We start from the raw sequence: 71,030 nt of genomic DNA, 5'->3' as shown, positions 1-71,030 counted from the left end.
ACCGGAGGACGAACCATGAGCATTCAATCCTCGCGTCCAGGTGACCGAGTGGAGTTCAACTCACAAAACCGTAATCCAGAGAGGAAAATCCGCAGAACGTTACCTCGAACACACACACGCGCGCGATGTAAATTTCACAATAAAATGCGCCGTATACATAACACAGTTTGAGTTTACAATCTTATGACATCTCAACACGCTCTACATTAAAAGGTGGCCGAGTGGCTCAAAGGTCAGAGCACTGAGTCAGCACTGCTGAGATCCAGAGATGGAATCGCAAACTTCACTACGCTGGTCAGTGCGGATTGGTGAAGAGGGCAGCAATAGCTGGTTTTGATGTCACTCGCCACTCATGTTCCCATGGTCAGGATTTAAACTCGGGTTGTAGTGCAGCGTGATAACCACTGGGCTACCCACCACTCTACTTCGCATTGTTGTTGTTGTTGGTGTCATTTATTTTTGTGTTGTTTATTTGCATTTTATTGAAAAGCAGGACACCCCTCGAGGGACTAGGAGGGGAAGCAGCGGAGTGGAGGATGCTAGAGAGACGCTCTGTCCAGTTTGACCACGGAGATGAAAACGGTACTAACGAAATGCCCTACGCAAGCCAGCTTTAATGTGATCACGTGGCTCTTACATACATTGACAGTAGCCCAGCAATGGCAAGTTGGTTTCGTCCTTCTAGCTCTGTGCATGGGTACATGCATAGCCCTTTTGTTGATTCACTGATGGATGAAGGCCTCTCCACACGGTGCGGATTGTAGAGGTTATTTAACCATAGTTCACGCTGGCCAGTGCGGGTTGAAGGTGGGGAGCATAGATTCTGGAGCATGTAAGTATGGTACAGCAATGGATTTTGCTGCAACTTGGCCTCACAACACCTGTTATGCACGGTGATCGCCCATCAAAACAGTGTCCAGGCTCAAGACTGCTTAGCTTCTGAGATCTAATTATATCGGGAGCTTTCAGGGTATTTTGGTCAAAGACGTTATCATAATAACCGACAAGGACCTTTTCATGCAGTCCGCAGGTAAAAAATAAGAGACAGAATTATTCAAATTGGTCAACGATTTTGCGATTGTATTTGACTTCCCCGTCTTTTTCCGCAGTGTCAGAAAATCTTGAAGAACGCAAATATTACGTGGAGATTTTTGCCGCGCCGCAGACCTCCATTCGGGAACCCAGGCCCGAGTCATCTCTCACCATCGTAGAGATGGCAGAGGTGAAGGGGAGATCGTACATTCGGGTCACGCATGTACTGTAGAACCCCTCTTAACGACCACCCCTGTTAACTACAGGGCCTCCATAGAGCCCAATGTGCAGTGTACAGTAGTGTAGTGTATTGTGTAGTGTATAGTAGTGTAGTAGTGTAGTGTATAGTAGTGTAGTAGTGTAGTGTATAGTAGTGTATAGTAGTGTAGTAGTGTAGTGTATAGTAGTGTATTAAAGTGTATAGTAGTGTAGTGTATTGTAGTATAGTAGTGTAGTGTATAGTAGTGTAGTAGTGTAGTGTATTCAAGTGTATAGTAGCGTAGTAATGGTAGTGTATAGTATATAGTGTAGTGTATAGTGGTGTATAGTAGAACCCCTCTTAACAACCACCCTTGTTAACAACTAATCACTTAACAACGGGGCCTCCATAGATCCCAATGTGTAGTATATAGTAGTGTATAGTGTAGTGTATAGTAGTGTTGTGCCTCCATAGAGCCCAATGTGTTTGTTTACCGACCATTCCCCTGTTAACGACGGGCTGTTGTAGGTACAGTAAATATGAATTAATGCATTGATTAACCGTGTTTATTTTAATATTATGTGTTTATAATTATGTTAGTATCTTTATGGATTAATATCCATTGTTTAAAGATTAGAAAGTAAGTTTTTTGGGTGAGAAAGGGTAACATTCGATGCTATCAGAACAAATTTTAAGCCTTTAACGTGTATTTCCTATACTCGCTCGACGACCAAAATCGCTTAACGACCGGTTTCGTGGACACAATTACCGTCGTTAACAGGGGTTTTGCTGTACTGTGCAATAATAATTTTGCATTCGAGCCATTCTTAGAGCTCAGGGCCATCACGGGGACGCGATGTTTCGCAGTCATCGTCTGGGGAAGCGTCACAGTCGGGGCAATGTTGCCATCATGTGAAATACAAAGTTTGAGTCATTTGCAGGATTATTATATTTTTAATTGGGTAAAGTTGGACTGTGCCGACAGCGCAAAACGTCGCGGGATCTTTTCACGTCCGCCGTGAAGTAGACGGCGCTTATTTTACGGTTAGTGAACCGGCAATAAGGTGCGGCCTGCTGCACAAGCAGCGCACACGCTACCGCTGGGCGGTGTATGCTTTACGTTTAAAATATGATATGTTCTGGTTTGACTGGGGCGATCCTGGTCTCAGAAAGGCTTCAAATCCAACGGCCGTAAACGATGAGGTTGAGGTGAAAATGGTCAGAATGCAACGTTGGGTTCGGCAAGGTTTTCAGCTTCGCTACGTCTTGCACTTACTGCAGGGAGAGAACTTTCTGGAGGAGACAGAGGGGTTTGTTCTTGAGGAGGATGGCTCACCCGTGAACATCAGCTGCAGGTGAGATTGGCCTGCAGTATGCGTTCATGCTAACCCGTACTTGAAACCACAATCTATCCACTGCTGGACAAAGCCGTCCCAAGCCAACACCGTCCCCCTCAGCCTTGCGACGCTACAATCCACCTAGCACCTGAACATGAGTTAATTTCATCGATCGATCACATCCTCTTGGGCGTGTTCCCTTTAGCTGCCATATCATTGTTAGTCTGGACCACCAACCATCATCTCTTCGAGCAAAGCATCCTGCTCAAGACCACTTATCTTAACAGTCAAATGTTTCTTAACAGTTAAATTTGATGTATTTAACCTGCGTTATTTTCTCCAATCTGTTCGTTGCTTTTTCCGTTTCTCAATGTAATTCCATTAACAAATTCTGTAAAATAATTACAGCCAATATTATGACAACCACTTCTTGTAATGGTAGTTAAAGAGACACGATTTGAGCTGCCTCTCAATCGTGCAAACTGTGACCGTGAGCCTTGGGTTGGGTGCCTTACAGCGATGAAGTAGAACCCAGATATCTTGCCCAGCACTCTCCGCTGCTGGATGGTGGCCGCGAGGTATCTGCAAGAACTCCTCGGCAACAGGCACCAAACCCAGTAACACCATCTCCGTGTGGTGACCTCGATGCTTCAGAGAGGGGCCTCACCACTGAGCCATCAGAGGCAAGTTGGTAATGATGCGGTTAATGAAAAGACTCGCACATAATACCTGATGTTGTAACTACCTTTATCGCTGATGAAATACAGCAAATTAACTTCACACAATCAAAATTTTGAGGTGGCTGAGTGGCGCAGAGGTCAGAATACTAAACCGGCACCGCTGAGAAATGTAATGGCATGTATTTGTTTGCAGGATTTGAAGAATGTTGGGAGCCGCATCAAATTGGAGCTGCCAGACTATCAGGGCCTGCAGGGGTTTTTCTCCATCGGTCTCAGCGCCGGCGGAGAGCACAGTGGCTCAAGACATGGACAGAACGGGACAGATCTTAACGGCAGCCGTCCGGCCTGTGGTACCGTCTCGGCGCGTACGAATGCAGACGCCGCACGAACGGCGAGTGCCAGTGGAGCGGCGTTAAGTCTGCTGTCAGGTACCGGCTCTCAGCGGTGGAGTGTTGCATAGTGAAGGGCATTAGCTCCGCTAATATTTATAATCTAGAAAGTGTAAGCTATTATTCGCTGTGAAATATTTCTTTTATTGCTATCACGTGACAAACAAAATGACCTACACACTTCTAGATTTGAAGCTTTCGTGACTGCAAGGATTCATATTCTTAGGTTTTTTTCGGTAAAGTCACGTAGGTAAAAAAAATTAAATTAAAATTAATAAAAGTAAAAATAAAAATTAAATTAAAATCACGACGTTTCGGAGGCAACACAAGCTTCCGTCTTCAGGTGGAACCGTCACAGCAAAATGACTGTATCAAGTGAAGAGAGCTCTAAGACACACGACCTCATATACTGGTTAAGGGGAGGCGGGAGGAGTAATTTTGCTGTGACGGTTCCACCTGAAGACGGAAGCTTGTGTTGCCTCCGAAACGTCGTGATTTAATTTATTTGTCTTCTTTTTTAACCGACGTGACTTTACCGAAAAAACCAAAGCGTTACTTGATACAGCAATCGTGCTGTGACGGTTCCACCTGAAGACGGAAGCTTGTGTTGCCTCCGAAACGTCGTGATTTTTATTTTATTTTTACTTTTATTAATTTTAATTTAATTTTTTTACCTACCTGACTTTACCGAAAAAACCTAAGAATATGACCTACACACGCGTAGTGGCTGGAAGCGGGTCGCGTCTGACGCTGGCGCACTGTGCTGCCTGCAGGCCGGCACGGAGACTCGCGATGGCGCGCGGACGACAGCCTGGGCCTCTGTGCCGACGCCGAGCTAACGAAGGCCGTGATGGAGGAGAGCAGATCGCACAGGCAGAGGGGCGGCAGCGCGTACAGGCCACGCTCGCCGGCCACTCGACTCGCTGCACGCAGAGACGCGGCGCGTGCTGCCGGTCAGGGTTCGCACAGAGGTCACGGGCGTCGGATAGGGGTTGGTGGTGGACAAGGGCGGTATTGTTTTTAGTGGGCGATTTTGCAATGAGAGACGTTATCAACACTCGCCACAGCCCTAAGTGTTTTTATTTTCTTTTAGTTTTATGCAGTATTTTGTTGGAATGTTTTCTGGAAATTACGAATATTGAGTTAAAGGCAACATATGTAAAAAGCGCGTGCAAACATTACATGTAAGCGCACAGCCCTTTTGTCGAACCACGAGTGGATGAAGGCTTCTCTTGTAAAGCCTGTTGTGTACAGCAGTTACCCCTCCAAGCACTATTCAGGCTTTAACTTTGGTTTGTGGGAGTCTCATGGGAGCGGTCGCATTCGGGGTAACTCGATTATTGCCACTATCAAAAGAAAAGGTTTTACCCCTTTCTGGTAATAAAACAGGTGTTAAGATGTTAAAACACCAAACAGAAACCTTTTGCAAGGAATCGTGTCTGCATTAACCACATAACATCTTAACACCTCCTGTTTTAATTCCAGAAAGGGTAAAACCTATTCTTACATTTTGATTATAGCCATTTACGAGTTATATTATATAAATAATTTTTGGTAAATTAGTCATCACGAGTTACGGAGCACATATGTCAACTGCTCGTAAACTTTTTCTCTATTGATGTCCCACTTCATCTTTTCTCCAGCCTCTGCCACCGCCCGCCCGTCATCATCCCCCTCGTCATCATCCCCCTCGTCGTCACGGTCCACGTTCACTCCACTCACGCCGCTGTCCCTTCGGCCGACGAGGTCAGGGGGTCCGAGCAGAGGAGTGCGGATGAGCGGCGCCTTGGACGTGGAGTCGAACCGGGACTCGGATGAGGACGAGGAGCGCATCGTGGGCAGCCTGGAGAGAGAGCTGGCCCTGGGTACACAGCATCTCACCGCCACCAAACATTAATTTGTATGCATACATTAAACCGACGTCACATTTATCCCTCTATTTAAGAATGAAAGAGGAGGAGGATTTCTCCACAAATCTGTCTGCCGCCTGATGATGCTGGCGAAACGTACACGAATTGTAAATGTTGTGAGTTTACTCTCCAACGCACCGGTGTGCTGTACTAGTGACGAATTGGCCACGTTCTGTTTACGTGACAAACCTTACTAGTTGGCTGTCGGGTGGTGGTGGGGTTAACAACACATTTATAGATTTACGCTATCTAACCCAAAAAAAACTCTTATTCTTAAACACAGATAGAGTTGGACACCAGTATAAGGTGTGTGTATACTGAGGGTGAGAGGTTTGTGATCGAGATAGGAAATTAGCTGTAATGCTAATAATGCCATTTATTTATAATCAGGTCTCAGAAGATAAGCAAATTTGAGCCTGGATAGTGCTTGGATGGGTGACCACAATCCATAGAGATATGTTGTAAGTAGCACAAGAAAGTGCGGCAAAAGCCGTTGTGGTACTCTGCTTCTGTGCTGCCCACCTTCATGAAATCACACGAACCAGCAGTGGTCAAGTGTAGTCAAATATACCCCATGACGCACACGCTGTGGGAATGCCTTCACCCAGCGTTGGATAGACAAAGGGCTGCACATCTATATGTTAGCGAGGGGGACGCTAGGTATACCAAACATGAGACAATTGTGTGATCTCAACACTAAACCCCTGATGCACGAACCCAGCTCCGATGTTCATGAAGAGCAGTCACTTTTAGTGTTACGCCAGTTTTAGTAACTTGCACTTTGTACGCCAGTGCAGCAGTTGTGAAAATCTGGAATAGATCGGCCTGCTTGCAGAGCACAGTTGCAATATTAATCTGATGTCGTATTTTGTTCGTGCACTGCAAAGTGAATCCACAATTTGAGCTCCGCCCAAACAGTGGACAAAACCAGAATTTCTATGCGAGGGGTAAGATAATAGTGCAGATTAATTTACCGTCAGTTGTGGTTACGCAACTCCTTGCACAAGAAGTGCCGTGAATAGATCTCTGTTCCTGCAGCCTTCATTGTGACGGTGAAATTGTAGCTGATCTCCGAGCTCTTTAAGAACGAAGCCCTTGCCTCAGTAAGTTTAGTATTCTGTGTTTGGCACAATCACGCTCGTGTGTTTGGGCTCTTGTTGTCATTTACAATGATGCTGTTGATTCATGGCCTGTGAGTGCACACCTGGACGAGGGGTTCCCGATGCCATGCCGGTCATGTGGTTTATTTGGCCATACTTCTCCGCGTTGGTCATTGCGGGTTGGTGAAGGCGGGGGAGCAGTGCCAAATGCTGCCGGCCATGTAGTTCCACAGCAGCCAACAACAACCTGTTCTACATTGTGGTCACCCATGCAAGTGCTGTCCTGGTTCAAACCTGATGAGCTTCCGAGATCTGATATTGGGCACATGCCTGGTGATTTTCGCTCAGGCTCGGTAATGGCCTACACCGCAATGAAGCCTCAGCACACTTTACTGCTATCTGCAGAATAAAACTGTTGGCTTCGTCACTTTTTTTAAGACTCCAATTGCATCATATATGACTGGAGTTCGAATGGTTTATTCTTCTGTTTTGTGGCATTTAAAATGCAATAAACGGAGTTTATAGCTCTATGTTGCGTTGTCTGGGGTCTCCATGTGGATTCCATTCGTACCCCCTGCAAAAGCACGCGTGGGGCAATGATCAGGGTGGTGTGAGTGATGGATTTCACTTCACCGCAGTCACAATTAGACTCGCATAGACTTGCACAGAGACCCATACACTCGCAGAGACATCCAAAGGCTCGCATAGAGACCCAAGCCGCAGTCACAGCCAGGCCGAGCACTCCTGAAATCCCCACGTATGGAGGTGGTGTCCACACTTCTCACGTGTAGTTCTCGCAGTTCAACGAGGGCCAGTCTTCAAGATAAGAAGCTACGCCAGATCCTTTATTGGAATGGATTTTCAAAAAGTCTCTTAAACCTTTACACCATTGGAACCTCATTTGCCAGTAAAAATATGATAATTGGTTTTTTACCCTTCTATCTGGCAACAAAACTGACACCTTTTTTACAAGGAGTCATGTTTACATAGACCACAATACCTGCAGTCATAATGCAAACAAAAAACATAACTCTGATAATGTGCACTGTCCTTGAAGTTGATTGGTCCAATGGTGTAAATGCTTACCCCGAGCTCTCATACTCTGATGGTGCATTGTCTTTGAGTTGTGCGCCTTTTGGCGTCATCTGGTCCAACCCATGTGAGACTAGGCTCTAAGGAAAGCTGTCTCGGGTGTGGACCAATCAACTTCAAGGACAGTGCACATTATCAGAGTTATGTTTTTTGTTTGCATTATGACTGCAGGTAATGTGGTCTATGTAAACATGACTCCTTGTAAAAAAAAGGTGTCAGTTTTGTTGCCAGATAGAAGGGTAAAAAACCAATTATCATGTCTTAAACCTGTTTACCGATTTTTTTTCACGTGGGGCTTCTCCCCCCGGGGCAACGGTTTGTTCACTTTGGTTATCGTCTTTGTCTCATCCCCCCTCCACGCCCAGCAGCTGTTCAGAATCTCCACCAGGACAGCCCTGGCGAGTCCGGCTAAATCCACAAACACCTGCAGGTGGCGACAATGCGCAGTGTCTGACCGTGCAGCAGCAGCAGCAGCACGGTGGCAGCGTGGGCAAAGTATGGGGGCGTTGGGATGGTATTCGGTACACGTCCCGCCAGCCACACAACACTGCTGGGAGCTAAATGTTTTCAATGTAATTGGTTTAATACGCGCACTCTGCACTGGCTTTTCGACATTCATTAAACTAATGCCGGGTGAACTGCCAGGTATTTCTTAACAAAGACCAGTTTGCTTGTTTTAAACACACTGATTTTTTTAACGAAAATATTTCAATTCCCGGAAGGCCTGATCGGACGTGTAAGACGACTGCGTAAGTTTTGGCGTTTGTGCTGTGCAGCTCTCTCCGACCTGTTTTCGGATCGTACCGCGTGTTGTTCGAGACGATGTTCGACGTTTCGCTACACGTGCTCGGAGCTTCTTCAGTTTTTGAAGGTGCTTAAGAATAATCTTAAGAAGCTGCCAGCACCAGGCGCAGTACGTTGTGCCCAACACCACATGGTACAGTCCACACACACATCATCAGAGAGCTCTTCTGGGATGTGGTTTGCCGTGATACCTGCATGCGGAAGAGTGAGGCTTTCGACCGTGGATATTTATCATTAATTGGGGGTTTGAACATGACGTGCCTTGCTTTGAAGTGACTCTTGGAGAAATACATCCGTTGAAGTGGCAGCAGTGTTTGTGTGTCGATTTTTTATTTCCTCCATTCACAGGACAGATGCCTACGACGGAGTCACCGGGAATGCAGTCTTGTCAGATCTCGTTAGCTGCTAAGCAGGTTTGAGCCTGGATTATGTTTGGATGGGCAACCACTATGCATGCACAGCAGGTCTGTTGTAGGCTGCGGCATGATATGGCAAACGAGGCTTGTTTGATTGGAATCTTACACGATGAAAATAAAGTGAATGTACGACTTTCTAGTCTTTCGCCCCTATACCCAGGTCGGATGATGGATTTGCACGTCAGAACCGCTACGGGCCTCCACCAGTTTCCTCTGGCCTCGCCCTGCCCAGGAATAGTTCACCATACTTTCTAAGGATGACTCTCTTAGGAGCAGCAATGAATGGCACACGAGCAGCTAATCATGGGGGATGGGGGAATACAATAAGAATATTTATTTAGACTGAAGTAGGAATGTGATGTCCAGTATGGGCGAGTCAGAAAGTTACAACAGTAAAGCAAAACCATCGCGAGTGGACTGTTGAACTGAACTGCATAGCTCTCCCATGGACACGTACAGCCCTTTGTTAATCCACTTCTGGATGTGGGCCTCCCCACACCGTAAGGGTCATGGGGGTTATTATGACCGTCCTCCACGCCGATTAGTGCGGGTTGGTGAAGGCAGGGAGCTGAATCGAAGGAGCAAAGACATACGGTACCACACCAGTGGGATTAATTACACCAATGGATCTTGCAGCCGATAACGCCCGTTTTTTTTATTGCGGTCACCCATCCAAGCACTATCCAAGCTCAACACTGCTTTAGTGTCGGAGATCTGACGAACTTGGGCACGTTCAAGGGAGATTGATTTTGTCGTGCGGCCGACGATGCCCATCGCCAAATCGTACCGAAAAAAAAAGCCATTCAAAAATGTTAAGGCATGAAAAAAAAACAAGGTCAAAGTTTGAGAAAATGTATTCACTTACGTGAAATGATTACGGCACTCGGCAGTTATGTAAGCTCGCGTGAGCCTCGCTGCTGTTGGGTTCGAATGGGCAGGAAAGCAAGAGCCGCTTCTCACATTGACAATGATCCAATTTCAACTCGGCCCCAAGCCCAGTCTGTCGGCACTCATGAGAAACACAGTGCCTGCTCTGTTTCACGACAACAATAACGTGGTCTCTACACACGCAGTGCAACAGGCCATCTCTCCCAGTGGAATGTCTGGCCCTGTTTGGGGGACAGTACACGGCAGTTACCCTGGCGCAATTTAAAGGGCGCCCATGTGTGCGATTTGGTAACATTCAAATTTCATTTCGATTTAAAGCTTTCGTGACTGCAGGGATTCATCTTCTTGGTTCTTTCGGTAAAGTCACGTAGAAGGAAAATAAGAGTCTGCATTCTCGACAGACCTGTTCTCCACCTGAAGACGGCTGCTTGCGTTGTGGCCGAAACGTCGTGAGAATTATTTTATTATGTTTTATTTTTATTATTTTCCTTCTACGTGACTTTACCGAAAGAACCAAGAAGAAGATTCAAATTTCACTTGAAGCCCCCTGTCAATTCTCCGCGCAGTGTTGGTCGTGGGGCTCTTTCGACCATACTTCACCGCGTTGGCGAGTGCAGGCTGGTGAAGCGTGGCCCCAGCGCCGGTTTAGATGACACTCGTTGCTCGGTGTGGCTGGAAATCTCACCGGGTTCACCAGGTTCGTAGCGCGGTGCACTACTAACCCACTGCACCGCCGCTCCCCTTCAGCTATTTTCATCGTCATGTGTTCACACGCGGAACAGTAAACAAAATAACAAATCGTGAGGAACTACCACCATTGCGGAAACAGTGACAGCAATAAATCCAGTTGGTGGAGAGGACATAGTGTGTGTCTACTTCACTGGACAAGAACGGACGAGCTCAATTGACTTGGCACCTTCCCCTGGGACCCCTGCCCCATATACACGTTCCCGTGAGCACTCGTTGTTTTTGTCGCACAACAAATACAAACTACGAGTCATTTTTCAGGTTGAGCTATTTTAACAGCGCATTGAGCATCCATTTTTGCACGAGGGCTCCAACCCCACGACACATGCCGGTCATGGGGCTTGTTTGAGCGTACTTCACCACGCTGGTCGGCCCAAGTTGTTGAAGGCTCCAGGGTAGGCATGTGTAACTCGCCACTGATGGTAGCCGTCGTCAGGAATTGAATTCGGGGTCACTTGGATCATAACGCAGTACTGATGATTGTGTCACCGTTGTTTGATATTATACTACACCATTGTTGTTCCGTTGTAATGGCAATAATTGTAACAATTAGATGTCTGCAGCCTGTTTGCTGGTGATGGTGGCCGATAACTGGGTGAGCTCACGACAACATGCTCAATCCAGGCACTTCGTATATCCACGCTCACACATTGGGTATGTGTAGCCGAGACACATGTTTTTGAGACCCGCCAAGTGTGACATTTTTATTCGTGGAATTGGCACTGAAAGACGGAAAGGGAAATATACGGATCAGAGGACATGGGCGAGTTCGCGACTCACTCAGAAAAGTGTTGGCTGATGGCCCGGGACTCACGCCGGAGTGGCAGCCAAATGTGTCGACACTCCAGTGAAGATGTCCAATGCAGAGATGGTAACACATTAAATGGGATAATGTGCAGGAGCGAGATTGTTAAATCGCAAGATCGTGAGAGATGGCGGCGGCTTGAGGAAGCCTTCACCCAGCAGCGGATTGGCCATGCCCGAGAGTGAAAATGGTATCGGTTTTAGTATTGGCCACCGTGCCATTCGTAAAACCTTGTGGTCAAGACAGCTTACGTGTCCAGAGCCACAACACACACACACTTGGCACGTGACCATCACGGGGGCGAATATTTGCACCTCATCTCTGACAATTGCGTCACGGGCGGCAGTCACCCAGGTGACTGCACGTTCGGTACATTGAAGCGACAGATAAACACATCACGGAGAGGGATCGTTGCTAATGTCAGCACATTAAGGCTGGAGAAGCCTGCTACGTTAAGAATGTAATGTGTGCACATTACACGTTAAGTGAAGAATGCAAATATTAACTTTACGAATACGTTTCGTTTGTCATTACAACCTTGTCAACACGATATACTCATACTCTTTGGTTCTTTCGGTAAAGTCACGTAGCTAGAAAATAATTCTACATAATTTACATAAAATAATTGATACCTAAAGTCACGTAGTTATAAAATAATTTATATTAAATACTTTATACCTACGTGACTTTACCGAAAGAACCAAAGAGTGTGGATTCTTGCAGTCACGAAAGCTTCAAATCAAAACGATATACTCATCTGAAAATAACACCTTACAAATGGTCATTTAATCACACAAGCACCGATAGAGAACTCACAATTTTAACAAAAAGTAGTCGAGTTTGTAATTATTATTCTTGAAAATACAGATAACCTCGCGGCAACAAATGCACTTCAGTCTTTGCACAGCTGCACATTGTATTTCACGACACGTTTCAAGCTTTACTCATCTAAATTAGTGCTCATCCCAACACCGCGCGCACCGCGACACGGGAGAGAATTGAACCTCGTGGCAGGACCCCAGGGTCCCATCAGACCTCCCTCCCTCCCAAGGCTCTGGCATAGACTGCGTTGCGACGTCATTGTACGTCTGTTGAAGGCGAACGACACGGCAATCTCTTCCTCTCGACGAGTTCTACACGACGCGCTAATCAAAGCTTAACAGTTTTGTTTCTTCTGCGAAAACGATCCGCGCAAGGCGGGTCGCGGCGTTTGTGTGCGCGGTGGGACGGAGTCGCCAAAAATAAAATGTATTAATTACAATTTTGACTTCCATTTATTCGGGACCCCGGGGTCCCGCCATAAGGTTCAAATGACCGACGGACTCCAATGAGGACTGCAGCTCAAACCGAACGCAAGTTGACAAAGTCCACTCTGAATGGATGCCAAGATTCGTGTTTAAGGGCAACCGTGGCAGCAAGTTTAGAATGAAAGCCTCAACTTTTCCTCTCTGTCCTGCCTCCTGCCTGTCTCGCAATCACTCGTGACTGTAGAGAGAGAAGCAAGGCTGAATGTTCCTGGTGGGAAGCGACCCGAGTTTGATTCTCGCTCACGGCCACCAACACCACTGACGACTATCTGAAGTGGTCCTGGGCCCTCCCCTGGGTCGACTCGGCCTCAAATGAGTACCTGGTGCGATGTGTAAACATCGCCACTCGGGAGACAAAGACGGCGCGGTGTGGTGAAGGCCACCCACCACCTCGTGTGTCGTGTCGGCCTTCATAGGTGCTCGCGAACAGCACTTTCCCCAATAGTATTGTCGGAGATTAAAACGGGAGGTGGGGGGGGGGAGGCATCTTGCCTGTGTTCGAACACTTCGAATCAAAGGGTTGGTGGTGCAAGTGAATCACTCCACCCTGCCAGGCAGCGAGATAAGAGAATCGTTAGCAGCACCGCACGGGTCAGGGTAACCTACCGCCTGTGGTCTCGAGACAGCTGCCAAACTATATTTATCCGTCACTCGCAAGCATCTTACCCGCACCCATGGGGGCACTGGGAGGGACTATTGTTGACTTCACGGCACCACTGGCAGCAGTGACAGCAGAGGCCGAGGTACGCGCGTGTTAAAGTGTCGTTGCCCGACAGAGGTAGTGTTCAAAGTCCTGTTCCGCCTACGGGAAGGTACTTCAGCCCCGGCTTTACAGAAAACGGATTCTTGAATCAATCTCAAACCTTCGCCGGTTATCCGCTTAGAATGCGTGGGGTCTCCAGCCTTTCCCTGGTGTCCTTCCGCGTGCGAAATTAATCGTCAAAGCTGCCTTGGCCAAACAGCCCAATGTAGCCTTACCCTCCTAACAGGTCTTAATACTCATTGAGGCTTTCGTGAAGAAATTAGTGATTATTTTTACGTTGATGACTGTAAACTACTGCAAGTAAACATCTACACGTTTTGTCACAGGCACATTTATCTGCAAGGTGTATTCATGCACGAGGGTGTTCCCCCCCCCCTACACCTTCCCATGCTGCGCAAACCCTGTGACGGTACCCTCTGGTTCCGCCGCGTTCAAAATTATAATTCCCGAGCAAAGCCCACCGAGCCAGACGACTTCTTTTCTTTTGTAAGGGCAACTCGGCCGGCCAGAAGACAGCGAAAGAAAAATCCCAGAATTCTCTTCTCAGTTCCTTGTTGTATTTGGATTTTGTCCGATCCTCGTAATGCCAATTCCTTTGGAAATGCTAAATGCGTCGTCTCTGCTGTCGCCCCCTCGGTGTGGAACTCTCCAATCCCTTTGCACATCCGCAACATCAAATGCACTCTGACTTTTAAGAGACATGTGAAGGCCTCTGTCTGTCTGGGTCTGGCTTCAGAGCAGCCCTGAGCCTGGCTCCGAGCCTCGAGTTGTTGACTTGTCTGCTAAAATCTGGAGCGTTATAAATGTCATTATTTTTATTAAACATCACCGTACTAGTTAGAACTACGTGACTTTACAGAAAGAACCAAAGAGTATGGATTCCTGCAGTCACGAAAGCTTCAAATTAAAACATCACCGTGCTAATTTATTCGTATAACCATTTGTAAAAGTAGAGACTTAGTTTTTGACCATTTTGTCAATCCACTGCTGGATGAGGGCCTCCCGATGCAGTTTGGGTAATTTGATCCTCCGTCACCAACCGGCCGAGGTGGTGAAGGCACGAAGCATGGACGTGGGAACATATAACATCGTACAGTGCAATGATCCACACTCAACCCTGATTACTTTACGAGATGGGGTACACTTCAAGGTGATTTGTTCTTAAATATATACTATCTCGCCATTCAGCATTTTCATGAAATAATGTACGGTAGGTGCCAAAGTGTGCAGCAGCAGCATGATCAGTTTGTAACTTGAATGTAATACTTCACAGAAAAAATAAACCTTTGGGGACCAATGTTACCATCGCCTGCTCAGACCTCGAGCAGTTCGGCAATAACCTCCCCGTAGCAACCTTTTTCGTTGCTGTCCGACTCGCAGACCCGGCGCTTCGCAGACTCTGCACGCTCAGCGGGGAGGCGGACTGGGCAGCAGCGGCGGTGCATGGCAGTGGAACATCGTAGCGAGAGCCACCGTCATCATCATCGATGCAGCGTGTTACATCATTCCCACTGTGCAAGGCGTTGCCCGCTGCTAGCGCTGACTGTTTTTAAGGCCCGTGTGTAATATTGTCAGCAAATTGAGGCACTGTAACTCATATATTTTTTTTCAATTTCTATTCGAAAATTCACCCGCAGCTCAAATTTAAAACGGAGCCAGAATAAAAGGGGCCATTACATTTGCAGTCGTGGATAATTCTCAGCGTGTGTTCTCCTGGACACGCGTCAAAACGAACGAACCCCCCTCCGCAGGGAGGAGGAGGTTTATATTCTCAGCTGAACAAAACATCAAATCAAGGCCACAAAACGCTGGCGATTGCACCGACTGTGGGCCGACATCCGGAGGCAGCAGCACTTAATTTGGGACGATACATTTACACAATACTGTACAATGACACAATACAGTTGCACAATACAATTGATATGGCGTCCAAATGTGACGCTGTGCAGAAACAATGGGTGCATTTTTTTTGTATTTATAGAGAGAGAGAGAGGCAGTGAGCCAAAGGCAGAAGAGACGAGGAAAGTCTTGAAGCTGGCCTTTAGCAGAAGGGAATCGACAGCCCGGACTGATGGGGGAAGGGGGTTCCAGGCTGTATGGTGAACACAAAGAATGTGCTACTGGGCCCTTTGATAGAAAACCTTGGCTGTTGGAGCAAATTAGTGCGAGCAGGGGAGTAGAGTGAGATGAGATGTTGGAGAGTGAGTGGAGGGGAGTAGAGTGAGATGAGAGGAGAGAAATAGGAGAGTGCGTGGAGGGGAGTGGAGTGAGATTAGATGTGGGAGAGTGAGTGGAGGGGAGTAGAGTGCGATGAGAGGGGAGAGGTAGGGGAGCGGGTGGAGGGGAGTAGAGTGAGATTAGATGTGGGAGAGTTTGTGGAGGGAAGTAGAGTGCGATGAGAGGGGAGAGGTATGATAACTACACACGCTCAAGCACATGTACACATGAAGGCGCAATAAATCACAGGAAATCAAGCAAAGTGCTTCGTTTCTCCCAATGGAGACAGGTTGGACTCGCACGCTGTGTGTAACTGTCACAAAAGTCCCACCACTGTTAGCCATCACCTATTTCACCATTTGTATAAACTGAACTCTGCTCTTGAAGACTAAGAGGTCCGAAACCTTGAAACGTTTTTTGCGACCCAGAGAAACCATAGCTACTTGGAGTTGCTTTTTCTTCCTCCCACTCTAGCAGCATCAACGGATTGGTTCGTGCGTGGTTCCAGGCCACAGAAACACAGATGCCTTGTTCAACAGTATACACGCGCACCGATCCGGCACCCTTGCGACACGGGGAATCGTCGCGACTGCGGGGGTCGCGTCTCGAAGGGATCGATTTGCCTCGTCTCGTTTTTTTTTACCGAAGCCTCGTCATCGTTGCTCGTGCTCACCGTGTCGTCTGCACGGTTCGCATATATACGCCGCTGGCGTGAGCGTCACTCGAGCGTATAATCCGCACACGTACTCATCGTGCACGTCGTACATAACTAAACCTTGCACGTACGGTTCCATGTGCGTAACGTGAGCGTAGGCGATAGATGTGTCATCGATGAAGCGGACGCGTCGTCGTTTATTCACCTGCTGAAGGGAAACCATTGACTGAAGACGACAAACTGTTGACACCAAAGTTAACATTTTGGCACAGAACCTTAAAACAAGGGGCCTTCATTTCCCAAAGTGACTGTTTTGGCACTAAACTAAAACCGTTTACGGTATTTTCCAGCACAAAGATTTTCATTCCGATCATGATCACTGTTCATCCTCTTCACTTTGTAAAAAGAAAAAATATATATAAACCTTTGCAGCAGGCCAATCGGTGACGAAGATCATCCCCCCCCGAGCCCCGGTCGACGACAATGGAGCCCGCCCTTCCACGCATTCAAGGAAAAGTCTGAACAACGGCCAACCGTCAGAAAACATATCCCAAATACGCTTTGGCCTGGACCTGCCGCGTGACACGGAGACCCTCGTCGCCGCAAGCAGTGACGCCGCTCGCGCGCACGGCGGAACGCGGGACCTCCCTCCGTCACGATTTGCTGTACCAGCCGCGTGTGAGCTTCAGCGCCCGTTCCCAGCTCCTCATGTCCGACAGCAGCTGCGGTTTGGGCGTCCTCGGCTCGAACAGCTTCTCCGTCCAGCGAAGGGCCTTCAGCTCCGAGCGGTCGTTCCAAAAGCCTGCGCGGGCCCGACAGTCGGGTTTGGGGCGGTGTCAGGAGGTGGGCCTTTAGCGCAGGGTCATGTTATAACCGGCTGTGGATTCCTCAAGTGGCCAAGGTGGCTGGGAGGTCAGCACTAAGTTTGCATTGCTGGGTTCCTCCTGGGTTAGAATCTGGGACTTGAATCACACCAAATCCGTGATTAAAACGGGGCTCTCAGGTACAGCGAGTCGATGGTTTCATTCGGGTCACCAATGAATGCACAAAAAGACCGTTGCATAAAATGTATCACTGTACTTAATTTGGTTGAATTCCAGCTCTTGAGAATAAAAAAGAAAATATCACCTTCACCGTCATGGGTCTAACAATACCCTCGGCGGTAGAGTGGGTGGAGAAGTGCTACCTCCTACTGTGTTGACTAGAGGTCACCTGAAGGGATCTCAAGAGGTAGCTCTGTGGTGTCCACTTCTGAGGACCGTTCCCTAACGGCCCTCAGATCCTCTCACTTTTCTGCGAGAGATGCGAATGGACCGAGCGTGTGTGCGGACGCGCGCGCCAGCGCACGAACTCGTGAGCAAGTCGGCAACTGGGCGAGCGTCCCAATAACGTGGACGAGCAAGTGAGAGGGCGAGCGGGCGAGCGGGTGAGCGAGCGAGCGAGGGAGGTGCTCACCCACGGCTAAGCCGGCGAGGAAGGCAGCTCCCAGGCTGGACATGTCCGTGTGTTGGGGGCGGTCGACGGAGCAGCCCAGCAAGTCCGCCGTCAGCTGCAGCACGAAGTCGTTATTGCACACGCCGCCATCTGCCCTGAGCCAGCCACACCATGTGGAGACAACGCCACCACCAACACCACCGCTACGACCGCCATCAAACACATGATTACGACCATCATCGTCACCACCACAATCATTATTAACATCACCACCACCAGCGTGATCATCATCATCATTACCACTGCTACCACCACCACCACTAAAACAACGATCATCATCATTGGAACCTCATTTGCCAGTAAAAAATATGATAATTGGTTTTTTACCCTTCTATCTGGCAACAAAACTGACACCTTTTTACAAGGAGCCTTTTGGCGTCATCTAGACCAACCCATGTGAGACTAGGCTCTAAGGAAAGCTGTCTCGGGTGTGGACCAATCAACTTCAAGGACAGTGCATACAGAGTTATGTTTTTTGTTTGCATTATAACTGCAGGTATTGTGGTCTATGCAAACATGACTCCTTGTAAAAAGGTGTCAGTTTTGTTGCCAGATAGAAGGGTAAAAAAACAATTATCAACGATCATCATTATAATCACCACTGCTACAATCATCACGACCACCATGTTGGTTAACTCAAGCTCATTGTGAAGCAGCGGTTCGTGCACTGCCCCTTGAACCAAGCAACCCCACAGCTGACATCAGTAGCAAGCGGGGTTTGGGAAGAGGGGAGGGGCGTGCAGGTACCTGATCTGTTTCATGGGCAGCCTGGTCTCCTGCAGCATCGTGTTATGCAGCTGCTTGTTTCTGCGGGGACACAGAGCGACGGGCTCTAGGCGGCGTACAAACTCTGCGCGAGCATCTGAAGCGCAATTACTGAGCGCACGCCCAGAGCTGTCGAGCAGCTGCTGCTGCCGTTGCTGCTGCTGCGCGCAGCCCGTGTGTGTCTCACCGGAACACCAGGGCCTCCACGACGGCACGCACGATGTGCGCTCGGCTCGTGGACGGCTTGAGCCCCACCAAGGCGGTGCACGCGTTGGGGTCGTTGAGCGGGGCCTGTGAGGACAAAGACGAAGTTTCTCCCACATGGCCCACGGAGAACATGGGCGGTGGCGAGTGCAGTTACGAGGGCTGGTGCGGCGTTTTTACGCAGCGCACCAGGTGCTCATTTCAAGCCGAGTCGATCTGGGGGAGGCCCAGAACCGGTTCACATCATTGCCGCTGGTGTTGGCCGCGAGCGCGAATTGAACTCGGATCAACGGGTTCGTACCGCAGTGCGCTAACCGCACACACGCAACCACACACGCTTGTGTGCGCGTGCACAGCCAAAAGCATGCACACGCACACTAACACACATGCACACACATCGAATGCAGCTAAAGGCAGGGATGTGAAACACACACACACAAACACGTTCGTGCAAGTGATGTGAGCGAGCACCTATTAAGGGTGGCACGGCACAGCAGAGCGCCGAGAAGCAGGGGTGGTGCGTGATCGGCTAACTTTGTCTTTCCATGCTGACATGAGGTCACCGTTTAAAGGCCGAGGCGGCCTAAGCTGTGGCCGAGGATCAAACCTCGGAGGTCAGGCGATTGAGATGAAGCATCAGGAAAGGAAGCGACAGCAGCGTATGCCTCTCACAACCCCCGGCACTCTGCACAGCGCAGGCCATCCCTAATCGCCGCCATCACGGCCACCCACGGCCACTAGTCCGGCCCGCACAGCCAACGACGCGGCGTTGTCTTGTACTAACCGCGGCACCGCCACTCCTCACACACACACACACACATGGCGCACGCATGCGACGCACGCTCCGTAGTTTTCGATCTGTGCTACAGGCAGCGCCGTGCTGTTACCGGTGCGTTTGGCAGCTTTGATCTGTGGCTAAACTACAGGCAGCGCCGTGATGATGGCGATGCGTTTGGCAGATTGGAACCGAGCTGTGACGACGAGTCACCCACCTTTCTCCTCTTCTGAACACGGCGGATGCGGGGAAGATAAAGCGGGCAACAATGAATGACCGTTAAGCGTCGCTGTGACAAAACAAATAATGCCCCCCCCTTCTCATATTTGTCTCTGTGGACTCGCTGTTTATGGGCAGGGATCCTTTCTGGTAGAAATTGGTCCCTAAAAGTATTCGTTTTAAACGTTTTCGTGTGTGGGGAGACAAATATGGGAGGGAGGCGTTATTTATTTTCTTACATTAAAGACAGGGGGAATAGAAGCCAGGTGAGAAGCCATGTCACCACAGCAATGATCGCGAGGCCGCTATGGAAGCGTCGATTCGTCGATTAACATCGATTCTTGTGGGTTGGGTTACAGATCAGAGCGCTGAGCCAGAACCGCTGGGAGCCTGGGTTTGAATCCTGGGTTCGTTTCAGGGTTCCAGTCGCCCATTGATTACAATGTAAGCGTTGCTTTAGCAGAAAAGCAATCAGTGGCGCGCGTGACTGTCTCCTTCATCCGTCCAGATCCTGCCTGTTCACCCACTTGAATCTGCAACATCTCAAACGAAGGGGGCTTCACGTCCGCTGGTCCGATGGGAAGTTGCCTCGCGGCTGCGCACTCGGGGAAGAAGCTGCCATCAGAATTGCTCAGATTGTGGTCTGCCCAGAGCGGTGGTGGGGTGGGTTGGGGGCAGGCACCAGTGACACTTTACCCCGGGCCTCGCACAAACGAGGGTCCCACGCCCTCCGACAGCGTGCCTGTAATTTTGTCGTGAATCAACAAGAGGGACCCACGGGGCGATCCGGTCCCGGGGCGGTCCCCCGATTTTTACAACAGGAAATATTTGCGGCAACCATTACCACCGGCGACAATTGCCGGACAACGGTTATTCTGCGCGGTGGCGGTCGCAAAAACCGGCGAGGGTGATCCGAGCGCCCGCCCCCACCGCCCCCGCTCACCTGGAGGCCGCTGAACGCCGGCACGAAGTAAACGCCGCCCGAGTCCGGGACGCTCTGAGCCAGCACGGCGATCTCGCTCACGTCCTGGAAGAGGCCTGGCCCGCGGCACGCGAGGAGCGCAGCTGAAGATTTACGCCACTCACAAACCCCATTCCCCTACTTAACGATGTCACCCAACTAAGGCCCCCCCCCCCACTCCTCCCCCTTCCCCACCCACCACTACCTTGTGTTTGGTGGGGGGTGCAGGCCTCAGCGGCCACGTGTGCAGCGTTTACAGCGTTGGGGCAGTGCGCATTAGGTCACGGCGTGGCCAGCGCGACGCCCCGGCCGCCTTTGTCTCCCCCCCTGCTGACTGCCCGTGTGCCGCGCCAGGGGCCCATGTCGTGCCGTGGCAGCGAAGGTGAACGTTTGTGAAAGCCGCGGCACCGCAAAAGGAATCGTCTGCAATGCGGCCGTCCAGCCGAGCGTTTGTCAAGGTGTTTAAGCGCGCGTGTGCGTGCTTCCCTGGGGAGCGGCGGCGCAGTGGTTAGCGCTGCGATACGAATCGGGTCACCCCAGTTCAATTCCTGCTGACGGGCAACATCAGCTTCAAATGAGTACCTGGTGCGGTGTGTAAACATCGCCACTGGGGAGACAAAGGCGGTCGGGCGTGGTGCTGGCCACCCACCCCCTCGTGTGCCGTTCCGGTCTTCACAGGTGCTCGCTAACAGCACTTGCCCCAACAGTCTGTTAAGGCTACACGGGGGGGGAAATCTTTGTCCTTGTTTGTGTGCGTGTCTCTGTCTCACCAAGCTCCTGCGCCCATTTCAAGGAGGTCCCCGTGTCGGCCGCGTTCCCCTCGGCCAGGAACACGAGCTCCTCGCGGATCTTCCAGCCCACGACGGGGTACAGCCCTGGGGGAGGGGAGGGGACGGCGAGGAGGAGGAGGCACAATGACGACGACGCAGCATCAGCAGCATCAACAGCGTCACAGCTGGGCATTCGGCCTGTACCGTATCAACCCCTACCCAGTGCCGGATTATCCTAGTCGCAAAAGTAGCTACAAATGCTACGGGCCCCGCACTTTCAAGGGCCCCGCGCTAAATGCTTCCAAGATATCAATTCCGGTTCAGTGATTCTGCACTTGCAATTAGTATAGTATTATACCACCTTCAACTTTTATGAACGACCGGGTTTTTAAGGTTAGCGATTTGTCATATTATCTCGCTGTATAGCAAATAAAAAAATACAATGACTTTACAATGCAAGTAAAAAAATTGTCTTTTAAAATTTATGTGTTTTTTTTAAATTTTGGGCCCCTTTATAACATTTGCTACAGGCCCCTCACTAGCTTAATCCGGCACTGCACCTACCACCTCTCCCTCTACTCCCCTCCACCGCACTCTCCTACCGCTCCTGTCATTCCTGTGCCTTGGTTTCTGGCCAACCCCAATCTACTGGAACGGATCGTTTTCCCTTTCGTGTTTGCGAGGCGTGCTGATATGTGATCGCACTTTGGCCCCTGCATAAGTTGTTCGTGCATTACCACTCATGCCTCATACCGTTCATGCCTTATACCCTTCGGCTACAGCTCCTCTACAATAGAGGCTTTTTAGATCGCGTCAATATATAAATGTGTCGTTAAAACCCGCCACCACCAACTAATAAGGGTTGTCGCGTAAACAGAACGTGCCAATTCGATAAATTCTCTAAATAGTATTGCCCAGTAGTACAGCACACCGGTGTGCTGCACTACTGGCCAAGACTAATTATAGAATCTATCGAAATTGAAAGAAATAAAAATAATTATAACCGTTCGGATAGCTACCGCTTTAGTGCTGCGTGGAAGCGAATCATCAAATAAAACATTGTTTAAATGCATGCCTATAAAGGGCAGCATACTTCATTAGAGATTAGCGTTGGTACGGCTATTTTAATACACAATAGACCGGAAGGACAAGCTGAAAGGGCCCGCATAATGCACATGCATCATGTACGTTGACTCAGTAATCCCCCCCCACCCACTTTGCGCAAGAGCGCAGAAGCGTGGTCACCACATCTACGCCTTTATATAAGGAACTAAACAGGTGGACTTCTGCACAAATCTGGCTGTCGCCTGATGAAGCTGGTTGTAATTACTGGCGAAACGTCGTACTCAGATTGTAAATGTTGTGGCTTGGCTCTCCAACACACCGGTTAGTGCTGTACTAGTGACGAATTCATCTTCTTGGTTCTTTCGGTAAAGTCACGTAGAAGGGAAGTAATAAAATAATAAAAATAAAACATAATAAAATAATTCTCACGACGTTTCGGCTACAACGCAAGCAGCCGTCTTCAGGTGAAGAATGAGACACTACCAAGCTAGGAGCTTATATATAAGCTGGGTTGGAGGTGGAAGAGCGCCTTAACAAAAAGAATGTGCATATGAAGAGGAATTTAGCATATTCATGGGAAATGCGTAGGAGGTGGGCGGGGGGGTTTCAAAGTCATATTATGCCCATGCATTATGCAGGATCAGCAGCACCAAGGGAGGGTTGCAGGGAATAGCATTAACAAAGGAAAGGAATGCTAATGATATGTAGCTGCAGTTACTAAACAACCACGTAGAAAACTAAAGTATAAACTACATAAAAAACTAAAGTATAAACTGCATAGCACCATCAGTATACTTACTATACTCTACAATAAGCTGAGTTACTAACAGCAAGTAATACATTACAATTCTACGTCGTAAAAATTATATAATATGCTTCCATCTAAACTTTATTCTCTTACATCACACGAGCATATACCGTACTATATACTGCCATAGATAAACCCAACATTAAATTATATACTGTATTGCTATAAACCACCCTATACCTTATACATTTTAATATAACACTATGTATTATTCTACCCACCCTAATGTGTATCGAAATGGTTTATTACGTCCTTCCAATGATTGCTAAGCCAGAATCCATCTTCTCGGTTAAAATTGTCTCTGTGTTTGTATATGTGGATCGCCTCATGAACGAATCTCTCATGATAGCCAGATGGCTTGCAGAGAACCTCTGTCTTGGAGAAGTCAATGTCATGTGAGCCCACTGAGTTGTAACAGTGATCTGCCACGGCTGAGGTGTTTGTCCTACCGTGTTTCAGGTCAGCTTTATGTTCACGGATGCGGTCCGAGACATGTCGTTTGGTTTCCCCAATGTAACTGCTACCACAGAGGCAACTTAGTTTGTAGACGCCAGGGTACTGTATGTCTGGAACCACATCTTTTACAGACGGTACCAGATCACGGATTTTATGTACTGTGTTGAATCGGACCTGGATCTTGTGTTTAATCAGGATTTTGGAGATCTTTTTTGTGACCCCAGCAATGTAGGGTAAGGTGATGGTCTTGAAAGGCTCCTCAACAGGATCCTTCTTGATGGTTGGAGTGATGGCTTTGCGGATTGTGTAGTCGGAGTAACCATTAGCCTTAAGAGCTTGGCGTACGAGTTTGAGTTCACTGGAAATGTGTTCATGGTCGGAGATGCATGTATCTTTGGCAAGCCGTATAATCTTGGTGGCCTGGCTGCAGAAGGTTTCAACGAGAACTGTTTGGTCTGATCAAATAATGCGGTTGAATCAGAAATGATTTTGTTGGTTTTAGTGACGAGGCTGTTGGTGGGGTCTCTTTTTATTTTTGTATATCTGCCATCGTTGAGTAGTTCTTGAATTTTGTTGTTGTATTCTATTTTGTCCATGATGACAGTGGCATTGCCTTTGTCCCTCATCAAGACTCTATATCATAGAGCCCAATGCAAGAGGTGGGGTGGGGGGGAAGGAAGTGGGGTGGGTGGGGGGGAAAGGAGGTGGGGTGGGGTGGGTGGGGGGGAAGGAGGTGGGGTGGGGGGGAAGGAGGTGGGGTGGGTGGGGGGGAAAGGAGGTGGGGTGGGGTGGGTGGGGGGGAAGGAGGTGGGGTGGGGGGGAAGGAGGTGGGGTGGGGGGGAAGGAGGTGGGGTGGGTGGGGGGGAAAGGAGGTGGGGTGGGGTGGGTGAGGGGGAAAGGAGGTGGGGTGGGGTGGGTGGGGTGGAAAGGAGGTGGGGTGGGTGGGGGGGAAAGGAGGTGGGGTGGGTGGGGGGGAAAGGAGGTGGGGTGGGGTGGGTGGGGGGGAAAGGAGGTGGGGTGGGGTGGGTGGGGGGGAAAGGAGGTGGGGTGGGGTGGGTGGGGGGGAAAGGAGGTGGGGTGGGGTGGGTGGGGGGGAAAGGAGGTGGGGTGGGTGGGGGGGAAAGGAGGTGGGGTGGGTGGGGGGGAAAGGAGGTGGGGTGGGGTGGGTGGGGGGGAAAGGAGGTGGGGTGGGGTGGATGGGGGGGAAAGGAGGTGGAGTGGGGCAGGGGCTGGGCGTCCAGGCCTACTCACCGGCCACGGAGGCGTGGGGCCTCTCCCCGGTGTTGATGTTCACGAACGTGCCGGTGCCCATCGTCAGCTTCACGTCGCCCGGCTCGAAGCAGCACTCGCCAAACATGGCCGCCTGCTGGTCCGCGACCTATCCGTGTGGACGCCACCATCCCACACGCGTGCACACAACAAAGATCCCCCGTATAGCCTTAAAAGACTGTAGGGGCAAGTGCTGTTCACGAGCGCACGCACACGCACGCACGCGGCACGCTGAGCAACACAAAAACAAACCGGGACGTGTCGCGGTTGCAGAGCGCAGGCCCAAAGGCCCAAAACGCCAAATGGCCAGCAACAAACGGCGCTAACTATTGAAGTTGGGAAAGATCCAAGAGTTCAAAATGTTTCTTGAATGTTAGCACGGTTTTTCATGAGAGTGTGAATAAAGCTATGATGATGGGAAGAGGACATTCCAGAGGGCAGCAGTGCGAGGGAAGAGGCTGAAAGAGACGTGTTGTGACCTGCAGGGTGGTGAGTGGGTGGCCGAGTAAGTGGGTGAGTGAGTTGGTGGCTGAGTGAGTGAGTGGGTGAGTCAGTGGGTGGCTGAGTGAGTGGGTGAGTGGGTTGGTGGCTGAGTGAGTGGGTGAGTGGGTTGGTGGCTGAGTAAGTGGGTGAGTGAGTTGGTGGCTGAGTGGGATGGTGGCTGAGTGAGTGGGTGGCTGAGTGAGTGGGATGGTGGCTGAGTGAGTGGGTGAGTCAGTGGGTGGCTGAGTGAGTGAGTGGGTGAGTCAGTGGGTGGCTGAGTGAGTGGGTGAGTGGGTTGGTGGCTGAGTGAGTGGGTGAGTGGGTTGGTGGCTGAGTAAGTGGGTGAGTGAGTTGGTGGCTGAGTGGGATGGTGGCTGAGTGAGTGGGTGGCTGAGTGAGTGGGATGGTGGCTGAGTGAGTGGGTGAGTCAGTGGGTGGCTGAGTGAGTGGGTGAGTGGGTTGGTGCTGAGTGAGTGAGTGGGTGAGTGGGTTGGTGGCTGAGTGAGTGGGTGAGTGGGTTGGTGGCTGAGTGAGTGGGTGAGTGGGTTGGTGGCTGAGTGAGTGGGTGAGTGGGTTGGTGGCTGAGTAAGTGGGTGAGTGAGTGGGTGAGTTAGTGGCTGAGTGGGTGGGTGAGTGGGTTGGTGGCTGAATAAGTGGCCCGAGTGGGTGGCTGAGTAAATGGGTGGCTGAGTGAGTTGGTGGCTGAGTAAATGGGTGGCTGAGTGAGTTGGTGGCTGAGTGGGTGGGTGAGTGAGTGGGTGGCTGAGTAAATGGGTGGCTGAGTGAGTGGGTCACGATGACATCAGCTCATGCGTAGGTTCTGCATGGACTGTTGCATCGCAAAATCGTGAGATGGCGATGGCTTGGGGAGCAATGGATTGATCATGGCTGATCGATACTCTCTATCCCCACTTCCCATCCACTGCTACTCCTCTCGACAAACTCTCCTACCACTCCTCTCTTATCTCACTCGATGTACTCTCTGCTAGAGTATCCAAGGCTATCTTCCAAAGCCCCTAGTCCGTATGATGTCTATGGACGTCTTCCCGAGTCTGTGCGTCTCTGTGTAAGTCTACGAGCCACAACAGAGTGAACCAAAGTCAGCTGCGAAAACCCAAACAGATGCGTCGGTGAAATCCAACGTGCAACGACCCAAGCCGCTCAACGGATGTGCACACGGACTGTAGAGCGCACATTCATTCAGCCGCACGCGACACGAAGGCTCAACGCCGTGTCCGGCTTGCACGATCCGAGCCGTGCAGGGGCGACCGCTCGCGACTCACCAGCGCCGTGATGGCAATGGGCGCTCCGAACAGCGCCTCCTCCGTGTGTCCGTACAGCTTGCTGAAAAGCAAAAGACGAAGTCAATAAGATGCGCCGTGTGGGCCACACGAATTGTTTTGGGCAAGCGCCGTTGGCAGGTAGCACCCTACGAAGGCCAACACGGCACCCGAGGGGTGTTGTGGACAGAACCATGCCCAGCCACCTTTGTCTCCCCAGGGCTGATGTATTGCACACCACACCAGCGTTGTTTTTTTAAGTTGAGTTGACCTAGGGTACAGCACAGAACAGAGGTCGCAACCAGGTACCCGATACCCGTACCCTACCCGATACCCGTACCTGGCCGGGTACGGGTACCCATTTGCGACCCTGGTGCGGCCAGGTACGGGTAGTCTGTGAGTCACTGGTGAGTAACCATTTGTCACTCATTTCGGCTAGGGTACGGGTAGGGAACGGGTACCCGTACCCGGCCGGATACCCGTACCCGGCCGGGTACGGGTACCCATTTGCGACCCTGGTGCGGCCGGGTACGGGTAAGGAATCAAAACCCGTTTGCGATCTCTGGTACAGAACCAGTTCGGATATTCGCCAAGATGTTGACCGTGAGCGGGAATTGAACTCGGGCGGCAGGTTTGTAGCGCAGTGCCGCTAATCATTGCACCAACGCATACAAAGATCCCCCATAGAGCCTTCTAACAGACTGTTGCGGAAAGTGCTGTTAGCGAGCAGCGCCTATGAAGGCTGACGCAACACACGATGGGAGGCGTGCCAAGCACCACGACTTTTGTCTCCCCAAGGCTTGTGTTTACACACCGCACCGAACTCGGAACACCGGGTTCGTAGCGCAGCGCGCTCAACCACTGCGTCACCGCCACCACCCCCTCTCGAGACTGAACACACACACACAGACACGTGTACATACACGTGTCTGTGTGTGTCAGAGTTAAAGGGTGGGTGGGAGGGCTGCGTCCGGCTCTTGATAAATTTAGCAGAGGATGTACAGAATGTCTGGACATTCCGGTTTAACATTTTAATTTGGTCTAAATGCCAATGCCAATTGTAGAGGTTGTGCCCACGCGACCGTGGGCGTACGATTATGTACGCATGCTCACCTCGTGTCTTCCACTGGCGGGAAAATGTTTCCAGGCAGAGACACAAGGCCCATGAGGAAGGTGCTCCAGGCCATCTGAGCGTGACAAGGGGGCAGACAGAAGAAACCTCTTCGTTACACAAAGACAAACCCCCCCCGCGCGTAGCCTGCACAGGCTGTTGGAGGGCAAGTGTTATTGGCTGGCAAAGAGCACGAGCCATAGCGAGGCCCAGCCGCATTTGTCTCCCCGGTAGCAATGTTATGCATCGTGCAAGGTACTCATTCGAGGATCAGTCGACCTTGGGGAGGTCCAGGACCGGTTCAGATAAACATCACTGGTGTTGGCTGTTGGGAGGGGGGGGGGAATCTAACTCTGGTTGCTCGCTTTCGTCAGTTCAGTTCAATTTATTTTTGCAGTACCTTGTGAGCCAAGAAGCTTTTAACTCGCGTTCGTAGAGTAGAGCACTAGCCGCTGCACTACCGCTAACCCACTCCGAGGCACAGCAGTCTCACACACACACACGTGCACAGACCGTGACTTGCTGGCTGGTCTCAATACCTGGTAAGGGTCAAAGATTCCCGTGGAGCTGGCATTGGAGTAATCGGTAGCGTAGACTTGTCCTGGGAAATGAAACCACCCATTGCAAACAGGGCACAGCAGAAACAGCAACCACTGAATGGTGGTGACGTCGCACAAGCAAACATACCCACAGCTAACAATTCATTTAACCATTCGTTTAAAGCCCTTCATCAAACCACTGCTGAATAAAGGCCACGTCGGCCATGGGGGGTCGTTTGACCAGACTTTACCACGCTGGCTAGTGGTGGTGATGGGTGTGGGAAGATTCCGTTGAGACGTCACTCACCACTTGATGATTCAGAGGCACGGGAAAACCACAGACAGATCAGGACACAACAATTTCCCAATCTCTGTGGTCCTATTCTGGGATGTTCAGTCAACTCCATTAGTGAGTGTGCATGAATACTGGGCATGTGGCGGTGAGACTGGGCCATGCTGGAGGATGAGAAATGCTCAGTGTGTGTGTACGCGTGTGTACGCTGAACTTCTTTCGCGCCGTACATAGCCAACCGTGCTAATCGGACGTGCGTGTATGCTTGCAGGCGGCCGGGCGTCGTGCTGAGCACCCACCCCCCTCGTGTGCTGTGCCGGCCCTCATCGGTGCTACTCGCTAATGGCACGTGGCCCTCCAGTGCGTGTGGTTGTAACGAAGTGGTTAACCGTGCGTTGCCGGACTCTACCTCCCGTCAGTCGGTACAGCAGCCACGTGTCGATGGTGCCGAGGCAGCAGTTGCCTTCCTGCGACGCTTCCTGCACCTGCACAAACAAGACAAAGATCCCCAGTATAGCCTTAACAGAGTGTTGGGGCAAGTGCTGTCATCGAGTAGCACCGATGAAGAAGTTCAGCTTACACACGCGCACACACACACACAGAGCACCTCTCATCCTCCAGCAAGGGCCAGTCTCACCGCCACATGCCCAGTATTCATGCACACTCACTAATCGAGTTGACCGAACATCCCAATATAGGACCACAGAGATTGGGAAATTGTTGTATCCTGATCTGTCTGTGGTTTCCCGTGCCTCTGAATCAATCTCCCGCACTCTTGAGAGTGAACAAAAACACTGCTCTTTACCAATTCTAAAACGTTATTACTCCGAGGTTTCGAACGAAGGTCGGAGTTCGGCTCTTGATTCAGCTCGGGCCTGAGCCGCTCCGAAGCTTTCAAAGATGCATGAGAGCAGCTCGGCCATGGCTTGGGAGCGCGGCTGGGAATCATGTTCGGAGCCGGCTCAAGCTCAGCATGGCTTTGAGCCGGCCCACTTGAGCCAGAGCCAAGAGCCGAGCCGTGGCTTAGAGCATGAGGCCCAAGTCCCTTTGTGTCGACGTTGACGCGATAGGGCGCAGCGTCCGAAGGCCCCCGGTGACCACCGATATCGCCCCCCCTCCTCCGGCCACCCCCCGCCCCCCGGCCTCCTTGCGAGCGGCCCCCGCTCACCGCCGGGATGTTCTGCAGCACCCACATGAGGCGCATGGTGACGTGCTGAGTGCTGAAGTTGATGACGCTCGCCGCCTTTAAGCGCTTGTGCCGCGACACCGAGTGGAGAAGCTTGAAGAGGCCGTGCATGCTCTACCGGGGGAGGGGGGGCCGGGGGGGCCGGGGGGGGGGGGCGACAGTCACAGGACACCGCAGGGTGGGAATTCAGCCGTTCAATTCCAAAGCCTAACGGCGCCCACGTACGCACGAGCGAGCAAAATGACGAGTCGCCGCTCTCACCGTGCACAATCGGCACTTCTCGGCCACCGCCGCCGCCGCTCACCTGCAGCGTGAACGAGCGGTTCCAGGACTCCACCAGCTCGGAGGCGCGCAGGTCCTGCCAGCTGATGAAGTTGTGGAACGGTTTCCCCGTCTGCCTAGCGGTGGGGGAGGGGTGGAGTCGAGGGTTTTACCGGCAACTGATTATTCGGCCAGGTGACTCGGCAGCGGGGGGGGGGGGGACAGCGACTTGCAATCGGCAAGTCCGCGAGTTGGGAAGTTGACTCTCGGGGGAATCAACTCGGCCCCACAATGTTTATTGTGAGGAGGTCAACAGTGGTTGTCCTTTGGATAGACATGCCCCGCCGTGGGAATGAGGAATTTCCACCAGTGGCTCAGGCAGGGCTGTACACTGGGAGGAGAGCACCAATGCCTCAATGCTCATCTGTTCGTGTCAGAGTCAAGGGTTAGGGTCACGGTGAGGGTTAGGGTTTAGGGTCACGGTAAGGGTTGGGGTTTTTAAGGTCATGGTGAGGGTTGGGGTTTTTAAGGTCCCGGTGAGGGTTAGGGTTTTAAGGTCATGGTGAGGGTTGGGGTTTTTAAGGTCCCGGTGAGGGTTAGGGTTTTAAGGTCATGGTGAGGGTTAGGGTTTAGGGTCACGGTGAGGGTTAATGTTTAGGGACAAGGTGAGGGTTAGGGTTTTTAGGGTCACGGTGAGTGTTAGGATTTTTAAGGTCCCGGTGAGGGTTGGGGTTTTTAAGGTCCCGGTGAGGGTTAGGGTTTTTAGGGTCAGTTTTATGGTCAGGGTGAGGGCTCGCGTCAGGGGTTGCTGCTACCTGTGCCAGGTGGTGAACGTCGCCCTCTGTGTGGAGATGCCGAGGCCCAACACCTGTGCTGCCTCCACGCCAGCATCTGTGTGGATGGCACGGGGGTCAGGGGTCGGGGGTCGGGGGTCAGGGAGGAGACAACAGCACCGGCGAGAAGCGGGCTCTAGGTGCACTGCTCCATGTACCAGGCGGGTCGTAAGAGAGGGCGATGGGCTTGGGGTAGCTTTCATCCGGCAGCGGACGGATCGTGGCTTACGACGGCGATGATATACACGCGTGAAGCGGCGGCGCAGCGGTTAGCGCGCACTACGCCACGGACCCGGCTACCCGAGTTCGATTCTCGGCCGTGGCTAACCATCGGCGGCGAGCGACAGCCGAATCGGTCCTAAACCACCACTGCCCCCCCCCCCAAACCCCAGCGCGGTGAAGTACGGTCAAGCAACCGCCACGGCGCGCGGGAGGCCTTCGTCCAGCAGCGGCGGGGCTCGCAGAGTGGCGCCGTCAGCCGTCGCCTCGCGACTTCCAACGAACCTCCCAGCAGGCACCGCGGCCCGGGCGGCCCCGTACCTGCCATGGCGCGCCGCGTGACGTCCACGAACTGGCAGAAGAGCGCGTCGGGGTCCAGCTCCACGGCGCCCGTCGATGGGTACAGCAGCTTGATCTGCCCAACACGGAGCAGCACATTACCATCCCCCCCCCCCTCTTTCTCCTCCTCCTCCTCCTCCGGCGCTCCGCTACCAACGCTGGAAGCGTCACTTGCGTTCTTTCTGCCTGCCTGGCGTCTGCCCGTTGTGCATCTGCCCGTCGTGTATCTGTATGTTCGTCCGTCCGTTTATCTGTCTGACCATCCGTCTGTCTGTTCGTCCATCTGAATGTCCGTCCGTCCGTCTGTCAAACGTGTGTATCTGTCTGTTTTTTTGTCCGTCCGTTTCTCCGTCCCTCTTTCCATTTGTCCGTCTGAATGTGTCTGTCTATCAGTCTGTTCGTCCATCTGTCTGTCTGCTCTCTGTAATAGGGTGGGGGCGGGGGGGGAGTTGCGATGATCCTCACAAAGCTGACCCAATAGCGCGAACGAAACGACAAAAGTTACGTTGTCAAAAGTTGCGTTGCTGTTTGGGACTCGACCCACGAGAAAACTGGGAAACCGAACAACGGGTCAGTGCCAGAAAAACGTGGAGACAACAACCAGGAGGATTCACCTCCACGTTTGCTCGCCGTGGCCTGGCTCTGGTGACCGCAGCAGGTCACGTCGATGACTGCTGTTCTTAATTTTACAACGGTGCGGGGGGGTGACCACATCTGCTGTGCTCTCTTCTGTGATGTGGAGCATGCTCATGCATATTCAAGTAGAAAGACAAAGACCCGCTGTATAGCCTTAACCGACTGTTGGGGGCAAGTGCTGTTAGCGAGCAGCACCTATGAAGGCCGGAACGGCACAAGGGGGGTGGCCAGCACTAGGCCCAGCCGCCTTTGTTTCCCCAGTGGCGATGTTTACACATCGCGCCAGCTCCTCATTTGAGGCTAACCGCTGCACTACCGCATGTAAGGACAAGCAGTAGGGCGTGGCGGAGCGTCACTTACTGCATGTGTGACCAAGAGCAATGGCATTACTTGAGCTTTTTTGTGTGAACTAATCACTGTCCTGAGAACTCCTTAATTCAAGTCTTTAAAGTTACCATACGGGCTCAATGTCCTTTTTCTACACGTTGCGCAAGGCATGACGTTACAATCTTCCGGCAGTGGTTTGTGGTCGACCACCACTTCATAATGTCCTCGTAGGCCAATCTAACAACATTCCACATCGACCTTCTCCGGCCACGTGTCTGTGTTAAGGCCGTGCTGCAGGATCACCTCTGCCGCTATCGCTATGAATGCTGTGACCAAGGTCTGTTATGTCCGAGGCTGCACGCACGGTTTATTTGCACGCGTCTTCTGTGACGCTATTCATTATTTATCCTGCTTGCAATGAGTTCTGGCGTGGGCTTAGTGTGCAAATCATTTCATTGTCGTTTGTTGCTCTGCTTAATTTGCACATCCACACGATAATTACCTGCAACCGCTGCCACTACCTGATGGCCTTGGGCCTCTATGTTACCCCGATGTAACTCTGTGGGTCTCTGTGTGCCTACGATGTCCGGTAGCTGCCACCGTTATCCGACGGTCTTGGGCCGTGACAGAGCTGCTGAGCTCAACGTGGCCCTGCCGGCTGAACTAACAGAGCCTGAGTTTTCCTGGGTAGGTTGAACCCCGGAAGTTCTTGTGTGGGGTCGGTCACTGGCGCCTTGCTTGTGACGATCGTTAACGCTGCCGAGACAGCGGTACGGTAATTCACGCTTGTGCGCCTTTTTCTCTCTCGCTGGTTTCAAGCCCCTACGATCAAATCTGTTGCAACGCGCCCTCCAAAATCTCGTCAGACCTCGGACCTGTTATCTGTCGGTGGCATTGGAAGATAACATAACAGAACTAGTTCCTGAGGTCAATTCGATAATGTTTATCCACGCCAGGAGCACATATGCCGGCCCTGCAAATGGTGTTTAATGCTCGTCAACCTAACTGACGTTTGAAATGGTCAGAGCTGAAATATATCGAAATTAAGCAACAAACCAAAGTCATTGATGTGTTCTTTTTGCATGCAATCATCGGTGACCAGGCTAACAACATTTATCTCCCTATACTCAGTACCTCGTTTAATCACAATTCAGTCCACGCAAATCTATGGATCGCTACGTAACCCTATGAGTCTCTGGCATATGGTCTGACTGTGAATCTACAGGTCTCTATGTGAGTCTATGGGTCTCTCTGTGAGTCTATTGGTCTCTATATGAGTCTATGGGTCTCTTTGTGAGTCTATTGGTTGCTATATGAGTATATGGGTCTCTTTGTCAGTCTATTGGTTGCTATATGAGTCTATGGGTCTCTTTATGAGTCTATTGGTCTCTATATGAGTCTATGGGTCTCCATGTGAGTCTATGCATCTCACTGTGAATCTACAGGTCTCTATGTGAGTCGATGGGTCTCTATATGAATATATGGGTCTCTATGTGAGTCTATGGGTCTCTATATGAATATATGGGTCTCTAATCGAGTCTATGGGTCTCTATATGAGCCTATGGGTCTCTATATGAATATATGGGTCTCTATGTGAGTCTATGGGTCTGTATATGATTATATGGGTCTCTAATCGAGTCTATGGGTCTCTATATAAATCTATGGGTCTCTATGTGAGTCACAGGAGAGCCCGTTTTAATCACAGTTTTGTTGGCTGAAAAACGCAGAATTGAACCAAGGTGCTCAGCGGTGTTGGCTCAGCCGCTCAAACTCCGAGCCACTGCGGCAATCACCTCTACGCCGCCAGCACAATCGCTCATCGGTCATCACGCCAGCACAATCGATCGTCGGTCATCACGCCGACGTGCGGCCTGCGACTGCAGCTTCTGGCGCGAGGTGCAAAGTTAAGAGGCCACGTCACGCTCGCAGTCTCTCGTGACTACGCTGACCCGCGGCACCGCGGAGAGCGCCCTATCGGCAACAACAACAACGGCGATAAGACAAACTCCACGCGGCGAGTGGCTCACGGGGTCAGGGCATCGGATTGGCACCGCTGAGATCCTGTTCAAGTGCGGCGAGTTAGCCGTCTCAGCCCGGTTTCCAATGTATATAAAACATACAAAAACATTTTACTGGTAGGAACCTCCTGGTTACACCAGCCCACAGGGGATTATTGTGTCCGTCCGTCCGTCGTGCAGGGAGGGGCTGGGTGGGGAGGGGCTCGGTGGGGAGGGGCTGGGTGGGGAGGGTAGGGAGGGGCTGGGTGGGGAGGGTGGGGCTGGGTGGGGAGTGGGAGGGGTGGGGCTGGGAGGGGAGGGGCTGGTCACCCCGTGGTTCCCTTATAAAACTCAACGTTTAACCTACTCACGCCGGCTTGTGCCCGCCCTCACAGTCGGGCATATTTGCGGAATACACCACGCCGCCGTTGACCCTGGCCATTGACCGAGCAACCCAACGTTCCTACCAGCTCCCTCCGCAGGAATGTGTTTTTATCGAAAAATAAATTCCATCTCCTTAATTTCGGCTACATTCCAGCATTATTCGATGTCACCCTACGCTGTGTGCAGTTTAAAAAAGATACCAGTTTGACGGCCGTGCGACGGACACTACTCTGGTGTGGCGTGACGGGTGGGCAGGTGCCGTCCCTCGTCCCGTGCCCCTTGAGGTCACTGGAATGAAACTCGAGAGGTGGCTCTGCGCCATCCGCTTCCGCGGGCCGTTCTCTCACGGCAAGCTGCCGCACCGACGGATACGAATGGCACCGTCGTCGTCGCCACACGACGCCGACGGCGCAGTCGGTGTTCAAGATCGTACGAGCTGGTAGCGGCAGACCGCCCTACGTAGCTGCACAGAGATACATACGCAGGGACCCATAGAGATAGATTCACATAGAGACCCGTAGATATACGTTAAAGACAAGCCACGCTTATGCGATTGTGGCCACGCAATCCAAGCTATGGGCCCTACAGTAAACCACTGCTGTCCGCGCTCCTTTAATGGAGGAACATTGAAACGACACGAACTCTTGAGGTCCTCTCGTCGTGGCCATCAGCAGACCTCGACATTGGCATCGAGCTCCTGGGCGCACTGCCGCTGCCACCGTGCGCAGGAAACGAAATTTGGCCGCATAAAGGGATTGGAAGTGGGAGAGTTGCGCCACGTCCGGTGGTCCCGGACGAGCGAGGGATCTGGGTCGGAGGCGCCGACCACCCGGGCAGCCGCCTTGCGAATGCGAAGTCCCACCCACCTCAAAAACGATGATACTGGTCAACAAAATAAAAAAAAAAAATTCTGGCCTGGACTTTTGCAGCTGTTTTAGACTAATTTCAGGGTGCTGATTCCAAATCTGATCTCAGATTTGCTCTATCACATCTCATTTTTATGCTATCGGCATTCCCCATTTTTATTGATTTTACCCGAAATTAACTATGTCACTTATGATTGCAAGTTGTTGCGAGTCAGTGACTGCTTTAGTGTTAAAATATGGTGCTGTATTTTTAGGATAGTGTGTTTATAATATAATTTTATGTAAATATCTACATTTATTTTATATTTTTCTTCTGCAGTTTTTATTGAAAATGCAATATTTGATATCTCAAAAACCTGATGTGATATACAAAAACTGATGCCAGATTTGGAATCAGCACCCCAAAATTACCTTCAACCCGTTGGAATCCCTTATGCCAGAAAAAGTGTGTTGACCAGTGTGATCCGCGTAAAACGTCCAAATTTAAAATGTGAATTAACGCTGCGAGCAGAGCAGCGCAGCCACAGCGGGCGGGCGGTGGGGGAGCGAAGTCCGACGGCTTTCGCGCTCACCTCGCTGCTGGCGCTGCCCCTGATCCTCGCGCTCGCGTCGTAGACGTGGCAGCGCAGCGTCGTGGTGCCCACGTCGGCGCCCAGGAGGAAGCGCTCGGCGCTGTCGCCGCGCCCGTCGTCCTGCGGCTCGAGCCGATTAGGGGCGTCCATCCCACGCCGCCGGCGCCGCCGCACAAACAGCCGATCCCCCTCCACCGGCGCGACCGCCGTCACCTCCCGGTGCTCATCCTGGGCTGGAGATGGCAGGCGGCAACGAGCTGCGTTGTTAAGCCGAGCTCACGACCGGGACGCCGTGCGTCACTCTACGCAGTGCGTGTCACTCTACGCAGTGTGCCAATCTAAGCAATGTGTCACTCTCAAGTGTAACTCGAGGTGCTGTCTTGTGTGGCTCTACCACCGTGTTAGTCTATGCGTCGTGCCACTAGATGTGCTCTGTTACTCTACGCGCCGTGTCTCACTCTAAGTGTTGTGTCACCCCACGCACCGTGTCTCACTCTACGCGCTCTGTTACTCTACATGCCGTGTCTCACTCTAAGTGTTGTGTCACCCCACGCACCGTGCCACTCTACGCGCTCTGCTATTGTACGCACCACGTTCCGCCAAGCGCCGTCTCACTCTGGGCGTCCCGTCCGTCACTCGGCCGCGTTGTTCTGCTCGTGCCTCGCGTCCGACGCTGCCACAAAGAAATGAAAGAAAACAACACGGAGGGGGGGGAGCAGCAGAAGGAGCGGAAGAAACTTTGAGTTCGCGCTGCCTTTGGCTAAACATTAATGAAATAGTCGTCGGGGGGAGGGAGGGCATGTTGTGTCCTCCGTGATGGCGAGGGGGGGGGGGCGAGTGTCACGCACGCTCGACTTCCACGCTCTCAGGGAACAAAGTGTGCGCCGTAAATACTATTTTTATTTGGGCGACGCTGCTGCGTTGGCGGTGCCGCACAACAAAATATCCCCAAAATAAATATATAACCGGCGACGTTCCAGGCGACGGCCCTCCGCATAGCACGCCAGCATGAACGTGCTTTCGCGTCGTCTACGCACGATCGCCTCTCGGCATCCGCCGGCCAGCAACGGCGGCTGTGCCCGTCGGTGGCGGGGGCGAGATCTGAAGCGGTCGTGGGCATGCCCGGAGGTCGGCTCAGCCCGAAATCGATTGCCTGCCGCGGTGTGAGAAAGGTGCCGCGGATCGTGTCGTACGAACCGCCTTCAGGAGTGCGCGCGATTACCACGACGCATTAGTTGCTGAAGGCACCGGCGGCTGTCAGCACTTCCAGAATCTCACTCGGCCAACAGCGGCCGCAGCAGTGGGGCAGCACCGTGCGAGATGCGGGCTTTGCTCAACAGGCAGCGTCGGTGTAAAGACCCCGCAGATCCACAAACCAACTGCCCACGGCAACCACCCACCACGCGAAAACCACCCAGCCCAGTACAACCACCCAGCCCAGTACAACCACCCAGCCCACTGCAACCACCCAGCCCACTACAACCACCCTGCCCACTACAACCACCCAGCCCAGTACAACCACCCAGCCCACTACAACCACCCAGCCCACTACAACCACCCTGCCCACTACAACCACCCAGCCCACGACAAGCACCCTGGCCACGACAACCACCCAGCCCACTACAACCACCCAGCCCAGTACAACCACCCAGTCCACTACAACCACCCTGCCCACGACAACCACCCAGCCCACGACAACCACCCAGCCCACTACAACCACCCTGCCCATGACAACCACCCAGCCCACTGCAACCACCCAGCCCACTGCAACCACCCAGCCCACTACAACCACCCTGGCCACTACAACCACCCAGCCCACGACAACCACCCTGCCCACTACAACCACCCAGCCCACGACAACCACCCAAGCCCACTACAACCACCCAGCCCACTGCGACCACCCAGCCCACTGCGACCACCCAGCCCACTGCGACCACCCAGCCCACTGCGACCACCCAGCCCACTACGACCACCCAGCCCACTACAACCACCCAGCCCACTGCAACCACCCAGCCCACTGCAACCACCCAGCCCACTACAACCACCCAGCCCACGACAACCACCCTGCCCACTACAACCACCCAGCCCACGACAACCACCCAAGCCCACTACAACCACCCAGCCCACTGCGACCACCCAGCCCACTGCGACCACCCAGCCCACTGCGACCACCCTGCCCACTGCGACCACCCAGCCCACTACGACCACCCAGCCCACTACAACCACCCAGCCCACTGCAACCACCCAGCCCACTACAACCACCCAGCCCACTGCAACCACCCAGCCCACTGCAACCACCCAGCCCACTACAACCACCCAGCCCACTCTTACCGAAAGCGTACGAACAGCTGAGATGAAGTGGAAAAAAATGAATACGGCCGTCTCCAGCTGTTTAATCGTCACAACTGTAGGCCATGGACACTCCACTGCTGGATGAAGGCCTCTCCAAGCCACCGCCGTCGGCACCACTCATGGCCCCACGACGTGACGATCCAACCGGCACCCGCACATGACTCGATTTCATCGCTCCGTCTTCACGGCGGACGTACCCTCCGACACGTTCCGTTCCTTGAGCTGCACACATCAGCTCATCGATGCTTGCGTTGTTCTCGTTAATCCGTGTATATCGTCTCTACACTGTCGGGTTTTGTTGTTGTTGAACATCGCATGCGCTCTACAAAGGCTTTGCTTACCCGGTAACTCGGTGAAAATACCCGATGGTGAGCATGTCAATGACACTGCCAGACCGGTTAGAGCAGTTCTGGCCACGTGTCAGAGTGACGACGCTTGATGAGGCAGCGCACGTCTGCCAAGTTGTGCGCAGTATAGCCTTAACAGGCTGTTGGGCCAAGTGCTGTTAGCGAGCAACACCTATGAAGGCCGGAACGGCACAAGGGGGGGGGGGGGGGTGGCCAGCACCACGCCCGGCCCCCTTTGTCTCCCCCAGTGGCGATGTTTACACTTCGCACCAGGAACTCATTTGAGGCCGAGTCGACCTAGGGGAGGCCCAGGACCGGTTGAGAACATCCTCACTGGTGTTGGTGGCCGTGGGAGGGAATCGAACTCAGGTCAGGGGTTCACATGGATCGCAGGTTACTTGATTTCCCGTGACCACCCAGCAGTGGTTTGAACCCTCTCGCCGAACAGACTTCTGAAGGCAGTCCCACCGCTCTGCAATTATCTGTGAAATCAAACTTTTGTTAATGCAATTTTTTTTTCTCTCCCTTTGCTCTGAAAATCGGTACGTGGGGTAAAACATTCAAAAAGGATTTAAAATCAGAAGCCGATCTGCCGCTTCAATCGGTAGGGATGACAAGTGTGGTGATACGTATTATAATGGATTGGGGAGGCCTTCATCCAGCGGTGGATTGTCATGTGGTTATACTGGTAGGAACCTCGTGGTTACACCAGCCCACAGGGGATTATTGTGTCCGTCCGTCGTGCATCCAAAAATGGGAGGGGTGGGGCTGGGTGGGGAGGGGAAGGTGGGGAGGGACTAAGTGGGGAGGGTGGGGCTGCGTGGGGAGGGGCTGGGTGGAGAGGGGAGGGTGGGGAGGGGCTGGGTGGGGAGGGGAGGGTGGGGCTGGGTGGGGAAGTTGGGGAGGGGCTGGGTGGGGAGGGTGGGGCTGGGTGGGGAGGGGAGGGTGGGGCTGGGTGGGGAGGGGAAGGTGGGGAGGGGCTGGGTGGGGAGAGGAGCTGGGTGGGGAGGGCTGGGTGGGGAGGGTGGGGCTGGATGGGGTGGGGCTGGGTGGGGAGGGGCTGGTCACCCCGTGGTACCCTTATAAAACTCAACGTTTAACCTCCTCACGCCGGCATGTGCAGAATACACCACGCCGCCGTTGACCCTGGCCATTGACCGAGCAACCCAACGTTCCTACCAGCTCCCTCCGCAGGAATGTGTTTGACGATGGTCTTGAGTCTTTTTGCATTTTTTTTTACATTTCTGTTTTATCTTATTATCGTCTTGCCATGTCGGTGACTCGCGGGATTCCATTCGTGGCGCTCGCAATTCCGGTCACGTCGCGTTCCGCGGCTGCCGAAAAAAGTCCGGCCTCGTTCCAAAGCGTCGCTGGCTATGACAGAAAAGAAAATCGCCGAGTGAAATCTCGTTCTGCCTGCGGTGATGTGGACACGTCGCAGTCAATCGCGATAAGAGGAACCTACGAACGAACGAAACATCGAAGGCTGCAAAATTGGGTTCAAGATAACTAAACAACTTATCAGATAAGGCCCCACAATGAGCTGTGTGAGCTCTTTTTCAGAAGCGACCTGGCTATAACAAATGATAGCCCAACAACGAAGTGGCTTGTCATCATCACGTGGAGAATGATAGCAGCAGCCAAACACTCCAGACGCATCTTCTTGGTTCTTTCGGTAAAGTCACGTAGAAGGGAAGTAATAAAATAACAAAAATAAAACTTAATAAAATAATTCTCACGACGTTTCGGCCACAACGCAAGCAGCCGTCCTCAGGTGAAGAAACAGGTCTGTCGAGAATACAGCGTCAGACCTGTTTCTTCACCTGAGGACGGCTGCTTGCGTTGTGGCCGAAACGTCGTGAGAATGATTTTATTATGTTTTATTTTTTATTATTTTATTACTTCCCTTCTACGTGACTTTACCGAAAGAACCAAGAAGATGAATCCCTGCAGTCACGAAAGCTTTAAATCGAAACTCCAGACGCATGTTTATACATGTGGAGCGGGAAGAAACCGGAGGACCCGGCAGTACAGCAAAGGGACTAATCGCCATCTGTTGCCATCTGTACGGAGATAAAGTGCTCCCTCACGCGCGCGCGTTTACTCTGATTTCCTCTCACTTGTATAATAAACACGCGTCATTAGTTGGCTGAAAACATCTTAAAACAACAACACAATGCAGCAGCAGGACCCTTTAGTAAAAAAAAAGAGTGCTTATGACTCAGTGTGGCTCTACTGGGTAAGTAAATTATGATTACTGTTATTAACTGAAGGCAATTATCGAATGAAGATCTGGATCAGTGGTATGAATAGGCAATATGAATAGGCAAATCCGAGCCAGACGATGTGCTTCTGTAATATTGAAAAGTAAAACATGTTCCCGAAAAGGAAAGTGTTCAAATCAGTGCATATTCACCACCGTGACGGATCAGAAACATGGACACCCACGCACAACAAATCGGAACAAAGGCTGAAATAACCACAATTGAATAATTGTGAACTCTTTGCCAATCCACTGCTGGATGACGACCTCCACGGTCGGTCATAGCTGGCTGTTTGTTCATACTTCACCACGCTGTTTAGTTGGAATTGCAGTGCGTGAACCATCGAACTTGTTTTAGTTTTAACCAAGGGGAGGGTGGGAATTCACAGGGCGGTGAACCACACCTGGAAACCATGTGACCCTGGAAAGTGGACTTGTCACTTTATCGGCTGTCCTGGTCAACATAGCCACGTGGCCCCTATGTACTTTGACACCAAACTTCGGTGACCAAACACAGTAATAATTGGGCCAAATTCTCGTAATGCTGAAAAATTACCCGCAAATAACCGTAATCGAATTGGGATTACACACAGAGCAACAGCAAGACTCACTCGTCAGCGAGGCTTTCCTGGGTAAACCACCATCACAATAACTCACCACAATTTAATTTCAACCGACAGAAAATCGATCGCAATAATGCTACACAATTTGTATTTATATAGCGTTGGGGACTGGGTAGCAGTGCAAACAACTCCACAGTTGTACAGTACTGCACTCTCTATGCTACCGGCCTTCACCAACCCACACTAATCGGCGTGACGTGTGTTCATCCACTGCTGGATGAGAGGGCCTCCCCACGCCGTGCGTGTCGTGTGGTGGGGCGGGGAAGGGGGGTTATTTGACCATACTTCACCACGCTGGTTAGTAAGGGGCGGGTGGGCCAAGGCGGAAAGGAATCACGCGGTGGAGCATTGATGTACATGGACTACTTACGGACGAGTTAGGTTCCAGAGGTCTGTTCGTAAGTCGATTTGTTCGTAAGTCCTGTCGATTCCAAACGTGTTGTGCGGCATGTACACTAAACACGGGGGATGGCTTTAACACATTCCTGCGGAGGGAGCTGGTAGGAACGTTGGGTTGCTCGGTCAATGGCCAGGGTCAACGGCGGCGTGGTGTATTCCGCAAATATGTCCGACTGTGAGGGCGGGCACAAGCCGGCGTGAGTAGGTTAAACGTTGAGTTTTATAAGGGAACCACGGGGTGACCAGCCCCTCCCGACCCAGCCCCCCCCCACCCCTCCCACCCAGCCCCACCCTCCCACCCAGCCCCTCCCCACCTCCCCACCCAGCCCCTCCCCACCTCTCCCCTCCTCACCCAGCCCCACCCTCCCCTCCCCACCCAGACCCTCCCTGCACGACGGACAGACACATTAATCTCCTGTGAGCTGGTGTAACCTGGCGGTTCCTACCAGTAAAAGTTGTATAATGTCCTGTAGATGCCACTGGTTCTTCACGTTGTGTAGATGTAGATGCCACTGGTTCTTCGTGTTCTGTAGATGTAGACGCCACTGGTTCTTCACGTTGTGTAGATGTAGATGCCACTGGTTCTTCACGTTCTGTAGATGTAGATGCCACTAGTTCTTCGTGTTTTGCAGATTGAGATGCCACGACCGCCATCTATTGCGCGGTGGTTGAACTTACGACTCTCAGTCCTAACAGGCAACTGGACATACGGAACGGTTTGTTCGTATCTCTGAAAGTTCGTAAGTCGAATGTTCGTAAGTAGAGGAGTCTCTGTATTGCACAGTCCAGCACTTGCCCTCTGTTGCTCACCACGCATCTCCGCAGTGGTGGTCGAGCGATCCGAACCTGATGGAGAGTTATGTATCGAGGAAAGCCACACACTCAGGGCTCTTTTTCAGGAGGGTCCTGCAACACTGGGTTGTTACGTTAAGATACCTTCACCGAATTAACGACGGGTGCTTATTATGCCGAACAAAGTGGGGAATAAAACAAAACAAATTCGGAGCGCCCGGAGAAAACCCACGCGAGCGAGGGGGCAACTCTCGATCCCCGTACAGACGGCAACAGATGGCGATTAGTCCACTTGCCGTGACTGCCCTCTGGCGAGCCAGAGTACGGCACCTCCCTCGACACCCATCTGTGCGGTGATCCACCAACCCCCCCGCTCGCTGCCTCCACAGTGCTGGTTAGCGGGCCACGTGCACAGTGGCCACAACCACCGGGTGACCCAATCTCAAAATCCTGCTTTAGCTTCCGAGATCTGACGACATGGGGCCAGAGGTTGCAACCGGGTACCCGATACCCGTACCCTACCCGATACCCGGCTACCCGTACCCGGCCGGGTACAGGGACGGGTAGCCGCTTGCGACCCTGGTGCGGCCGGGTACGGGTACGGGTAGGCCGTGAGTCACTGGTGAGTCACCGTTTGTCACTCATTTCGGGTAGGGTACGGGTAGGGAACGGGTACCCGTACCCGGCCGGGTACGGGTACCCATTTGCGGCCCTGGTGCGGCCGGGTACGGGTAAGGAATCAAAACCCGTTTGCGACCTCTGCATGGGGCCCAATGACCAAAGACTCGACCACGGGCATCATAATCGCCCCACGCGTGTGGGGCCGTCCATAAATGACGTCACGTGATTTTTGACGATTTTTGACCCCCCCCCCCCATTCGTCACAAAAAATCAGACCCCCCTCAAATATGACGTCACAAAGCTCTGCCCCCCCTCCCCCCCCAAAACCATATTTCCATTTTGAAAATAAAACATGATTCAAATCGCTTTAAACTATTGTCATTGTAGTGCGTGTTTAATGTGGCGCTGCACTCTGATGTTGTAGGAGTGTTGTTATAACAATTAGTGTTGTTATAACAATTCAATATTTATTTAAAGTTGCTCATTTTGGTGTGACGTCACATGTCTCACCCCCCCCTCGTCACACATCGTCACAAATCTCTGACCCCCCCCCCAGGTGCGTGACGTCATTTATGGACGGCCCCGTGTGGCTCAACGAGTTGTTTTTGTATCTACGCGTGGTGAATGAATTCTGAACCTTGCTGTGGTCCCATGCCACCCCCCCCCCCCCCATATGTACGTGGGGGGGGGGGGGCTCCTCATCCAGCAGTGGATTGACAAGCAGGACTTGTACGTGAACATTCATCATCATAACCACATACATGTCAACCTTCTTACAAACCTATACAGACCCTATTGGTCACCCCGTGCCCCTAACAAATCTCAACGTTCATCCCACAAAGTCCCATCACAAGGAGAGAAACACAAACAAAAAGACACAAACATTTTAAAAAAAATTGCCCGTATTGAAACGGCTGCACCGCTGTATGGACTTGAAAACTCAATTTCTTTGTACAAGAATACGGGGTGTGGGTTGACAGCTTTGTATACACCATTGGAACCTCATTTGCCAGTAAAAATATGATAATTGATTTTTTACCCTTCTATCTGTCAGTTTTGTTGCCAGATAGAAGGGTAAAAAACCAATTATCAGCTTTGTATACATCAGCCCAGATGATCAAATCCACGAGGATCGATGCCACTCACCGGAGAGGCGACGTCAAGCCTGGCTGTCCTCGGCAGTGTCCAACGTGGAAGTTTAAAACCTCCCGAACACGTGTAACGGAAAGCGGGTGTTGGTGGTGTCGTGAACGCAGCCGCACTCGCTCAATCACACTCACGCATACTATCTCACACTCACTCACACACTCTCTCACACTCACTCACACACTCTCTCACACTCACTCACACACTCTCTCACACACTCTCTCACACTCTCTCACACACTCTCTCACACTCACTCACACACTCTCTCACACTCACTCACACACTCTCTCACACACTCTCTCACACTCACTCACACACTCTCTCACACACTCACTCACACTCACAAACTCTTTCACTCACACTCTCACACGCACACACTCTCACCCACCCACTCACACTCACCCACTCTCTCACTCACACTCTCACACACTCACTCTCTCACACACTCTCACACTCTCTCACACACTCTCTCACTCACACTCACAAACTCTTTTACTCACACTCTCACACGCACACACTCTCACCCACTCACACACTCACCCACTATCTCACTCACACTCACAAAATCTCTCACTCACACTCACACACTCTCTCACACTCGCACTCTCTTACACACACCCTCACCCACTCACTCACACCCCGTCTCTCACACACACTCTCACACTCTCTCACACTCACACACTCACCCGCTCTCTCACACACGCAGCTTCACACTGGCAGCTCCAGACGCAGTGGCGGCTGAGGGTTGCCCTTCTCAACGTCCAGCAGACGTCCGAGGCAGGGCGGCAACTCTCCAACGCGCGCCACCTCACGCAACGTCGCGCCCGCCCGCTCACCCTCGTTACACCAACAACACGTGTCACACACACACACCAACAACACGTGTCACACACACACACACACACCAACAACACGTGTCACACACACACACCACGTGTCACACACACACCAACAACACGTGTCACACACACCAACAACACGTGTCACACACACCAACAACACGTGTCACACACGTGCCGGACATCTCTGACCCACCCCCCGCTCACCTCGCTGTGCATTCGCAACACGCCCCACGGGCGGGCGGCCCCAGGCTTTCGGCTTGCCGCGTGAGATATGAAGATGAACAATCTACGCCACTTTATTTTAAACAATCACAGCGGTAGCGTGTGGTTTTAACAGGCGTGGGGGGGGGGTATATGTGTTACTAAACGACGTTTCGGGTAATATCCCTTTTTTTAAAAAGCCCCGAGGGCAGAGTTGAGTTGTGAAGCGACATTCGACCCCCCCCCCCTCACGCGTTCGTCTCTGCCTCTTGTCGTGTAACTAAAAGTTTAATGTTTAATCTTTAAACTCGCGGGTTCTACTTACTGTTGTTGTCAACCTTTGTCGACGACGTTTCGGCCGGCACTCGGGTGTAGTGTTGGGAAGTGGGAGGGGCGAGGCGGACCTTGCCCCGCCCCCTCCCCCGTTGAGTTTCCCGCCAAAATCATTAAAAAAATCTTGAGGTATAAAAGGTTTCAGCACTAAAATTGTTTTTTTTAGTTAAAGTCCATTGAGTTAAGAGGCTCTTTTAGTACATCACTCCCGTCGGTTTAATAAACCGAAACGATAATTAGTTTTTTGTTTTTTTTCGTAGAGTTCAACACAGGGGGACGAGGGGGGCGAAATGCCGGCGAAGCGCGGTGAGTCCTTCATAGAGAGACACTCACACACTCGCTGTGTCCCTGTGTTATGTTGTGTATTGTGTGTGTTGTGTGTCTGTGTTGTGTGTTTGTGCTGTGTGTTTGTGTTGTGTGTCTGTGTTGTGTGTGTCTGTGTTGTGTATTGTGTGTATTGTGTGTGTCTGTGTTGTTTGTGTTGTGTGTGTGTCTGTGTTGTTTGTGTTGTGTGTGTGTCTGTGTTGTGTGTGTGTCTGTGTTGTGTGTGTGTCTGTGTTTGTGTTGTGTCTGTGTTGTGTGTGGGTCTGTGTATTGTGTGTCTGTGTTTTGTGTGTGTGTTGTGTGTCTGCGTTGTGTGTGTCTGTGTTTGTGTCTCGTGTCTGTGTCTCTGTGTCAGAGGTCGCAAACGGGTTTTGATTCCTTACCCGTACCCGGCCGGGTACGGGTAGCCGGGTATCGGGTAGGGTGCGGGTATCGGGTACCCGGTTGCGACCTCTGCTCTGTGTGTGTCTGTATGTGTTTGTGTGTCTGTGAGCTTTTTTTTTATGTAAGTCAACTCAGCCTCAATTGAATGCGCCTGGTGCGGTGTGTGGTAAAGATGCCACTGGGGAGACAAAGGCGGCCGGGCGTGGTGCTGGCCACCCCACCACCTCGACCCTTAAATCGGCGCCACTCGCGAACATCACTAAGTTATGTTAAGGCTTTATATCATGCAATTGTTATCCTTATTACAGACCAATACAGACCTTATTGATCACCCCGTGCCCTTATACATCTCAACGTTTATCCGACAAGAGAGAAACACAAAAAATAAACACTTTTGTTGCCCCGTATTTAAACGGCTGTACGCCGTATGGACCTGCAAACTCAATCTCCCTGCACAAGAATACGGGGTGAAGCGTGTTTGTTGACATATTTGTTATTATAGGGGCTACTTTCTTGTCTTTGTTATCATTTGGAGAGTGGTTTCGAGGTGGTTTGCGCGGCATACTGCATCATTGTCCAGGATTTTGATTAAATGTTCACTGCTGTATGAACGACTGTTCCGTTTTAAGTTTCCGCTGCGATGTATATTCCTTTACAAATTGTTTCTCTAGAATATTGTTAACATTTTTATTTATCTTACCCTCCTTTTTAGCCTCCTCAACTCTTGAAAAAAAATTCTGTTTAGGTCATTGAGCCCATCTTGGGTAAAAAAAAATTCAAAAAATAAAACAAATTGTGAGCACAACATATCATAGGTTGGTTTCCGGGGCCGGCTCGGCACGGCACGTCGCCAGTGGAAAACCAGCACGAATTACATTTGGCGGTTCACAGATCGTACAAAACGGTATTGATGTGCAATATTTACGTACATTTTGACATTAATTTGTTCATGTAGTTATATCGCCATGATGAAAAAAGTCCTTGCGTATACTGTACTTATAAATCAGTATTATGGCTCATGTCCGATTTTATCATCGGCGCGTTGAGTGCGTCGATTCATTGCAAATCCATCCATGGATCGATAAATGATCTGACAATGCCCCCTTCATTTGATTGGCTAATATCAGCGAGATTGGTGATTCCTTCGCAGTCCACTTTTGTTGAACCACAGCACCCGGTTTAACACGTAGGCTTTTGCGGCCAATATCATCCATAAAAGTTTTTTTTGGGTTAGACCGCGTAAATATAAGTGTGTCGTTCAACCCGCCACCATCCGACACAGCCAATTAGTAATGTTTGTCACGTAAACAGAACGTGGCCAATTCGTCGCTAGTACAGCACACCGGTGTTTTCGGAGAGCAAATCCACAACATTTCCAATCTGAGTACGACGTTTCGCCAGTAATTACAACCGGCTTCATCAGGCGACAGCCATATTTGTGGAGAAATCCTCCCGTTTCGCTCCTCAGAGGGGTAGATGTGATGATGTCACTTGTGAGCCCTTAACGTGTGAAGGGGGGATTAATGAATGCGTATAAATAACAACGGCTATCCATTGCCAGTTGGGCTACTCACGGCGCCCTGTTGCGGTACTGCGTTGCAGGTAAGCGGCGAGGCGGCTGCGGCCCCTTTGCCGCACCGTCTCAGGACGGCGATTGTGGCGTGTGGATCGACACGGCCCAGCGCAGGAGGAAGAGGCCGCCGTCGCCACAGTGGCCGCTTGACCCACGTGCCGGCGAGCCGGTGCCGCGACCCGGGGCCCGGCAAACGCGGATCTCGGCTTTCTTCATCACCAGCAGTGGAGGGGACGCCGGAGAACCGGGTTAGTTTTCTGGTTAACCACGGTTGGCTCGGTGCAGTGTCGGGCATGGTGCCTCGGAGACCTTTGTTGGCACCTGCTCAAGGTGGCAAGGTGCTAATGTTGCTACACCAACCATTTAGAGTAAAACAAAATGCACAATTATTTTACCAAGAATTGGACATACCGATACAGGATCCCCGATGCATACCTGGAATCGCTCCTTAACTCTGCATGGTGCCCTCGCCCTAATCCCATTCTGCTTTTCTATTCTAAATCATGCGCGAATGTTACAGGGGAGTGAACCAAATATCAAATATATATAGAGAATTAATGAGAAATAATTCAAATGAGAGGGTAAAAACACGACAGTTGAGCAAAGATTTTTTTGTTATCAAGACCCTGAATCGAGATAATTAATTGAATCGCTAGGTGTGATTGAATTGTTACACACCCAGTCGTCATGTTTCCTACACAGTCTAATTCTTCGCGCCGTTTTCATTTTGTCGTCCTATAGAAAGCAGCCACGAGGATGGAGATGGCGCCTGGCGAGCACCGAGCTGTTCGTCTGCCGGACGATGGAATGACGGGAACAGCGACGGTGGCGCATCGGACAAAATTGGCAGCGTGCGGGAGTTCGGCGGCCGTTCTTACTCCTCTTTCTCTAACGACCGCTCTCGGCGGCCGTTACCCCGTGATAGCGACGGTGATCACGCCTGTCCTGTAGCGGAGTCTCGCTCAGAGTTTGGAAATGCGAGCGACCCCGCTGCTGTTCCGGTGAGAACGGAACCGCACCGGCGAGAAGGCAACACCACCGGCGATGTAAACGGCTCATCCAATCGGCCCGGCAGCTTTGACGCCAATGAAGATAGCAACGGCTTCTCTCCGCTGAATGCGGGATCTGCGTCGCATCCACACTTGTCATCTGAGAATTTCCAAAAACAGCGCAAGGTCGTTTCCCGTCCGTTTGGCCCGTGTATGGCACCGGACCGCCCGGACATCACCGCCACCGATACCTTTAGCGATTCGGAGAATGCGTTTAGCGACTCTGAGAACACATTTAGCGGCGACGGTGGGTCAGATCGGACGGAGCCCGCGAGAGACGCGTCGTGGGAGGACTCGGAATGTGGCTCGGCTGCGCTGTTCACGCAGGACACGCAGGGCGCTCGCGTGATCGCGCACCGGAGGGTCCGACGCGGCCACGGGTCTCCGCAAACGTTCCACTCGCGGGAGCGGGCGCGTGGGAGCGTCCTGGAAGTCCTGGACGAAAACGTCACGTCCGATTGCGATGTGGAGGAGAGTGATTTGACGTCAAGTTTGCGGTCGAAGGACAAGAAGCGGAGAATCGCCGATCCGGAATCGCAGTCTCAGTCTGGGGCTATGTTCACGACGGATTCGCAGGGCAACAGAGTCATACATCACGGCTGTTTTGTGGAATACTAAGCGTGTAATGACCTGTGGAATGAACGATCAAAATCGACGTACGTAGATTACACATGCGTTTAAGAATTTGCGTAGGAATTGATTGCGATTTAGGAAAACTAACGGCCTTTGACCAAATTACCCAGCTAAGCAGGTTTGACCTTGGATACTGCTTAAATGAGGGAACACCATGCATAAAAAATTATTGCTATGGGCTGCTGGAGTTGGCTAAAAATCCAAATATAGGACCACAGATCTTGGGCAATTATCTGGCTGCCTTCCCACTTGTCTGGTTTCTCGCGACTCTGTGCACGTTACACATTCTTCAACTTTACGCGTTACAAATTCTACACCTTCAGCCTGCACTTCTAACCAGCATGGTGAGGTATAGCTAGATGACCCCCCCACCCACCACCCGCAGGGTGAGGGAAGACCCTCGTACAAAAGTTGACGAATAAAAATGGCCTTACCTATATACTGTACATTGACCCTTTCGTGAAATTACATACGCAATCTTCATTGTTTACTGTTAATTGCAATTTTAATTCTGTAATGTTAATGCTGTTTATGACATTGAAAGTGATCTGTCAAATGAATAAATATTTTACTGGTAGGAACCTCCTGGTTACACCAGCCCACGGGATTATTGTGTCCGTCCGTCCGTCGTGCAGGGAGGGGAGGGTGGGGAGGGGCTGGGTGGGGAGGGTGGGGCTGGGTGGGGCTGGGTGGGGAGGGGTGGGGCTGGGTGGGGAGGGGTTCGTCACCCCGTGGTGCCCTTATAAAACTCAAAGTTTAACCTACTCACGCCGGCTTGTGCCCGCCCTCACAGTCGGATATATTTGCGGAATACACCACGCCGCCGTTGACTCTGGCCATTGACCGAGCAACCCAACGTTCCGACCAGCTCCCTCCGCAGGAATGTGTTTGCTGCATTTTCTCACATCGGGCAGGGCATTTTTAAGTTGGTGCTCACTGCGTTTGTGAACTCCGCTGGGTGGTGGTGGCGGCTATGCACGTGGCTTCCTGTAATCCACCACTTGTTTGGGCAGCGAGGGTTGGGTGGATCGCACAAATGTTGTGAAACTCCTTTCCTGTGGGCGTCATGGAGGAGCCCGTACCCTGGCTCGCCCAGAGGTCGTGGTACTGCTAAAATGTGGACACAACTACCTGTATGAAATCGTGTGTTTCCCCCTCTCACAGTAGTTTTTTTCCGGGTTTCCTCCAACATTTAAACATTAATTGGCCGATAACACCTTACTATATAGAGGGTCGCAGAGCTTGGGCAGTTGTAAGCACCCGCTCGCCCCGTGGCTGCCTTCTCGCATGTCTGGTTCCACGTGCCTCTCAGACCTCTCCAAGATTGTGCACGTTACAAGTTGACATAATTTTCAAGCAGTCTCCCAGCAATGTGTTCCAGCTCATGCGAAATGGCCATGCGTATCGACTGATCCCTATTTTTGCTCATGACTAAAGCTGCCGCTGGCTCTGTCCCTGAGCTACTGCTCACCAGCACTGTTTCACTATTTTTTGGGATAAATCGTCTTTCAATTTTGGCTTTGTTCGTCAAGTTAATTTGTTTAATTGGGGGAGAATTCAAGAGACTGGGATAGTCTCAATTGTAAGATTAAACAAATCAGTTGGTGATGCTGCATTGGCAGTGGTGCAAAATCGCAATTGCCTGTGCATGGCCTAACCCATAAGTAAAATCAGTTATGAATCTTCATTCAAATTGATTGCGGAATTGAAAATGTAAATATTACTCGCTGCCGGCCGCCAGGGGGCGCTGTACCACAGCGGATAATGATGCCTCAGATGTTTTTAAAATCGCCACAATACTGCTGCGACATAGCTTCCGATATAAGGTCCACGATAATCATATCGTAAGTTTCGCCAACACATCGTGACATCGCGATAATCGTGGCTACATGTGTTCATTTTATTCCCTAAAAATGTGAAATGACATAAAGCTCAATCATTTAGGCAAAAAAAATTACATCTACTTTTGAAGATGTCACGATTATCTCGATATCAGTTTCAAATTACTTTCTAATTGCTTTTCAAAAGCTTTAATACATCAGTGCATTGCGAAACATTTTCTGGAGTACGATATTAACATGGCTATTATAGCACCTCAATTTATTTTGTTATATTAATTGATTCATTATTTTGAGTGGTAACTGACTGCAAGTGTGTTCTAAGCATTATATGTTGTAATATAGCTGGTAAAGTTATACGTTTTAAAGTTATACAGAATCGCGCTATGCGACGTCTCCGTGTCCAGCAAGGCACAGGAAACAAAACCTCTGAAAGGCAGCTACAAAGTTATTTGAAACTCAGATCACGATAATAGAGATATCTGGAAAATGAATATTGTATTGTGAAGATGTATGTCGCGGCAACCCAAACGCTCTTGAGGTCGATTAACCCTGTTTATGTTTTGAGATCTCCATGTGAGTCTATATCGTATCTCAAGACTATGGACCACATAGTACGCGGTCTCATTTCAGATATCACCAGACTGGCGAGTGAGCGAGTGGATGGATTCAGGATTTTCTGTCTATATCTCAAACCATTGGTCTCTTCGATCATTCGCCTATGGATCTCTGCACGAATGTTTTTAGTCTCTCCGCAAGTCTTTGGGTCGCTTGGCAAGTCTGTTGGTCTCTGTGCGAGTCTAAATCTCAAACCACGGACCACATCGTAACACCACTGCCTGCTTTCATCATTTGCCTATGGGTCACAACATGAGTCGTTGGATCTCTACGGCAGTCTGTGGGTCTAAATAGTCGACTATGCGCCTCGATGTGGGTTTATTTCTCGAAACCATGGATTACAGTAACAACCACTGGTGCTTCGATCACTTCAGGTATTCACACCCAAGGCTACTCCTGACGATGGCTCTCACCATCCTCGACATGATCTTATAACCATCGCCGATCATCTGCCCACCAATTCAAAGAAGAATACCGTGATGTTTGAGGATCTACTTTGCCACGTGAATTCATATTTACTTCCCTTGCCGTGTAAATATGGGTGAAGTTATTTTAACACGTAGGCTTTCGCAACCAATATCATCCATAATACAGCTTTTTTGGGTTAAATCCACGACCACTCGACACAGCCAATTAGTAAGGTTTGTCACGTGTACAGAACATGCCAATTCGTTACTGGTACAGCACACCGGTGTGTTGGAGAGCTCTCCAACACATTTACAATCCGAGTACTCAGATATTTACACGGAAAGGGTAAGACTCAGATTGAGTACTCACATTTACAATCTGAGTACTGCGATTGAGTACTCAGGTTGTAAATGTTGTGGCTTGGCTCTCCAACACACCGGTGTGCTGTACTAGTAACAAATTGGCATGTTGTGCTTACGTGACAAACCTTACTAATTGGCTGTGTCGGGTGGTGACGGGTTTAGCCACGCATTTTTATATTTACGCGATCAACCCCCCCCCCCAAAAAAAAACAATTGAGTACGGTAGTGTGCCGGTAGATTTTCAGTATTTTGATGTTTTGCCAAAAGTATAATTTATATACGGTATGTTCAGCTATGGGAGGAAACCAGGGAACCCGGAAGAAACCCAGGCAGAGCAGAGGGAGAACGTTAATTTCACACAGGCACTCAATGTTGGGAATCGAACCCAGGCGCATTCTTGCCGTGATATGTAAGCGCTACAACCCGTGTCACCCGACTGTATTGGCTCTAATGTTGTAAATCCAATTGTTTCTCAATTACGTGGCCGGTTCAACTGAGGCCCTTTGCCCAAGAGGGTTTTGTAAATTTGGATTTTCACCGCACGATCAGTAACTCCCGTTTCCCGAGTATTCAACGTGGCAGAGAAAACTCATATGAGCACATTGACTGATGAATGACAGATGTATTTATGTGCGTACGCTATTGGTGCAGAGCGGTGGAATTCGAGACACATTTCATACATTACCACGAGCCGTACGTTGTAGTCAAAATAGTCCCGGGGCATGTGGACACAAGAGTGGACCACACGGGCAAACACCCCCCCCCCCCCACGGAGATCCATTTATAGATACCCCACTGACTTCGAAAGGTCGGATTAACTTTAGTCTCGACAGTCTGGTTAAATATTGTGGAAAGTGATGGCCCCACGCCTTACAGCGGCAGAGAAAAGGTGGTACCAGGGATGGAGACTTGTGAATCTGGCCCTCGCCCACACACACACATACAACTATTGCAAGAAAACGCCACGATACTAAGAGTTTTAGTGCTATTTGCAAGTGTTTCCTGGCTCACCATGAAGACAAAAGCCAGAGACAGTTAACGTAGAGCAGTGACGCAAACAAAACAAATAGGAATAGGTGCAAAAACAACCACATTGCTGAAGAAAATAAAAATATTGGATAAACACAAATCATTATTTAAAAAAATAAATTTCGTGTCACGGAAATTGGCTTGGACAAGTTATTTATACAAACCGTAATAAATTATATCTCGTAAACGTTAAAATAATGACCTCAGCTTTATGCATCAATCTCGGACAAAGCTCACCGGTGTTAAAAGGTTGCAATAAGTGCACCGAGATTGGCGATGTTGATGATGCGTAATTCCAACTGAATAATTTCCAGGCAAAATTTAGAGCATTTGGATGCTTTGCTCAATACTCGGTTACATTGCGCGTTTGCACGCGCGTGTTTCAGCTTTGGGAGGAAACAGGAGAACGCGCAGAGAACCGATGCGGAACAGGAGGAGACACACACACACACACGTCACACAGAAAGGCACCGGTGAATCAAAGCGAGGCCCCTCTTGCTGTGAGGTGCAAGCGTTGCCACTGCGCTGCCACCCAGCCACTCGGATGCAATAAGTGCATTGCGATCGGTGGGTGACGTTTATAGAATTTGAATTATGTTCTTTCTATGATCTCTCTCGTTTTAGTGTGGTATCTATAAACGGATCGCCATGTGTATATTATTCCTGTCTATAGACCGATTGCCATCTTGGTGAGAGATTTGTATTGGCTTGGTGTGGGCAAGGAAAAAAAAACACGTGTCACTTTCCCTTTGGAGAGGTCAGGCTAGGACAAAAAAAAATCTGGCCACAAGATGGAAATCAGGATTGCGTTTCTTTTTAAAGGCCCTTTATCCAGGAAGAAGACTGATCAGAGCCGTACGCTTCAATATGACAGTGCGTTGCAATGTCGAATTAAATTATTAAAAAAAAAATCCTTCACAGTTCCATCAAAATTTCACAAATCCAGGAAGAGCCTCACTTGAGTCTCAGTGCTCATTCTCAAGAGGGCTTTGCTACATTCTGACAAGATTTCATGGCATATTTGTAAGAAGCAGGATAAGAATGAAATAAAAAAGGGGCTCTTTAGAGAGGGACCCTTCCGTCAGCAGTGGCGTGAGCAGGCATTAGGAGGACTGCATCAAGTTGGGATGTTTTGGCCGATTTCAATTGTGAAATGAGCGTGGGAGGAAAAACGGAATACCCAGAAAACCCCACCACGCGTTCGAGGGGATCACGCAAAATAACTCCACTATACAGACTGGTTCACTGGGCCCACTTGCTGTACTGCCACCAACGTTTATTAGCATTAAGTTTAACACAATTCCGGTAACAGATCGCAGTTGCTGCCACCCAAACGCATGCTCATTTCTGGACTGTGGGTTACACTCGGAGAGGTAGTAACCCTCGTGGGTGGATGGGTGAGTGATTGGATGAGAGAGGGTGAGAGGGTGCGTGGACGAATGAGTGGGTGGGCGATTGAATGAGTGGGTGGGTCAGGGTTTTCACCTTTCCCACAAACCAAACCCGGACACTATTCTCAGTCAGCATGAACTCTATTAGATCTCGGTACAAATGAATATCCTACCAACTCGTAAACAAGGGTACCAACTCTGGGTCTGTTCGGGCTAAACCCGGGACCGGTGGCAACGCGAGTGGAGAGCTTGACACGCAAGAGGAAATTCCCGTTTGAATGTGGAGATTAACCTGCGTGCCCCGGGCTGAATGTGTAGATGTTGGCACGTGATAATCGTGGGTCGGGCAGGAGCAAGTCGTGTTACCTGACCGCATTCAAATACGTCGTGAATTGATTCGTTAGTTTGCGTCAGCGATGCTCGCTTTTGAAATTTGTCACGCATTAAAAGCAGTTTGGAAAATCGATAGTGCGGATAAAGAAACGTGTACAGTACGTATCTTGATCAAACATTTTCACTGTGGCCAGGTGGCTCGGCAGTCGAGCTAGCAGCTCGCAAATCGGAGTTCATATCCTGGTTACGGGTTGACGCAGCCCATCATCATTCCTCGTATTGGGTCGATAAAGTACCAATGTGTGAGGGAGGGGGGGGGGGTAGATTCGACCCCGCCATAGGAATGTGAAATTTCCACCACTGGCTCAGGGTCTGTAAACAGGGGGATGGGATTCGCCTCGAGCAGAGAATCACTCTCACTCGACGTCGATATGATGCTGCCCACTTTTGCCAACCGGTACTGACCAGCGTGGTGAAGTATAATGTAGTGCAATCACGACACGCAGGGCACGGGTAGACCCTTCTCCAGCAGTGGATTGACAAAGGAGCCGTTGTACCCGTACATAGAGGGACAAGGTACGCATGCAATTCGAAACCCGTGTTGACTTCACAACAGCTACAGGGATCTGGCAGAAGGGAAGCGATGCCGAGGCGTGGTGGTGGTATCTGCAACGTTCGCCGCGGTGACCTCTTGACCTTAACTCAGACGGGCGGTGGTGGTGGCGATGCACGTGGCTGCCCGTAATCCAGCACCCGTGGAGGAGGCTCCGATGAGGTTGCCGTACCCCTGGCCCTGCCAGGAGGAGGAAGGCGCGACAGCGAACAAAGAAATGTTATTCTTAGGTTTTTTCGGTAAAGTCACGTAGGTAAAACATCAAAATTAATAAAAATAAAATAAAATAATAAATAACGACGTTTCGGAGGCAACACGTCGTGATTTTTTATTTTATTTTTTATTAATTTTGATGTTTTACCTACGTGACTTTACCGAAAAAAACCTAAGAATATGATTCCTTGCAGTCACGAAATCTTCAAATCTAGAACAAAAAAATGCACGCGCACGTGCACGATCTTCTGTCCCCTCTCGCACGCGTGGGGGTTTCTCCAGGAGCTACGGGTTTTCCCTGCCACACGTAGACACAGTGATGAATTGGCTTTAATTGTAATCTTAATACATAAATGGAGCGCAGAATGTGGGCAGTTGTTGGCAAACAGCTGCTGCAGCTGCTGCGTTGTAGCCTTTTCTGCGATTCCACAGCGATCGTGAGATGGAATTTGCAAGAACGACACAAACTCTACATCATACTATACGCATGCGTCCTTGGGACTACATGCATTTGAGGTCCCGGTCAATAAAGTTGTCGAAGCGCTATGCTGCGCGCGACTAATTCCGTCCAATCACAGCCACTTACGATCAGCGCCGCGAGTGTGGAAACGTCGCGCGAGTCGCATCACACGGACGCCACCAGTGGCCGCTACGGACCAACACCCCGCTTTGAAAAAATTAACCCGTAAAAACAAAGTTTTTCACTATAAATCCTTTATATGCGTGGCAGCTAGAGTCCTCTCGTCCTCTGGCTTGAGATGGCTGCCACCTATGGGTCAGATGATTGCATGGCACCATTAAGCAATTGGTAATTAAATATAATCTTTTTGTCCTAAAAAGTGTAAAATTTTGGAAAAAATTTTTCACGAACATTAATTGTCACGCACCACGAGTCTGTGTGCAAAATGTCAGCTCGATTGGATCACGGGAAGTGGGTTAAAAAACGACCGAAAGATGTTCACGGTCGTAAGCGCGCAAGCAAGCAAGCAAGTGAACTTAATATAAAGGATTTAAAAAAGGGCACTCAACTCGGGAGAATTGGTTTGGGTTTGCTTCGAATCGTCATCGTAATCATCAGCCGTGATCAGTACACTGGTGGATGAACGCACCGTTGCCACCTGATGGTTTTGCATCGTGTAAATACGTATAGAGGAATACATAAATTAATCAATCCATCCTAGAATCTCACCCCAAATGCCAGCGGAACAATGAACGCTTCATTCGAGACCCAAATATTGAACAGCTCCTGGCTTTGGCATTCCTCCTCCAAGACAATGGTGGAAGCATCGACCGCATCAGGAAATCAACAAGTTTGGTGGGCGCATCTCCTTCGGAAATGGAACGTTAAAAACAAGCCACAACGGTGCGATTGTGGTCATGCAAAGCCAAAACTGTGGACCATACAATACACCCATAGAAACCTACAGAGATACATCGAGATACTTAGAGACAAATATAGATACTGCTACACAGAGACACACGGAGATACAATACAGACAGAGATACATTAAAGACAATCCACAGAGGGAGTGTGACCATGCAAGCCATAACTCTGGACCATACAGCTAACCCAGAGACCTACAGAGATACTTAGAGACAAATGGAGATACATAGGGGCACATAAAGATAAATTCATAGAAACAAATATAGATACTGCTACACAGAGAGACACAGAGATGCATAGAGACACACAGAGATACATTAAAGGACAATCCAGAGTGCGATTGTAGGCATGCGACCCAAACTATAGACCACACGGTAAACCACTGCAGTCTGCGCTCCTTCAACGGAGGAACGGCAAAACTTCGCGAACTCCTGAAGCTCTTCCGCTGTGGTCAGCAGCAGACCTCGACATCGGCTCTTGGACCATAATTGCTCCAGCCATCATTCGCAAGAATAAGAGTCCATATAATTCTAGATTTGAAGCTTTCGTGACTGCAATTATTCATATTCTTAGGTTTTTTTCGGTAAAGTCATGTAGGTAAAATTTTTAAATTAATTTATTTTACTTTTATGAATTTTATTTTTTTACCTACGTGACTTTACCGAAAAAACCTAAGAATAAGAGTCCATATAATAAATCCCATCAGCACGTCATCGCTGCAGTCCCCACCGTGGCGTTCCAAGCCGGTGGGAGACACGGGACACCGACTCCAGTGTCTGGGCAAATGCCCCCGCAGTCGGGACAATGTCCCAGGACAATGCGCTTTGTGACAGACTCAATCAATGGGACTTTTCAATTCAATCGGAAATGTGACACCGGCAATTGAGAACGTTGACTTTGAACACGCACCATCATCTCGTGCTCGTCTTTGTGAGAATAGATGTCACACTTTGTACGTTGTACAAACATAGGACGTTAACTTATTTTTGTACCAGCTACCAAGTATTGTTTTTATTGACCCACAGACCCAGAAAGGACGATTGGTTGAACTCGTTATTTATGCTGGGAGGGGTGGGGGAGTCCGATACATCTTCTCCGTGAACGTGTGGGTAACCACGTGTGTGGGGAGCGGTGGCGCAGTGATTAGCGCACCGCGCAACAAACCGGACCCATACTCTTAGGTTTTTCGGTAAAGTATCAATACAGTATTGTATAGATACAGCAATTCTGTATTGATACAGTAAATTTAGCTGTGACGGTCCCACCTGATGACGGAGACTTGTGTTGCCTCCGAAACGGCGTGATTTATTATTTTATTTCTATTATTATTTATTTTATTTTATTATTTACTTATTTTTTACCTACGTGACTTTACCGAAAACAACCTAAGAGTATGAATCCTTGCAGTCACGAAAGCTTCAAATCTAGAAACGGGACCCACCCGAGTTCGATTCCCGCTCACAGCCTAATCGGTGACGAATATCTGAATCTGTCCTGGGCCTCCCCGAGATCGACTCAGCCTTAAATGAGAAAGTACCTGGTTGCAGTGTGTAAACATCACTACTGGGACGTTTGGCTTTCCAGGGTAAAAAGTTGAAATCAATCAAAGAAATCACACCACACATATTACATTAACATATCTAACGTTAAACACATCTTATATTAAACACATATTACAGTAAACACATATTATATTAAGAGCATCTTACATTAAACACATCTTACATTAAATCATCTTACATTAAGCATCTTACATTAAACGCATCTTACAGTAAAAGTTTCACAAACAACAAAATAAATGCAGCAGTAGTCCCACGACTCATCGTGGCTCTCCTGGATAAATCAATAAGTAAATAATAATAATAAAGTAGAGGTTTTTTTTAAATCCCGGTGTAATAACTAAACACTGCACGGTCGTGGAAAGTAAACGCTAAAGGCGCAGCTCTGCAATTCTTTTGCTCACGCCACTGCTGACGGAAGGGGTCTCCGCGAGAGGAGGGGGAGGGGCTGTAGAGAGACCCCGATCGGGGGCGGGGGCGGGGGGGTGACGCAATCTCTGGCAATCGTCTCCCCCACGGCTCCATCTGCAACATTCACCACGCGGCTGTCCTCCTGATGGGAATCATTTAAAACGAGTTGCACGGAACGACGACTTTGAGCTCTGGCTACCCTCTGGAAGGAACCCCCCCCACACCCCCCCCACCACATCCCCCCACCCCCTGTAAGGACCCCCCCCCCACATCCCCCCCACATCCCCCCACCCTCTGGAAGGAACCCCCCCCACACCCCACCCCCCTGTAAGGACCCCCCCCCCCCCACATCCCCACACCCCCTATAAGTACCCTCCCCACACCCCCCCACATCCCCCCACCCCCTGTAAGGACCCCCCCACATCCCCCCCCCACATCCCCCCACCCCCTGTAAGTACCCTCCCCACATCCCCCCACCCTCTGGAAGGAACCCCCCCACACCCCACCCCCCTGTAAGGACCCCCCCCCACATCCCCCCACCCCCTGTAAGGACCCCCCACATCCCCTCACCACATCCCCCCACCCCCTGTAAGTACCCCCCCCCCCGCCCCCCCACATCTCATGACCCGCGTGCCGCGCTGGGGGTAGCCTACGCAGGCGGACTGCTGCTTGTTTCGTCTCCCGTCCTGTCGATGTATAAACTCCCAGCGAGGCGACAGTCAGGGGGCGTGTGGGCGAGCGAGAGAGAGAGGGAGAGCACGATGTAGCGAGATGAAGAGGCACGTGGACGGAAGATAAGAGCCGCAGTGAGATGCGACGAGAGATACAGACGCGCGAGGAATGCGGTGAAAAACGGATCCCAGCAGGCTTGTGTTACCTCCGAAACGTCGTGATTTTTATTGTTTTATTTTTATTAATTTTAATTTCATTTTTACCTACGTGACTTTACCGAGAGAGTCCTAGACACGGGGCGGAGATGGCAGCGAGACGAGCAGCGCTGTAAGATAGAGGCGAGAAAGCGATTCGCTCTGATGTGAATCATCTTTCTTATGGCTGCTGCTGCTGCTGCTGATGTCGATGCAGAGCAACAGCTACAATGTCACGTTCAGGTTCAGACAACTGCGTCAGAAGTGTATCATCATCATCATGGCTCTGATGTCTCCTTCTTCGTATTTGTGGATCGGGGCTTTGCGTCGCTCCACGTTGTACTCCGGTCTCTGTTCTGGATAACCGCAGTCGCCACACTACGACTGGAGAGTTTTTTTTTTAAAAAGATTTAACATTTGTGCATCATCAGGGTATCCTCATCTCATACCTGTCAACCCCTTATCAGTGCCCTACTTCATTACAGACCAATTCAGACCTTATTGGTCACCCCGTGCCCTTATAAATCTCAACGTTCATCCCACAAAATCCTATCACAAGGAGAGAAACACAAACAATTAAACCAAAAAATTTTGACCGAATTGAAACGTCTGTACGCCGTATGGACCTGAAAAAACTCAATTCCCCTGTACAAGAACACGGGGTAAGCCGTGTGGGTTGACAACTTCGGCATCTCCTGCCGTGATTTGTCAGTGGGTGCGGTTTAGGGTGGACCACGAGCAGCTTCGTGAACGATCAAAACCAGGGAACTTTGAAAGTGAATTATCCTAAAGGACCATTGGCCACACCGTGGCCTGTAATATTTTAACAATTTTAAGGCCGCAGTCTTATTGACGAACGTGTTTCGTTTTTCTTCTTCTTAATTAATACATTGAATTTGAGCTCATATCTCATGCCAGCAATTGCATTGTTCTTCTTGGTTCTTTCGGTAAAGTCACGTAGAAGGGAAATAATAAAATAATAAAAATAAAACATAATAAAATAATTCTCACGACGTTTCGGCCACAACAGAGTCTGAATGTCTCCTCGACAGACCTGTTCTCCACCTGAGGACGGCTACTTGCGTTGTGGCCGAAACGTCGTGAGAATTATTTTATTATGTTTTATTATTATTTTATCATTTCCATTCTACGTGACTTTACCGAAAGAACCAAGAAGATGAATCCCTGCAGTCACGAAAGCTTTAAATCGAAATTCCATTGTTGTTGCGTGTCCACAACGCCCGAGGCTGCTGGGATCCGCATGTCCGAGCGCGCCACCAGTGGCCGTCGGCTCGCAGTGAGATTATTGAAGGTCCCACGAGGAAAAGCGAACTCCGGTGTCTTTTTGGGGGGGGGGGGGTGCAGCCCCTGCCACCCCCCCGTGCGGGCTTCTCAAAACAGGCCACGTGTCGCAAGGAAGTGACTGCCCCAGCCTGGGCGTGCGCGCTGTTCGCTAAAGCGCTTGTACGCAATTTCCGAATCCAGAAGATCTCCTCCTCCGCGCCACCCTCCCACCCCCCAACATCCAGGCGGGCCCTTCTTCCCTCTCCTCCCCTCCCTCTCCTCCTCCCCCCCTGCTCGCCCACCCCGCCTACACGGCCGAGCCAGCAGCAGCAGCGCGCGCGCCTCCCCTTTAACCCGTCAGCGGTGTGCGCCGCGTCTAAGGCGCTGCGCGGTCGTCTGCGGGGAGAGAAGTTGCTGGGCACTGGACGGAGTTGCGCTCCGATCTTTTTTTTTGCCGGGGGAGCATCGCCTTGCCGCCGGGACATGGCTGCGACGCTCGGTTCACGCTAAACCCCAGCGCGGCATCTTCCCCCCCCCTCCCCGACTCACCCCCCCAGCAACCCCGAAGAGTCGACGAGAAGAGCTCCCGACGACGACCGCTGCAGCCGCCGCCGTCGCCGCCGCCGCCGCACCTCGTCGCGGGAAGACCGCGGAGAGACAAAGGCGGACGGGGAACGGGATCTTCCCGCGACGCCGAGCCCGATCCGAGGTGGCTCCTTCCTCCGATTACCCCGTACGCACCACCACCCTCACTCCCACTCCTGCACTCGGTAGGAGATTCTTACCCCGTTCCAAACATCCACCGCCGCTCTTTGTGACGGATCCGTCGCCACTCTTGCTTGGGCCCGTGCGCTCTTGCGCTGTCCGCTCCGACTGGGAAGAGGAGGACGGTCGGGTTCGCCGTGGGTGACGGGATGGGGATCTTTGCCCCGCTTAGCCTTGGATGGCCATCCCTGGGATTGATGGCGCAGCCTGGGATGGATTCCCCTCCCCCCCGCTCCTCGCGCCTTCTGCCGTGCACGTTGAGTGAGCGCTTCAGCTGTTTTAGTTAATGAGAGCCGGGAACGTCTCGGTGACGAACGCAAGCTACTCTCCGACTCGGATAATTGTTGTCGGATGTGTTCGTTGTTTTGTTGTTGGTGGGGTGGGGGATGGAAGTGTGTTTGTGGGGGGCTGAGTGGAGGCGAGGCGCTGGTGCCCCCCCCCCGCCCCCCTCCCGTGATATGGTTTGGCTCTTCCAGACCACAACGTGTCGAACGCGCGCGCGGCTCCACAATACGCGACTAGTATATGAATATTCACGTGAAATGTTGTCTCTGAACCCGTGCGGGAGAACAAATATTCCAACGGCGATGTTCGTAATTTCTCGTAAAGTGACACCGAGCACTTAAACGGTTGCCTAAGAATGCTCGTGACTCGAACGCGCAAACTTGTATCGCTTAGAGATGATGATGATGATTATGATGATGATGATTATGATGATGATGATGATCACCCGACCGATACGAAATAATCGTCCGCAGTAAATCAACTGCTGGATGAAGCATTTGTCTGATCTGTCGCTCCTGTGTGGGGGGGGGGGGGGGTTTGACCATACTTCACCACGCTGGTCAGTGCGAGTTGAGGAGGTATGAGGCGTGGGAGGGGGGGCGATTCAGATCAATCACCACTGATGTTGGCCGTGCACGGAAATCGAACTCGGGTTGGGCAGGAGGGGGGGGGTCGTAAGCGTTGCAGTGCGGCTAACCGCTGCGCCACTGTTCATTGTATCCCCCGAAACAATTGTCAAAGACTGGGTTTATAGTGACCGGTTATCCTGGCAATATAAAGATTTATTATAGCGATGCAATTTACTACTCCAGGAACGCCTCGTCGAGTCTAGAGATTCGACTTCAAGAGGGGTTCCTGCCACGTTTGGATGTTTGGCCGAATCCAATCATGAGCGGTTTGGCTTTTTCACGTGGCAGGACGCACGGAAAATCCGGAGAAAACCCATCACGTACACGATACGGGCAGGATGGTGCGGGGGTGGAGACTTAAAGCTCCGCACAGATTGCTTGAAGAATCCGTGTCCCTGCGATCCATCTCGTGTCACGCACTACGTGGCAAGCGCGTTGGCGGTCTCCCCTTCCGAGCGGGAACTGGGATCCAGTCGCCGGATCGGCTTCCCCCGAGATCGGGGCGATCGGGTGACGATTTTGTCTCACGTGGTGGTGGTGGCGATGATAACGATGTTCACCAAATCCGCACTGACCAGCGTGGTGAAGTATGGTCAAACAACCACCACGACACCACGCATGGTGACGTGGAGAGACTTTCGTCTGTAGCATCCGTATGATGATTGTGATAAGTCTCCGACGCAAATAACTCGGCTAAACCTCCACTGCTGGTAAATGTAACGCAACAACTGCGCAGCCTCATTATCGATCCTCTGCTGGATTAAATTAGGGGTGAGGAGGAGGAGGAGAGAGGGGGCAGGACCGGCAGAGAGACAGCTCTTTGTCACTGGTGCGGTCTACGCCGAGGCCGCGAATCGAACTCGGGCTGCCGGGCTGGAGAAAGCCGCGGTGCGTGCGCTCACCACAGCGCCACCGCTCCATCCGCCGCTGGGTTTAAACCGAGAGGGGACCTTGCTGAGAGCCGGATTGGCTCCCGGGCTCCTCCCAATGTCCACCCTGCGTAACGGAGAGTGGGGGGGGGGTTTCCGAAGCGCAGGGGGTTGGTGGAGAGGATGGAGGGATTGTGGGGTGGGGAGAAGTAGCGGGTGGGAGTGGATGGGGCAGCCACGTAGGCACAGTGGGGAGGATAATGGTGTGGGGACGGTGGTGGTGGTGGTGTGGAGATGGTGGTTGTGGTGGTGGTGGGATGGTGGTGGTGGTGTGGGGATGGTGGTGGTGGTGTGGGGACGGTGGTGGTGGTGTGGGGACGGTGGTGGTGGTGTGGGGATGACGGTGGTGGTGGTGGGGATGACGATGATGGTGGTGGGGATGATGATGTTGGTGGTATTCCTCTGCGTTATTTCTTTCTCCATCTGCTGCCCTTGCTTAGAACGCGCGTGACACATGTACACGCACCAGGCCGCTGTGCCACGTATCCACTGCCGTGCGCCTCGTAGTGGGGGTGAATGCGCCATACTTCAGCACGCTGGTAGTGCCGGCTCGTGAATGCCACGAGGGAGCATAGAGGGTACAATACAACAATGGATTTAGCGATAAACAATACAAACCCTCCCCCTCTTCCCCCACGCTAAACAATACCAGCGAGGCGATGGAATATATACACAGCAATGCGTCCCCATCCTTGATGCTGACGCAGTGTTCTTCACCGTCCCACGAAGACGTGGACACGATGACAGCGCCTTGCTCGAGGTCGTCCGCTTGAGACCAACACCGTTGCTGGGTGGCGCCCGGTCGCGTCGGATCTCGGAAGCCCACGGGGTCGAACCCGGACTTACTGCTTGGGGGGGGGGGTCGCCAATAGGTGGCTTGCCAGGTGCTGTAGGCGCGTGGCGGTGTGCCCAGGAGGTGGGCCCAGTTGCTGAGCGTCAGCGCTCCTCGTACGCGCGCGGTGTGTGGTTGGGGGGGGGGTCCTCCAGGTTCCACAAGTGTCCGAGTTTACGCAGTGTGCACAGTAGTGGCATGTGAGCACGTGCCAATTAGCAGCGAGACGGAGACAACGCGAACATCTATAGACTCGGGTTTCAAAACTCCAGTCCTAGTGATCCACCACCGGCTTCGTCTTGCCGTGTTTACCAATGTACTCCTCCCCCATTCAAATAAAAAAAATTAACTCGTCCAACGCTGCCCGCGCCCGATGATTGTTCAACACGTCCCACGTGACCTACTTAGCAATTAACGCTGTCCGCGTCACGTGTTCCGCGTGTACGTGCGCACGCGCGCGCATCGATAGCTCAATCTTAATTGGAATCGGCTCGATTGACTCGTAGAGCCGTTAATCGATGAGCGTGGGACGTGTTTGCCAATCATCCGGCGCGTACCGCGTGCAACGGGTTAATTGGAATGGGGGAGTGAATTGGTAGACGCGGAAAGACGGAGTTGTGGTGGTGGTGGTGGATCGCGTGACTGGAGTTTGGGAAAGCCTTGAATGAGCGTGAGCTGGGGCGCAGCCGGTAGCGCGCTGCGCTACGAAACCCATCCAGCAGTAGATGGAGAACTGGCTGTAAACGTGAACGCGTTTTCTGGGAAAGTTTGCTGGAATGCAGTAACAATGACATCATTAATCAGAAAGTCGTGGTGGTGGTGGGAGGGGGGGCGTCCAATCGTCTGGAGCCAAGAAAGTTCGAGAATTTCGCCTCTGTGCGGGCTCCTACCACCACCACCCCCACGGGTCGTTTCATAGATTCCACCTCTTATACACAGACACGCCGAGTGTGTGTGTCTGTCTGTGTGTCTGTGTCTGTCTGTCTGTGTGTGTCCACGACGATTGCTCTATACACATGCCTCGCTGGTGTCAAGTGGACGCCGATTCAATATTATAATTCTAAGATGATATATTGGGAGTGTGTGTCTCCTACCTACGTGGTAATAGATCACTCAGTCGGTTGACCTGCTGGGAGGTTTACCCACGAGCTGTTCGGAATAATTCGCCACTGATGCTGGCCATGAGCGTGTATCGAACTCCTGATTCCTAACCCAGCGGCTAACCACTACACGACAGCTCCCCCCCAAAAAAACAGAGACAAAGTTCCCCCAGTATCGCCTTTAACAGACTGTCGGGCGGGGCAAGTGCTGTTAGCGAGCACCTGTGAGGACCAGCACGGCACATGATGGGGTGGGTGGGTGGCCAACACCACGCCCGGCCACCTCTGTCTTCCGAGTGGCAATATTTACTCATTTGAGGCCGAGTCGACCTAGGAGAGGCCCAGGACCGGTTCAGATAATCGTCACTGGTGTTTTGGTCGTGAGCGGGAATCGAACTCGGGTCGCCGGGTTAAATAGACTTTTCAATAAATGTTTTCTCCTACAACATCAGAGTGCAGCGCCACATTAAATACGCACTACAATGACAATAGTTTAAAGCGATTTGAAGCGTGTTGTTTTTTGGGGGGGGGCAGAGCTTTGTGACGTCATTTGAGGGGGGGTCTGACTTTTTGTGACGCCGTGTGACGATGGGGGGGGGGGTCAAAAAACGTCCAAAATCGCGTGACGTCATTTATGGACGGCCCCTAACCCCACTACACTACCGCTCCCCACACATCACACCACACAACCTTAAAGGCGCGTACCTGGCGTGGCGTTGACACTTTGGTTAGACAAAGGCACCTAACAAATAGGTGCTCGTTAACAGCACACTTTCCCCGGCAGTCTGTGCAGACTATACCGGGGGGTGGGGGAGCTTTGTCTTTGTGTGTGCGCGCGCGCGTTCGCTTTCATGTGAGCGATGAGCGTGGGAGCTCTTTGTGAAACGCGAGTCTCTTCTTAAAAGGGAACTCGTTCCGACGCTCCCCCCGCCCCGATGAGTTATGAGAAGTGCGAACGGGGATGGCGGTGCGAGAGCGGTAAGCGAGGCGGTGTTTGCTGGCCCGCACGGATCCTCTCTCGCTGTCTGTGTCTCTCTGTGTCTCTCTGTCTCTCTTTGTGTCTCTCTCTGTGTCTCTCCGTCTCTGTGTCTCTCTCTGTCTCTCTGACTCTCTGTCTCTCCGTCTCTTTCTGACTGTCTCTCTCTGACTCTGTGGCAGTCTCTCTCTGACTCAGTGTCTCTCTCTCTGATTCTGTTTCTCTGTGTCTCTCTGATTCTGTGTCTCTCTGATTCTGTCTCTCTCTCGCCCTCCGAACTCGTCGCCGTCTCTGCATCTCAGCGCCGTGCTGAGCCTCGCTAGACCAGGCGTCGCCATCGTCACCACCCTCATTGTTTGCGTTCGAACAAAAAATGCGATGTAGCGACCATAAGAGTCTCGTTGTGCATCCGCCTCCTCCGGCTCTGCCGTCATCGTGACGACACGCGGCGAGATGCGTCAACTTTAAACTTACGATCTTGATCGGAAGCTTTCGTGACTGCCGGGAATCCGTATTCTTTGGTTCTTTCGGTAGTGTTGCGATCGAAACGTCGTGATATATTATTTTTCATTTTATTTTTCTACCCACGTGACTTTACCGAAAGAACCAAAGTTTATGCCGCTGCTGCTGCTGCTACTCGCAGTAGAAGCAGCAGCATCACCACGTGGCGGTGTCGCTCTCACGGTCCCAAATCGAGCAACTTGTTTCTCGTCGCTTAGTTGGGAAGCACGTGGCAGCAACTTCGCCGTTGCCCCCCCCCTCCACCGCCACACAGCGCGGAACATTAGCAAGGCCCTCTTGGAAAAAAAGAGATTTCGAGACTCGGCGGAGGCTTTCCTAGGTAAACAAGCGAAGCGAGAGGCATCTTCACAATCAATGATGGGCCAGCGGTAAGACGGACACCAGACTCCGGATGTTGTGTGCGCGACAGCCGCTGCTGCCGTGGCTGCGATGGCTTCTCTCGTGGCAGCAGCAGAAGGGGGGCATCAAAGCCTCCGTTTGTGTTGCGCTCGGACGGAGCCAGCGAACGGATCGACAGCTGTGCCCCTCCATGGACCGCCCTGACCCCCGCCCACCGCCCTCCCAGAAAAGAGAAACTCTGCTGCGTCGAACCCCGACGCGAGGCGGTGGCGGCGTTGCTGATGGAGCCTTGGGGGGGGGGGGTGGTGTGTGATGTGGTGGGAGCTCTGTCAGAGCGAGTGGACCCGTTGCCCTCTCTTCGTGTTCCGCCAAATCGGGGAGTGGGGGTTGGGACAGCGACTCGCCCCGAGACGTTTCATGTCTGCGATGATTTCCTTTGTGTGCGTGGCGGGGGTTCCGATCGCGGGGGTTCCGATTAGCTAGATTTCGATAGCTGGATAGCTGGCTGATTTGGCCCCGGGGGAGGAGGCAAAAGAGAAGGAGCGGGGGGGGGTCAAGTTTGGTTTCTGAATTGAGTTGGAGTGGTGAGCAGTGCTGAGCAGTGGTGAGCAGTCTGGCCGGTTGAGATGACAAGAAGCAGCGTGGCCTCAGGCCCTGATCGCTTGTTTGACCGAGGTGGTCATCATCATCACTGCCACCACCACCACCACCAATTTTGTCTATTAAATAATGGGCCTGATAATCATTGTCATAGTCGTGTTGAATACACCACCGTAATCGGCACTTTTCAATCATCGATCGTGGAGGCGTGGAGGGGGGGACGCTGGGGGGGGGGGGCTTTGCTGAAGGAAGCCCTGACACACTAGCCCTGACGCTCGCACGCGTAGAGACCCATAGATTCACATAGAGACCCATAGATTCACATGGAGACCCATAGATTCACATAGAGACCCATAGACTCGCATGGAGAGCCATAGACTCGCATGGAGACCCATAGACTCGCATCGACACCCGTAGATTCACATGGAGACCCATAGATTCACATAGAGACCCATAGATTCAAATAGACTCATAGATTCACATAGAGAGCCATAGACTCGCATGGAGAGCCATAGATTCACATAGAGACCCATAGATTCACAGAGACCCATAGACTCGTATAGACACCCATAGGTCCACATAGAGACCCATAGATTCACATAGAGACCCATAGATTCACAGAGACCCATAGATTCACATGGAGACCCATAGACTCGCATGGAGAGCCATAGACTCGTATATACACCCATAGATTCACAGAGACCCATAGATTCACATAGAGACCCATAGATTCACATGGAGACCCATAGATTCACATAGAGACCCATAGACTCGCATGGAGTGCCATAGATTCACATTGACACCCGTAGACTCGCATAGAGACCCATATACTCTCATAAACTCAGAAGAAGCCAAACACTCATTTTTGGAATTGGCAATATATTGCAATGTAGCAGGATCCTATTAAAAATAAATGCAGTGTAACATATTGTGATGACGTGTGTAAGCGCAATCCGCCATGGTCTGTCGTTCCATTGTTTTCCATTGTTTTAAAATAATATATTTTCTGCTTGAATGCAAACTGTAGTTACGTGCTTCACGCACCTGATGATTGGTCAACACGTTATGTGTGGTGTCAAGCGCGTTGGTTCAAATTAAGATACAGGTCTGGCGTGTGTGTGCACACGTGTGTGTGCATGGTAGTGCAGTAGTCGACATACTGCACGACAAACCTGGAAACCCGAGTTAGATTCCTACCCATGGCCAACACCAGTGACGATTACTTGAAGCGGTCCTCCCCTCAATTGAGTACCTGGTGTGGCCGGGCGTGGTGCTGGCCACCCACCCCCTAGTGCGCCGTGCCGGCCTTAATAGGTTGCTCGCTAACAGCACTTGGTCCAACAGTCTGTTACAGGCTACACGGGGGACCTTTGTCTTTTGTGTCCCACGTGTGATGTAAAGAGCAGTGAT

At 51.2% G+C, this 71,030-nt stretch overlaps 3 protein-coding genes and 1 long non-coding RNA gene across 9 annotated transcripts in view; 3 read left to right on the top strand and 1 right to left on the bottom strand.

The window, feature by feature from the left end:
* ZBBX (zinc finger B-box domain containing) overlaps positions 1–5,061 on the top strand; it is a 14,845-nt gene extending 9,784 nt beyond the window's left edge. Inside the window, exons 11-16 of one of the 2 annotated variants that reach the window (XM_078616637.1) lie at positions 494–582; positions 1,110–1,222; positions 2,513–2,586; positions 3,086–3,251; positions 3,442–3,676; positions 4,411–5,061. In XM_078616637.1, coding sequence (XP_078472763.1) covers positions 494–582; positions 1,110–1,222; positions 2,513–2,586; positions 3,086–3,251; positions 3,442–3,676; positions 4,411–4,661 — 928 coding nt within the window. In that variant the 3' untranslated portion in view covers positions 4,662–5,061. The remainder of the gene's footprint in view (positions 1–493; positions 583–1,109; positions 1,223–2,512; positions 2,587–3,085; positions 3,252–3,441; positions 3,677–4,410) is intronic. The other variant, XM_078616636.1, reaches the window with a different exon arrangement.
* Positions 5,062–5,096: 35 nt separating this feature from the next.
* On the top strand, positions 5,097–8,850 carry LOC144734450 (uncharacterized). The gene is made up of 2 exons (XR_013588517.1): positions 5,097–5,502; positions 8,108–8,850. It is a non-coding gene; the product is annotated as an uncharacterized LOC144734450 (long non-coding RNA).
* A 2,434-nt stretch (positions 8,851–11,284) lies between these two features.
* On the bottom strand, positions 11,285–46,432 carry GK5 (glycerol kinase 5). Of its 5 annotated transcripts, none has more exons than XM_078616640.1 (18): positions 46,364–46,432; positions 37,043–37,125; positions 36,453–36,685; positions 31,653–31,746; positions 31,095–31,170; positions 30,323–30,416; positions 30,001–30,132; positions 29,242–29,317; positions 28,541–28,602; positions 28,004–28,077; positions 26,894–26,954; positions 25,110–25,236; positions 21,530–21,634; positions 20,742–20,836; positions 18,788–18,891; positions 18,583–18,642; positions 17,797–17,930; positions 11,285–17,143 (listed from the first exon to the last, which is right to left on the bottom strand). In XM_078616640.1, exons 3-18 carry the CDS (start codon positions 36,600–36,602, stop codon positions 16,995–16,997), a joined length of 1,593 nt encoding a protein of 530 aa, XP_078472766.1. In that variant the 5' UTR covers positions 36,603–36,685; positions 37,043–37,125; positions 46,364–46,432; the 3' UTR covers positions 11,285–16,994. The 5 variants fall into 5 exon arrangements, 4 of the variants coding, with proteins under 4 accessions (XP_078472766.1, XP_078472764.1, XP_078472765.1 ...); XM_078616638.1 differs by lacking the exon at positions 46,364–46,432 and adding an exon at positions 39,002–39,337; XM_078616639.1 differs by lacking the exon at positions 46,364–46,432 and adding an exon at positions 38,784–39,335.
* Positions 45,073–50,941, top strand: LOC144734449 (uncharacterized). The gene is made up of 3 exons (XM_078616642.1): positions 45,073–46,677; positions 48,682–48,900; positions 49,394–50,941. The coding sequence occupies exons 1-3, from the start codon at positions 46,662–46,664 to the stop codon at positions 50,317–50,319; spliced, it is 1,161 nt and encodes a 386-aa protein (XP_078472768.1). The 5' UTR covers positions 45,073–46,661; the 3' UTR covers positions 50,320–50,941.
* The last annotated feature ends 20,089 nt before the right edge of the window (positions 50,942–71,030 follow it).

This window comes from Lampetra planeri, chromosome 51 (assembly GCF_965212315.1).
Source record: "Lampetra planeri chromosome 51, kcLamPlan1.2.h2, whole genome shotgun sequence".
Lineage (NCBI taxonomy): Eukaryota > Metazoa > Chordata > Hyperoartia > Petromyzontiformes > Petromyzontidae > Lampetra > Lampetra planeri.
Note: the sequence above shows the minus strand (reverse complement) of the source record. Positions and strands in the feature narration are given on the sequence as shown.

Coding starts and splice junctions, on each gene's coding strand:
- LOC144734449 (XM_078616642.1), top strand. Junction 48,901..49,393: donor AGGGGACGCCGGAGAACCGG/GTTAGTTTTCTG, acceptor GTCGTCCTATAG/AAAGCAGCCACGAGGATGGA.
- GK5 (XM_078616638.1), bottom strand. CDS start 39,036: ATGTGTGCAGCTCAAGGAACGGAACGTGTCGGAGG. Junction 36,686..37,042: donor ACGGCGCTTGGCGGAACGTG/GTGCGTACAATA, acceptor TGCCATCTCCAG/CCCAGGATGAGCACCGGGAG. Junction 21,635..25,109: donor GCCCCACGCCTCCGTGGCCG/GTGAGTAGGCCT, acceptor CCCCTCCCCCAG/GGCTGTACCCCGTCGTGGGC.